The following is a 62,518-nucleotide window of genomic DNA, read 5'->3' on the forward strand; positions in this document are numbered from 1 at the left end:
AGGGGAGGGTGGGTAGCATGACTTAGTAAGTTACCTCACCTTCTAAATTTCTTATCTGTACAATGCAGAAAATAATGATATCAGATTGTAAGATCGTTATGAGAATTCAGTGAGATAATAGTGAAGTTTATATTGGTTTCTGAGCTAATTTCCTATGTTAATTAATAGAATTTAGTTACAATTATTGCCTTTCTAAAGCCAAAAGCAGGTAATACAAAAGATATCCCAAGTATGGATTACTTTAAGATCAAGTCATTCTTTCCCCAAAATAAAGGGGATAGTCTAAATCAGATTCCCAAACCTGCAAACAAAGCTTGTTTATAATATTTTATAACATTTCACAAGTGCCTTTTGTCCTTGGACCAAAGTATAGTTTGTTCTCACTCTTTTAATCTTTTGTTCCTTAAATTTAACTTCTAAGATTTCTAAACTCAACATGTTCTTTCCTACCTAAAACTTCTCTATCGTCACTCTTTTCTCATTCCATATACATATAATTTACAATCTACTCTTTTCTAGTCTTTTCCCCAAAAGGCCTACATTTCCTACCATTTCTCTGACTGCTTTGATCAGATTGGCTGTCCTGAATTTCATATGAAACATGAGGCACTCTAGGTGTTGGCAGGACATGTGAGAAAAATCCAGACCATTAACCTCTAACACTATAATCAAATGAACCATTTTATGTATTTTATTGTATATAGATATCAAAAAGGTTTTCATGTATCTTTAGGCAAATTTACTAAAGATAGGTATGTTTTTTCTAATTTACTGGACCTACAGGGGAAAGAACATATGATACACATAAGTAGGTGTGAATATGAAATCAGTCATGACCAGTACCCTACAGTCTTTCGTGATCCATGGATCCCATCACTGAGATGTGGAATATCTGAAGTGTCAGATAAAGGAAAATTTGGTTCCAATTTCATTAAAATAATTTTAGTAATATGAAGGCTGTTAAAAACAAAAATACTGGGCTTCCCTGGTGGCACAGTGGTTGAGAGTCCGCCTGCCGATGCAGGGGACACAGGTTCGTGTCCCGGTCCGGGAAGATCCCACATGCCGCGGAGCGGCTGGGACCGTGAGCCATGGCCACTGAACCTGCGCGTCCGGAGCCTGTGCTCCGCAACGGGAGAGGCCACAACAATGAGAGGCCCATGTGCCGCAAAAAACAAAAACAAAAACAAAAATACTTATACAATAAAAAAATAATTCAGAGACTTCATCTGTTTACTGAAATGAAATAAAATTGATTATTCAAATTACATGTTTTTACATGCAGTGTGAGAATTCAGGGCTGGATACAGCAAACATCTTGATGTCAGGCAAGGAAATATTGAAGAGATTTTCACCAGGAAATCTAACAGAAATCTTAAACCTAATAAGTCCAAAACTAAATTCTTACTTTTCCTCACAGACAATATTTAACTTTACCTGAGCCTTCTGCTCCCACTCTTTTGTGTTCGAAGAAATGGCTAACCATGAAGCACCACCCTGCCCTCAAATATATCAAGATAACTCACCTCCACTCTTCCTCAAATGAATCAGATGAGAAAGATCCCTCTCCATCCTTCCTCATGACTCCCATAAGATGACCTGATGACTCCATTTTGTACCTGCCTCTCCCTCAAGGCCCCTTCCTTGTTTTTGAGATGGTCCTCATTAATGAGCTTTCTCCTTACTGCAACAGACTGAATAAAATCATCTCCTTAACTGGTGCAATTTGTCTTTCCAACCTGTTCCAACTCAGCTCAGTTGATGGCATTCTATCTTGATGGTGCCTCAGGCCAAAAGCTTTAGAGGGATCCTTGACTACTCCCTAACATCTCCATCTGATCTATCAAGAAAGCCTTTTGATTCAAACATCCAAATATATCCAGAATCAAGCCACTTGTAAGCAATTCCTTTGCTACCACTATTGGTCTGACCTGCTATCGTCTCTTACACAGATTATTGAAATAACCATCCCAATGGACTCCCAGCTTCCACCTTTGCCTGGTCATAGTAAATTCTCAGCAAAACTACAGGAGTGAACTCCTAAAATTCAAATCAAGTCGTTCATCTGCTCAGAATTCTCCTAGGGTTCCCAAATTCAGTTAGACTCCTTACAATTGTCTTGAAGTTCTCTGTGATCTGGGGCCGCTTAATGTATCTAAACTCATAACTCTCCCTTGCTCACTCCATTCTGACAAAACTGGCCTCTCTTCTCATTCTCAAAAATGCCAGGTATGCTCCTGCCTAAGAATCTTTGCACTGGCTGTTGCTTCTGCCTTGAACTCCCTTCAGATAGTTGCGTAGGTCACTCAATCAACTCCTCCAAGTCTTTGCTCAAATGTCACTTTCTCAGCCAAGCCCACCTTAACCACCCTTTTAAAAACTATACATAAAAACCATCATTCCATATCTCGCTATCATGTTCTATTTTTCCCAGAGCATGTTACTACTTTTAATATACTCTACAACGTCCTCATGTTTATGTTTATTTTCTGTCTCTCCTTCTAGGTGGGAGGATTTTTATGATTCATTCATTGATATATTTCTCAGTTCTTAACTCTTTTTTCTTTCACCGATATATCTCTAGTGCCTAGAAGAGTACGGGCACATAGTAGGTAGTTCAGTAAATGTTTATGGAAACAATGATTGGCTCAATAACCAACTGACTGAATGAATGAACAGTGGATAAAACAGTACTAGCTCTCTGTTAAAAGTAATAATGGGTACAGTAATGAAGTTGTGCATTGATAACTCGGATTATTTTCCAATGTGATTATATCAGACTTTTTCCACATAATTACCTCTCGTGTTCCTTCCAGGCTCTGGATTTTGTAGGAAACCACTAATATTATTGTGTACCTGGCACCATGGACACCACTCATGCATTTCCATAGTCGCACAGCCCTTACTAAGGAAATGGCACGAGCTACGTTGTGAAACAGGCACGATTATATCCATAAGATAATTCTGCTTGTGAATTCCCTAGAAATGTATAGGCATCCCATTGAAAGAGTGTGCATCAAACCTGTACTCCTGTGATCAAGCATAGGCTACTGGACATTTAATCAAGTGAAGAAAGTTCATTCAAGTCTTGACAAAAGCTATATAGAGCGGCAGAGTATGAGTTGAGAAAATCTTTGGCTCTCTGCACTACTGAGGAGAGATTCTTGATTGGGCTAGAAGAGGACTACATTTTTAATTTTAAATTTCTAAAAGTAATTCTTAATGTTTTTTCCCAATTAGTTCACCTTTTAATTCTCCTATTAATTACACTCATTTTATTCGTCAGGGGTGCAAAAACTTTATGATGAATCTCTGTGCATTCTAACGCCAGGACTGTCCATAAATAACATAGAGCGATGAAGTCTAATGGAAAAAAACTGTACTTTAGAATCAGAAAAACTTGGTTCAAATCCTGTACCACCCACTTATTATGTATCTTTGGGCAGGTTTTTCAATCTTTTGATCTGAATTTCCTCATCTACAAAATGAGAACAATCTGTGCTTCAGAGAGAGGTTATGAGAGTGCACTTAGAGCCCAACCAGTCCCACCTACGTCGGAGTCAGACACAAGGTGTCACTCCTAATAGTAATTAAATAAATGCTTCTTCTGTTTCTTACCTTCCTGAGGTTTGGGAACAACCAAGAAATCTCCCTCATTCAAGTGCCAAAGAAGTCTGCCTTAGATTGCTAAAAATTCTCCCAGGTAAAATACTTTTTGCCATAGTTTTTTCCATTCCTTGAACACTGAAAGATTGTTCATACCTTGAGACCCTAACCTCTGCCTAGAACCCTTTCCCCCATATTATTACAGGCCTTTCCATGATATCTCAGAAAGCCCTTTCCATTAATGGTGACTCCTTCTCACCCTTGTTGCTAACATGCACCCTGTTCCTTAAACTCTATAGCATTATTAAAGTTATTTTGTTTATTCATTTGTTTACCTGTTTATTTTCCCACCATCCGAATGTACATTCTTCAGAGCCTTGTCTGAATTATTTTCAGCAGTATCCCCGGGATCTAGAGGATTGCCAGGCTCACTGGTGGGTGCTCAAAAATCATTTGCTTAATCGAAGGATTAAAAGAAAGGAATTATATTTGTGCATGATCCTTTCTGTAACAAGGAGTACGTATCCTGGATGCTGATTGTTTACTGGGGGGTCTGGAGGGGGGGGTATATCCCCCATCTCCCTTGTGGCACCCCTACCAGGGGGCAGGGGAAAGGGAAACTTCATCTATTTCACATAGATCCCTGCACCAGTCATGCATTCCTCACATTCTTAGTTGATGGACAGTCCCAGCTGGGACAGCTGAAGAGCACATTAACAACTCAACAGCAAGAGCCTGACCTCTGAGAATCCTTTCCTACTCTTGTGAAATAAGCCCCACTCCTGAATTCAGCCAGATTTATTTCACTAAAACATCTGATGAACATGCACTGTTTTCATCCCTGGGTTCATTCTCAGGCTCCAATCTAACCTTACTTCTGGCACAAACACTGCCTGAGTCTCTTTGTGTGGCTTAGACAACTTGAAAGGATGGCATGATGAAATATGAGAAAAAAAGAAGAAAAAGGAAAATACTTATTATTTTTGTATTTGTGATTATTTGAACACATTTGGTCCCATTATTTTTTCAATTTATTAAGTTGAATTAAAATATATCTCCTTGAAATTTTCTCTGATATTGGTAGGTATAAACATAACATTCATATATTAGAACACACTTAGTTTTTTTATTATTTAAACTCTTAATTGGTAATATTGGCTATTAGAATTGAGGTTATCCAATTTCCCAAATGTCATAGATTTCATGACATTTTAAGGATTTTGGCATATTCCATTCTGTCATATTTTTATAATGTTCTTGCCACTCTGTATATAGGTGAGTGTGGGAATAGAGACTTCATCTCTAAAAGAAGTTATGAATTACCATGGTAGGTCTAAATTGGTTCACAGAAGAGTAACTTTACAATTTTTTACCTCTCTTAAAAGGTTCTTTTCCAGCTTCTTGAAGTTTATCTTTTATAGAGCAAATGTAATGTAAAAGAAAGTGAATATTTGGGGGATATATATTTTGCCTCTTAAGATTTATAGTACAATAAACAAATGGGACCTAATTAAACCTAAAAACTTTTGCACAGCAAAGGAAACAATCAACAAAATGAAAAGACAACCTACTGAATGGGAGAAAATATTTGCAAATGATATGACTGATAAGGGGTTAATATCCAACATATATAAACAGCTCATACAACTCAACATCAAAAAACAAAACAAAACAAACAACCTGATTAAAAATGGGCAGAACCGAATAGACATTTTTCCAAAGAGGAAACGCAGATGGCCAATAGGCACATGAAAAGATGCTCAACGTCACTAATCATCAGAGAAATGCAAATCAAAACCACAATGAGATATCACTTCACACCTGACAGAATGGCTATCATCAAAAAGAACACAAATAACAAATGTTGGCAAGGGTGTGGAGAAAAGGGAATTCTCGTACACTGTTGGTGGGAATGTAAATTAGTGCAGCCACTGTGGAAAACAGTATGGAGGTTTCTCAAAAAACTAAAAATAGAACTACCATATGACCCAGCAATTCCACTGCTGAGTACAGATCCAAAAAACAAACAAAAACACTAATTCAAAAAGATACATGCACCCCTATGCTTATAGTGGCATTATTTACAATAGCCAAGATATGGAAGCAACGTAAGTGTCCATCAATAAACAAATGGATAAAGAAGAGGTGGTATATACATACAGTGGAATACTACTCAGCCATAAACAAGAAAACAATTTTGCTATTTGCAGCAACATAGATGGACTTGGAGGGCATTATGCTAAGTGAAATAAGTCAAAGAAAGACAAATGTTATATAGAACAAAAAAGAAGCAGACTCACAGATATAGAGAACAAACTAGTGGTTACCAGTGGGGACGGGAGGAGTGGCAATATGGGGTGGGGGAGTGGGATGTACAAATTATTGGGTATAAGACAGGCTCAAGGATATATTGTACAAGATGAGAAATATAGCCAAGATTTTGTAATAACTGTAAGTGGAAAATAACCTTTAAAATTGTATAAAAATTTTTTTTAATGTTAAAGACATATTACAAGATCTAGAAAATTTGTGTGTGGGTGTCTTTAATGACTACAACTGAAAAAAATCTAAAAATACAGTAGGGAAAAGGTCAGTCCCTGCTGTTCCATGTTCTACTATCTTACACTGTACTGGATGGCTAAACGATTCATGACAAGAGCTTTTCTAATAGCAAGCCCACAAAAAATTGTAGCTTTTTCCCTAGAACATCAAGGTGATTATTGTCTACTTTCTTTTTATCACATATGTTTTCAGGAATATTTATTAATTTAATACACATTCATTTATCTACTTTATTGTATATGTATGTAGGAATACTTTAGAATTGCAGGGTTTCTCTAAAAAATCAGGCTTTCTTTGCTGATAGAATGTAATAGTTTTCATCTTCTGAAGGATTTAAAAAAAAATTTTCTTTGTTCATTAGCTATGTGTCCAGGGGTTTCATTTTAAAATTTACAATTTACCAGAATTCTTTACTTCAACCATCACATGAGCTGATGGTTCAAGACAGCTGTCTTACATCTTTGTATAGAGGGAAAAAAGCAAAGCAAATTCTCACCCTTTTACAGATAGAAGTAGGTCTTAGATCCTTTATGTTTTCACTCAATTTAAACACTGATCCTGTAAAATAAAAAAGATCTTGATGAACTTCAATAACATTTAACTAAATTAATCACATGTAGAAAGTGTAACAGCATTTTCTCCCAGCATTATTTTATATATGTTCTATTCCTTACCAATCTTATTATTGGTGCTACTAACATTTAAAATAGTGTAATTTATTAGCAATAATAATAATTCTCAAACATTATGAGTAAATAAAGGATATTAAATTGAGCATTAATCTGAAACTAGAAAAGAAGTACAACACATGCAATAAAAAGGAAAACAAATACTGAAAAATGGATTCATTTGGTGCTTGATCATTGAGATGACTCTTCCAATTTGCAAAAGGAAAAACTTAGAAATATCAAAAGTAAGCAAACTATGACCTTGACAACTGGAGAGTTGAATGTATACATTAACCGAACATTTTAAAAGCTGAAGTTCTATCACGTTTAAGTGGAAATTCAGAGGATGGTGCAAATACACATTGAATCATTAGAAAGTTTCTTTACAGTCAGTAGAGAAATGCTAAGTCAAACAATGAAGGTGACTTTTTTGTCCCTTTTCTATTCCCGTCTTTGGTTTATTTTGGTGGGTATGAGAAAAAAAAGAAAGATTAAAATGAAATAAGAGAAAAAAGTTATGGAGCATTGAGCAAAATAAAGAATTTTGGGAGGAAAAAATAAGCCATGTTCTTTTACTAGTGGAACATACAGTGTCTAATAAGAAATATAACTGTTTTTAGCATATATGAATGGGACAGTTATGAGGGTGGGTGTGATTGATACAAGTGAAAGCAACAGAATTTAAAAAAGCTAAAAATGTTTCTCCACCACTATTGTTTAAACAATAACTTATATTCCCCAATGAAAGTGTACTTAAGAATTCTCTTTAATATATAACTTCTTAAGTGTGCATTGCTATGAAAGCTAAGCAATTCTAAAATTCTTTTGATAAAACTGAAGAAGCAAGAGATTTGTAGTTTGAAAATTAGCACTTCATTATGAAATTTCACCTTTTTTTGTCTTGGTTTCAGAAAAGATTCCACACAAAACAGTCAAGGTTGTCCAGAGGGAGAACTAAGGCTAAAGATTCCAAAGTGAATAGTGAATTGAAAATTCTGGAAAGTATGAGGCTAAGGAAAAATTTAGTGTATTGATTTGATGAATGCATTTACATGAAGACTGACAACATTTGATGAATGCATTTACATGATGATTGACAATACAAATTCCACTGACCAATATTTATGGGAAGGGGGTGGGGAAGGGGATTCTGGCAGCTTCTGCCTACTATTTATGTGCTGTCCAAAGCCAGCTTTAGCAGGGGAGTGTTGAAGGACTGGGGCTGCATTAGAAAACGTCCTCTGGGCTGGCTCTCTGGTCTTGCTTTGAACTCTTGTTCATCATTATTTTATGTGGCAGCTTGTCTTTGTGTTGGTGGAAGGAAAAAGAAAAACACAGGAGACTTGCCTTTACGTTCTAAATTAAAGCTCTGCTCTGCTGATTGCTGGAGTGGCTTTTCAAAGGCAAGCAAGTGAGGACATTAAAATTCCTTGTTTCTGTGGACCAGGAGCTGAGGGTTATTATTTTTTTAATTCTCAATAGCAAAAAGAGCATTTTTCAGTGTATCTTACGTTTACCGTGACACATCCCCAGTATTTTTTTTTTCTCAATTTGATTGGCATTTGGAGAAGATAAAGCAAGGTGGGTAAACGCTTCAAAGGGGAAAAGGGAACCTACAGAGAGGGTGCGAAGAGACGTCTCTCGTCATAGGATTTCAGAACCAGAAGGAACCCGGCCATTGCCCCTAACACACCCATTTTGATAGTGACCCAAGGTCCAAAGACATCAGTTGCCTAAGACTACTATTCAGAAAGTTCTTCCTGGACCCTCCTCACTAGATTCCCACTCCTCCCTGTTTACCCTGCCCTATGCTGCCTCTAGCGTTAGACCGAGAGCAGAAGGTGAAGAAAAGCTAGAGAGGGTCGGAGAAACTCCTAAGGAGGCAAAAAGTGAAATACCTAGGTCAAGACACTTGAATATTTATTTGCCTGGACAAAGAGAAGCAGCCCGCTCGCCCCAGGCCTTGCACAGAACAGTAGCTACTGCTGAATACCTGTGATGCTCATTTTCAACTTTGGAAGATCAGCTAGTCCCTTCCCTCTCGCCCTGCATACATTCTACTCTTACCCAAGTGATTCTTTCCTTGAACATTGCGTGGGCTTGTTCTTAATAACACACTTCCTCACCTGTGTCTTAGATGTCTCTCTCAACCCTCTCTCCCCTCGTAATTCCCAAATCGTTATCCTGGGTTTTCTTAAGCTGCAAACTCAAGCCACATTTAGATGGACAGGAAAGGTCTTTGGATTCCTTATTTCAGCGAAAATCCAGAGGACCACTACTGCCCCCCTCCCCCAGTTTAGACATACTAGGAAGACACTCAAAGATCATTTATGCAAAGGAAGGAATGCATTTTGTGGCCGCTGGTGGACAGCTAGAGAAAGCGGTAGAAGGGGGGACAAGGGACCGCACCTGTGCCTGTGCCGAAGCGCAGAGCAGGAACAACCTGCACACGTTCACTGCCGCCCTGCCCCGGCGAAGGCTGGCACACTCACCAAGCGGCAATGCGCTGGTGCCGCGGGTGGGCAAAAGCAACGCAGCCGGTCTGGAGGGCGGCGCGGAGGGTGGCGCTGGCAGCGTGAAAGGCTCTTTGTGCAGGCCTTAGGGGTGGAGGTGTACGTGCGAGAGGCGCCAGCAGAGCGGGAACCGGTGGCTGGGGTTCTGGGACACCGCTACCTGCCACTCCGCAGCCGCGCTGGAAAGATCCGGGATGTGCCGGCAGGGGGAGATGTGGAGGGGTGGGGTGGAGGCCCCTGGGTTTGGTCTTTGATTCCGGAGGGAAGAGAGAGCAGCTTGGAGAAAGCAAGACGGAATCGAGGGGTTTGCCTCACGCCCCCTCCCCGAGGTAGCGGAGACGTCGCGGCAGCCGCTTGCCGGGCGCTCACGCAGCAGTCGGGGAACAGGGACAGCAGCCCCCGAGCCGGAACCTCCCTCCTGCCTCGGGTTACCGCCGCCCCGACCTGGGGAAGAGAAGCGGCCGCCGCGCTGCCCCCCTCAGCGCCCCGGCCGCGTGGCTTGCCGCTTATTTTCCCAGCTGGCAAGCGTCGCGCTGCAGACAAGGGAATGCCTGTGGTGAGTTGTTTATTTTGTTGAAGTTTGCGGTGGGCCAGAGGGACGTGAGGGGTGAGCGGCAGGCAGCGGCCGGGACTATTTTGTTTAGGTCTCCGTCCACCTGTGTGGTATAAATCTGCCAGCCTCGGGGCGGCGAGAACCAGGGTGAGAAAACCCCAGCCCTCCAAAAGGCCCCTTCTTGCCCCTTGTAGACCTAGAACCACCTTTGCTTCTCCACTTTTGGAATCGGCTGGATCCTAGCTAACACTACCCCCACGCCCCTGATCAGTGCTTCCCGCCCCCGCTGCGAACAGGGCTGGCGTTCCAAAGGGGAGTCAGCGCCCACTCCCCGGGGACAGCTTGCTATTGAAGTTCCTCCCGGGTACCCTCCCCCGTTCCTTGAGGATAGGGGAGCTGAGGACTTGATACGAGGGGCTCTTGTGAAATTAGTGGGAACTTGTTTGGGCTGCTTCCGGCATGAAGTCGGTTCAGGGGTGTCGGGCCAGCCCATTAGTACAAACTGGGATTTGGGTTGGCCAGAGTTTCCCAGCCTTCAGGCTGGGGGGAAGTAAGCGGTTGGCTCCCGGCGGAGCTCAGAGGAACCCCCGGGGCTGATGGCAGTTGCGGCAGCGGCTGCGTTTGCCTGGAAGAAAAGCTTAAATACATTAGCGAGCTGGTAAAGCTTTTAAGGCCTTCTCGGGAATGAGTGGCTGGGTAATGAGAGGTTAATTTTGTTTGGAAGGGAAGGCTGCGCTGGTTTCCTGAGATAAATGGACAGGAAGCGCATTACCTCCGCGCGCTGGCAAGCGACTCCAAAATGCTTTTTGCACCTGCCGCTTTGAGCGGTGCGAGCCGCGGCTGAGCCCGAAGGGATCGCGGGGGCCGGTTGTATACGCTCGGGTGATGAGCCCCACGCACGCCCCAGGCCCTCTCCTTCCGGGGGCGCAGCGCTTACCCCTGGCTCTGGGACTCTCCTCTCACATCCAGGTCCTGCGTGTTCCGGAGCTCAGGGATCCCCTGATCCCGCCAAGCCCCCTCCAGGAACGGAAGGGTTAAGAATGATGTAAGTACAATATACAAGCTGCTTGCCGCTGGGCTGTCGGACTCCGGGCTCCTTCACCCCTGCCTTGCGTAGGGTGGACTGGGGAACAGCAGGGGAGCCTTTACTCTAAAATGGGTTGCACAAATCGCAACCCCGGGTCTGATTCCTGGCTCCTCTGCCCCCGGTGATCTGTTAGAGACCTCGTGTTAGATTTCTGGAAATGGAGATTCTGTATATTAACAGGGGGACAGTTAAGACATCATGTAAAGGTTCAGGATAAGAAACCACATCTTGTTTAGAATCCATTAATGTTGCTGGCATGTGTTTTAATTCTACCCATTTTGCACGGATGCTTTGCTGTGTCCCCTAATTATACTGTTCCAGTCTCATCTTTTTTTTCCTGAAAACAAAGACGCAGGAGGAAAGAGTACAAGTGGCAAGAAACAGGGTGGATTTGTGAATTGTGCAAGCTGTCACTTCACGATTTTTTTTCTGATTAAAATGTAAAAACTTTTATAAGTCATCGATTTTATGTTTGTGTTCTAGCTCCCTCCCCAGATTTTTCTTTGTAGAGTCTTAAAATCCTCCTTAACTTGCAGCATACTAGCTGCGGGAGTGGATGCGCTGTAAGTGACCATTCACTACGCTCTTGCTTCCCAAGCTGATTCGGGATCTTACTAACAGTCCGAATTTACCCCGCCAATGTGTCAACTAGACTAATGTCTTGAAAATAGGAACCACCTTGTGGTTTAATTGTGAAAATTAACATTTTCCTCTAGCAGGCTGAACACTTATGCAGCAATAAAAAGTGAATTGTTAGGCGTATAAATATTAAGCTTGTCAAATTTTACAACAGAAGAGCAGTAAAGTGCCTTAGAAAAAATGAAGTTTTTCCTCTAAAGAACAACAGCTCCATTTCAGGACACCAGGATTTGCAGTGACTCGAGGGTGCCCTCTGTTGATAAAATCTAGAGCATCCGTGTACTTAAGGAGCAGGATGTAGGAGGGAGAAGAGGAAAGGCGGGGAAATCATAGAAAATCAGGAGTGAAAAGACTCAAACTAAACTGAATTTGATCCTTAACTCTTGGTTATATGTTTTAAAGTATGGTCAATAAAGTAGGATGCTTCTTTCATAGGGGTCGAATTAAATCTTGGGTTAAGGAAGAAGAAACATCTTACTGTTAGTCTTTGCTAGCAAAATACTTTGAAAGATAGTGTTCACATTTGATTACTATTTAAAAGACACTTACCAGTATTTCATTCACTTGATTTCATTTGTAATATGTAGTAATTGTAAGAGAGTAAATTTTTGATTTACAACACAGTATCATCTAAAAATCATATCAGATAACTCCCCCCAAAATGTCATTTCTCCAGGCAACTCTGAAGCTACTATTAAGCATATTATAGATACACACAAGGTTTGGATTATATCTTGGGCAGTGAAAGGTGTGTTTACCACTTGAGTCATCATAGTACGTAATAAGTAAGTAATGAGAAGTTGCAGTAAAAATAGATAGGCATCCTTCATTAGGGACCTAGTGGTTTGTATAATTCAGAATGCATCTAATGAGTAAGCTGGAGCGTTGGAAGGTTTGTCCTCAATTATCCTGATCCATTGATTAGCACTTTTTAACATGTTGGAATATTAACGTGTCCGTGGTTGATACGAAATTCCTAATTAGAGATTCTAAGTAATGTAGCAGGTAGGGTTGCAGACTGTGACTTGGATATCAGTGAATTTAAAATGGCAGCCCTTTGCCGTTTGGAGAAGGGCAAAGACAAGGGCAGTACGAAGTGGCTCCCGGCCTTTGAGGCCATTCTTGAGATTAGATACCACTTCACACCTACTCATAACAAATTAGAACCTATCATCAATCTCACAACATGCTTTCCTGTATCTCCACTGGCAACCTCTTTTCTGGCAGACAATTGGTTTTCCCTCATTTTGGGATCCATTCAATCGCAAAAGTAGAAACCGACCTGCCATTGGGTTAATTTGCTAATAGACGATGAAAATTTGTGGAAAAGCCACTGAGCAACAAGAAATCATGGCATAATTATTCTACACTGCATTAAAAACTTACTATCCTCATTAATCTAATTACACTGTAGCCGAACACGTTGAAGTTCGCCCGCTCTCAGACCCCTCCCCGCAGCTTTCAGGAAGGGAAATGTCAAAGGAACAAGAACACCGGAGCCTCGCACAGCTGCCAGCGAACTCCGTCGGGAGCTGGCGGGTACCTTCCCAGCCTATCCGATTTGTTCCGGACCGTGGGTCACATTCGGATTTCCAACGCGACTGGGTGCTAGCTTTACCAGAAGTCCGCAACAGGCTAAGAACGCGGTTCCGCAGATGTGATTGGCTGCGAAGGGACCTGCCGCAAGGCTCAGGGTAAAAGCGTCCGCTTCCTCCAAGGAGCCGTAGCCGTAGCTGGAGCTGGAGGGACAGAGTGAGGGTGATGAAAAAGAAATTTTTAATAAAAGTCATGGAGGGAGGTTGAACCTGATCACATTAATTCAAGGAGAGGTCAAAGGCCGGTGCCTTTGTAACGACGCCAGGACAAAGTTGCTGTCGCCTGTTTCAGTTGGGTGCGAGGAAACAGTAAATCGCAGAACGGGGTGGAGGGAGAGCAGAGGAGGGAGCCGGAGGGAGGCTGGGCCCGGGCGCGAAGGGCAGGATTCGCAGCGGGCGGACGCGGAATCCGAACTACACGGGGCAGGCAGAAAGAAGGAGGAGGCACGGAGGTGGGGGCGCTTTGGGCCCTACGAGTGGCGGGCTGGGCCCAGAGCGTCCGCCTCTCAGCCAATGGAGGTAGAGGGAGGGGCGAGGTCGGGGTGGGGACGACTCGGATTGGCGGGTGTAGGGCGGGCGGGGCGGCAGTGAGGGGCTGAGATTGATTGAGAGCTGGGCAGACGCGGAAAGATATCCTGGCCGGCGGTGGCCGCTGGTTGGGGCTGCGTGCTCCTCATTTTCGTCCACACCCGAGCTCCACGCCTGGTGAGCCCACGCTGGCCGCAGCCAGGGCGCCCGCGCGCTGCAGGTCGGGCCCCTCACTCGCTCACGGTCTTTGTGTCTTCTCTCCCGCCCCTTCTCCCTCCGCCCGCCGCCGTCTCCGGCCGCCACGATGCCACTGCGCCCTGTTGCCGCCGCCGCCAACTCGCTCCGCCCGCGGCGCACTGCTCGCTGCGGCGGTGGCGGCGGCCCGTGCTCGACGCGGGCCTGAAGGAGGAAGAAGAGGAAGCGAGGCGCGTCCTCCGGCCCATGCCGCAGCCACGGCCCGGGACCTGCCACGGCGCCCGCGCCGCCGCCCTCGCCGGAGCCCACGAGACCTGCATGGACGGGCATGGGCTTGAGAGCAGCATCTTCCTGCGCCGCCGCCGCCGCCCTCGCCGCTGCCGCCGGGGCTGAGCAGTGCCCCCGCCCCCGGCTCTGCCCGCCGCCCCTGGCGTTGCTGCTTCTGTTGCTGCTCAGCCTCGGGCTGCTTCACGCAGGTATGAGGCGCGCGCGCGAGGGGAGCCAGCTCTAGGGCCGAGTGCTTTGTTCCCCGACACCCCCGGTCCCGTAGGCGCTTGCCGGGGCGGAAGGCGGCGTGGCGCGACGGGAAAGGCCTCGCTAGCCCCTGCCATGCACCTTAGCTGGGCTCGCGGGGCGGCGGCAGGAACACACCCACTGACCGAGCGGAGCGCCCGGGGCGCAGAGGAGAGGCCTCTTCCCCTCCCTCCCGCCTTCCCAGCCTTCTGCTCGGACCGTTGATAAATCTCCCCTCCAACAGCCACTTATCAAAGATGTAGCGGGCGGGGGCTGCGCACCCGAGACAAATGTTCCGGATGCTTTATTGCTCTCTGCATTGGTGTTTACTGAAAGTCAGGCTGGGATCAGGTTTCCGCAGCCGCCGCCGCCGCCTCGGTGGGGTGACTAGGAGCCTTGTGCTGCTTCTCTGGAGTTGGGGGTGGCGGCGAGGCGAAGAAATCGCACCAGATGGAAAGATTTTCACCAGAGCTGGAAAACCTGGGGGTTAATCTCGAAGTAACTTAAACTTTTTAAAACTGGGATTTCTTTCATATTTGCGAAAGCTGCTTTTAATTCAGCTTTCAACCTCTTTGGAAAAACTCGTGCTTTGTGGCTAGCCGCGTGTTTTCGGGTTCCAGGAGAGGCTGACAGATGTCTTGCCTTCTGGAGGTTTGGCGCTTCCCCTATGGAAGCAGCGGTGAGGAATCTGTTCTTAACGAAGTAAGCCTTCTTCGTTCTTCTTAGCGAAGATGAGCCTTTTAGCATGTTTTAACCTACTTTTCTTTTTAAAATCGTTTCATTAACACGATGTTATATGTGAGTTGCATTTCAATAAAGCTGGGGAAAAAATCTAGGACACTCTTTACTAATAAGTACCACTTCTAGGAGCAGATCTAGACAAAGAATTTTTTTATACCAAATTGAAAGATAATTTATCTTGTAGTTTGAGCACACTTAGAGCATTAGGTAAGTTTTCCTTCGCGATCTTTTTGTCCTGTATTTGTAGGACAGCAGTCACAACGCTCTGATCTGGAGAATACTGAACTTTAATGCCGCCCAACTGTACGGAGTAATTCTTATTTATTTACTAAGTCATAGCAGCAGTGTTAAAAATCCAGGAGGTCTTTTAAGTAATAGGGAGAAAATGTGGCATTTGAGGAGGCGACTTAATTTACTTTGCATAACTTTGCATTGTGATGTAACAGCTGCATTTTAACACTGTCACTTGTGGAAACAGACCGAGGTCTTAATAGTGTAAGTAGCAAGTTTTACGATGATTAAGGTTTTAAATTAGTGACTTTAGAACCTTAGAAAATAAAGTCAGTTTGCTTATGGTTACATGGAAAATTTTTTATGACGTGTCAAAAAATCTGCTCAGGAGGGTTTTGTGTGAAAAAAATAAGTGTCCATAATGTCAAAGTGTAGGTTGCTTGAAATGGAAATTGAAGTGGTAGGCAGGACTGTGTCCCTCTTGACTACTTGGATATCGTTTCCTTTAGTTGCCATTGGGTCCTATAACAGGATTGGAATGTGGTCCTTGAAGATTTCTTCGCTGGCCCATGAAAGGCCTAAGAAGTTGGTTTAAAAGTTTAGAAAATTAAGGTGCCTTAGTTCAAGAACTTGGAATGTGAAACTCCTCTCAGTATCCTAATGTGCTCACGCTGAAGTCACCATTAGATTCTACCCAGAGTTGCTGTGGTGAGTGATATCTGTGGACAGCTTGTTGGAATGGAGCAGTTAATCTGGTTATAGAAAAGAGGGCTCCTTTTTGAGAGATTTCTTTGAAGAGCAGTGCTATTGAAATGCAGGGGGTGTTTCTCAGAGCAGGGAGCCTAGCCGAGTGCTCTTTACAGATGGGCTACCATATGTTTGATGCCTGGATCCATATAATTTGCCTCTGCACCCCATATGGCTCTGCATTTCACTTAATTCACTTCAGCATATCTGATTTCTTTTATTATAAACTGGTGATTGGGCTGCAGATTCACACGCGCAGTCCGGACATTGAGGAAACTGTCTTGAATGGTGAGGTCTTTATGTCTGGATCATTAATGAAAGCTATAGACCCACAAATCCCTTAGTAAGTTTCATTTACCGGAATGAAAATACTGTCACATCATAGATGATCTGATTTGAAAAATAGATCTGTAGCTGCAGATTTTGAATTCTGCCCTTGGGAAATGAAAAGAATACTTTTATTCACTTTTTTTTTTTTTTTTCCCTTAAGCAAACCTCTGCGCTTCCTGAATGGAGATCCAATATGGGAGTTCCTTGCTTACTCATACACTTCATGGCCTTCTTGGCTGCATCCTTGAAATTGTTTCTGCTCTGCATTGTCTTGGTATTTTGACAGGAAGCTTACTTTACCGCCTATAACAGGCAAAGTGCGCATTGTCATTATAAATTCATGAAGCCTGGATGTTTCTGGGTGTATGCTGCAAATTAGTCATTATACAGGAGCCTGTGATGGGGCTGAAACTGCTGACCCAAATGCACTTTCTCTCTATTTAGCCCTCCTCCCTCCCATCTTCTCTATTCAAAAAGTCTGTTAGAAACCTCATCCAAAACAAAGGAACCCAAGGAGTTCTGTTTTATGTGAGATTTCTCAAAGGAATCGGCACCCACCTGCTATGAAAAAGCGAGAGGGGAGGAAGGAAAGGAACAAAAAAGGAGCTGGGAATCTAAATTCTGCTTTTCTCTTTCTTTCTGAACAGTTGCATCTGCATTTCCATGCTGGTCTTACTTCTGATATTTTATGACTATTTGAAATAATTATTAGTAAGTGTATGCTTGGCTAGATTTTATAGGCCATAACAAAGAATAGGCACTGCAAGTTTAGCAGAAAGTTCTTGTGCTGTCATTTATATGTTGTCCAAGAACTGTTCATTACTGAGTGATCTTGGCCCATATTTTATTTTCTTGCTTACTGCTTACTGTGAAGCTGATTTTAAAAGAAATACTGTAGTTACGTCTTTTTTTAAGCTATCAAGTACTGTCTTGAGAATCAGGCATTTAGTAGAGATGTGACATGTGGAGGAATGAAAACAGGATTTGAGGAAAGGCACCATGCTCTGGGCTTCATACTAGCTGTTTACAATCCAGCCAGGACAAGGCCTTTAGTGTCCCTTTGTCTTGATTTTCCCATCTGTAAAATGGGTTTAATACCATTTGGGGGGTTGTTGGTTGGTTGTATTTTTTTGTTCGCATTTTTGCTTTTTTGAGTAAAAATAGTTGAAAAATGATTTGATCTACTTTATAGAGAGGAATTCTATAAATATCAACTTTAGAATGAGCAAACATAAAAGGGACCAAACACATCAAAATGTATTTGATTTTTTTAAGTGCGATTTAGTGATAGCTGTAAATTCATAGCTCCAAAATATTAAAATATTTTAATCTCTTTTACTTGTGTTAAATCAAATATCCAATCTTGACTATATTTTTCCCTTTTTGGTTTTTGAAATTTAAGAATGGTTGGGAAAGTGCCTTAAGAGGTTGTCATTTCCTACCCTTTGTTTCCCCAGCTGATGCCATGAGCAGAGATACAGGCTATTTTATTCAGATTTAAAAGCAGTTTACTACTGAAAAGATTAAAATATCTTTCTAAGACGATTATTAGGGTTAGTTTTAAGTCTTTATCAGGTAAATTACTAAATCTTGATATTATCCTGAAGTTTTGTTATGCCTAAATCTTGAATAATTATACATTTAATAATACTCTACTGACTGATTTCCCCCCCCCATAGATATTTTATGCCTAGAAAAGATCACAGAGTTTACTGTAGAACAACCTACTCATTTCTCATATGAGGAACCTAAGACTTGACACTGAGGCTCCTCCATGGTTGAGAGACCTATAAAGGATGGGCAAAAGTAATACAGATACGCGTTACAGTTCATTTGTATAAAATTTGAGGTGGATGATAAAGAAAATTGTTTCTCATTTCAGTAATCCTGGTGTTCCCATTTTAAGGAATATAGTGTTAAACTGATTGGTGCACACCACTGACCTAGTCTTGGCAGTTCATTGTGTTTTTTGTGCTTTGAGAGATTTTACACATTTTTATATGAGAAGCTAGGGGCAAGCCATAATTTGAAAACTGACGTTTTAAATAGTAGGGCAGTAATCACATGATTTTTCATTCATTTTAGCTTGACTTAAATCATTAAGTTAATGTGAATTAATCATTAAGTTTATGTGAATTGTTGATTTAGGGGAAAAGTAGTTTATATATACTCTAATAATTCTGTCTCTGGTTCTGTTTCTGGAAGAAAACATAGTTGGTGGGATCACCTGTCAGTGTTACGTACTTTTTGATTTAGTGTACTTTTACTGGTGAACTGTTTAGGAGCTGGAATCCTAGTGTGGTTGATGTTATGGGATAAGTGAATACCTAGCTTGGTCAAATCAATCACTTCATTTTTTTAAGGGAACATTTACACTTTGTATTGATAGAAACCAGGAGATTAAGTGTTAATTTATATGCAATTTGTTGATAAACATTCCTCAAGAAATGCAGACTAACTTAGTACCTGGATTTTTTCCTGATATTCTTTGCCTATAGCCATAGTAGAATCGGGTAAAGGTGTTTTAACTAATCATGCTGTAATTTAGGAGTTTCCCTTCCCTGAGGTGTGCAGGCTTTACTCGTGGTTTTGTGCATAGACAGTGATTTCCAAAGCACATTACTTATGCAGTTTTCAAAATCAAAACAAAGTTCATATCTTTGACTTGGTCTTAAAGCAAAGACATCTTTCTCAAAATCTATAAACAATAGCAAAGTTGATAAAATATTTCGTTTATCATTCCCTTGTAATTTTACCCTAAGAACACTGGGCTAGACTCCTGTTTACTCACAATGGCCCATGCTTTAGTTTCAAGTTAACTAGCTGCATGCAGTGTTTCTCCCAGTGGCTTACTTTGTGAGAGGCCAAGAAGCACAATACAGCCCTATTTCTGAAGGCCTTCTTAAAATAGGAGTATATGAAATAGAACAAACAGTTCCCAGAGGAGAATGTCATTTTCTCATGTAGCTCAGGAAGTTGTGAAGCATTTAAAAAATGTTTGTTCTTATCTTCTTTCTCATAGGTGACTGCCAACAGCCAGCCCAATGTCGAATCCAGAAATGTACCACAGACTTTGTGTTCCTGACTTCAAACCTGAACTCTGCCATTGATGGCTTTGACTCTGAGTTTTGCAAGGCTCTGCGTGCCTATGCCGGCTGCACCCAGCGAACTTCAAAAGCCTGCCGTGGTAACCTAGTATACCATTCTGCTGTGTTGGGTATCAGTGACCTCATGAGCCAGAGGAACTGTTCTAAGGACGGACCCACATCCTCCACAAACCCTGAAGTGACCCATGACCCTTGTAACTATCATAGCCACGCGGGAGCGAGAGAACACAGGGGAGGGGACCAGAACCCTCCTAATTACCTTTTTTGTGGCTTATTCGGAGATCCTCACCTTAGAACTTTCAAGGATCACTTCCAGACATGCAAAGTGGAAGGGGCCTGGCCACTCATAGATAATAATTATCTTTCAGTTCAAGTGACGAATGTGCCTGTGGTCCCTGGATCCAGTGCTACTGCTACAGATAAGGCAAGTGTACTTTTTTCTTCTTTCCAATAACTTTCAGAGTTTGATTCTTCAGGCAACTTTTGAAGTGTGATACAAAAGACCTAGTTTAAAAGGAGCTTCTCTTGGTCATCTTGGCACGCAGGGTGGATGAAGGATTAAATGAAAATTACTTGGTAAAAAATTTCTCAGTGGAATTCTAGGGCTTATGTAAAATGTGGGTCTAAATTTAAATAGGCAGTGATATGAAAAATAAAAAGTAAACATTGAAGTTGGGTTCTCTAGGGAAAAGGCAGGCTTGCTTAATGAAAAAAAAAAGTTCTTTATTTTTTCAGTGGTGTCATTTTTAAGTGCAGATGTGTGTGGCTCTTGAAGAAATCCATGTTCAGATTTATCAAATGACTGAAATGGGTGTTCTGAATAAAGAACGCTGTGAAGCCAGAGGCAGTAACCCATCAGGAAATTTTATTGGGAACTTGGAAGCTATAGTAAAATGTAATGGCTATAAGCCAGCTTCTCAGTGGCAAGCCCACAGTGGTGTTTTAGTTCCTAACCTAGTGGTGACCAAGGAAGTTAAGAATTGGATATTGCAGAGCAGTGATTTATAACCCCATGTCATCTCAGGATAAAAATGTAAGTCAGCCTGAGGGGAAAACTGACATAGTTAAGTTAAACTTACCCTGTCTAGCTGCCAGTGTATGTGGTTGTTGTTTGTTTGTTTTAAAGAAACTAATACTGAATAGAGATCCTCTAAGCCAATTTTAAGGCACCAGTGTCTTAGTGCAAGTAGGTGGAGAGGAGCTATGACTGGCTTTCCAGTTGCCAGTCTGAGCTGATTCAGGTGTTAATAAATAAAGCAGTCAAAAAGGGTTGTCCATGAAAATAGCATCCCAAGTAAGCAGCTCCTTCACCGTCTCCTCCAACCGCAAAATCACATATACAGGTTTTCTCATCTTGCTTGATTTCCTTTGTTTATCTTTTCATCAGTTGGTTTAGGCTAAAATATAATTGACAGGGAACAAGCTTTTATAATACTTAACGACTGTTCTTTTGATTCCAGGACACCTCCCTTGCCTCCAAACATATGTGGCATAGTCATTAAGTGAATTTAAATTATTTTACTTCACATTTTGTGGAGGGAATTTTACAGCACCTCCAGAGATGTATGGAGACACCCCGGGGGTGTCACAAATCTAAGATTAGAAGTCATTGCTCTGAACAAAGACTATTACATCGATCTAGACAAATTAGGGGGACTTAAAACAATTTACGCTTCAACTCCCAATAAAGCCCAAGCTTACCTTTCCAAATCTTATATCTCAAACTTTTCTTCCTCTGTGTTTTACAAGTATGCAAGTAATTTTTCCTATCTGTATATTAAAATATGTATTTGCTGTATGTTATGATATGAAGTTAGTATAATTATGAAGTCATAAGACAAGCCATGGGCAAAAAATCCATCATTATTGCAGTCATAGGATATAAAACCTGGGAATAGTATTTGGAAAGACATAACACTGAAAATTCAAGAAGACAGTTCCATTAGGAATGTAGAAAATCATCAAAATCATTGTGTAAATAATTGAGGGCTTGGAGTGGTATCCTTCAAACGATACTTTTGAGATTAATAAGTGCTGTGTGCATGGGAAAATACAGTTGACCCTTGAACAACATGGGTTTGAACTGCACCAGTCCACTTACGTGGATTTTTTTCCAGTAGTAAATACTACAGTACTACATGATCCATGGTTGGTTGAATCCTTGGGTGCAGAACTCTCGATACAGAGGGCCAGCTATAAAGTTATATGTGAATTTTCAACTGCACAGGGGTCTTTGCCCCTAATCCTCCTGTTGTTCAGGGGTCAGCTATATTGTTTCTTTTCACAAGCCCAAAGTTTTGTTTTCCAAGCCTTCCATCCAGTCACATGTCACTTCTGTTTGGTGTTCAACCTTTCAAAATTTTATACTTTTTACTGATCATGTTGAAAATATTTGGGGACAACTGGTTACCTTATGAGTATTAACATTATATAAATGGAACAGTTGACACTGAAGGACTTCAGATCATTCTATTTCAGTTGTGGTTGAATCTCTCATAGTTTTTAGCAAATAAATAAATACAATTTGTTTTCTCCCTCACTTTGGTAAGGATCAAAGATTTTACCCATTCCAGGAAGGAGAGGGGAAAAATTATCCTCTAACATAAATTCAAGCAGACAGTGAGAATGTTTGGTCTTTAATTGCACTATTGGAAAGTATTTCCCCACATCTGGTGACCATGCTGTTCAGCAACAAATTACTCTATGACCCCTAGTAGTTGTTTCTTTCCTTCTTCTTTTTGTAACTCTCTCCAAAGCCCCCAAAAGCATCTGGAAGGTTACTGTTGAGGGCCTGTCTCCATGTTGGTATGGCTTCTGCTGGTGAAACCAAACAAAGGCCTAAAATTTTGCACTGCAATTTCCTTTTACCAACCCAGGGCCAAAATGAACCCTTTTAAAAATTCCAAGCAATGAAAAAATGATGGCAATAAAAATAAAAACAATGAGACAAAAAAGTACATAAGAAATAAGTTCCAAAAAAGATCTAATTTTTTTTCCTTGATGTCTACTGTAATACTGTTTTCAAGAAACCTTTAAGAAGAATTTTTTATATGAGTCCCAGCTTTACTGAGACCTTAAATACATACATAGACCAGCTATTGGATAACCCAGCACTGCACATTGCGGATACTGTGTCATCCTGTGGTCAAGCATTTTTAATGACCTATGCGCTCAGTGTCACTAGATTTAAAGACTGACCAATGATGTCATATCATAGAGGCTGGCTGGTTGTGATGCCGAAATTATAGTATTTAAGCAAACATTCATTTCACCACCTTCAGCACTAAACTGAAGCACTAGACTCAGGTGTTTTGCTCAGGGAAGTCCCTAAGGCAACTCAGTCCTGGTAACCTGGCTTCTTAAGCAAGTCATCTTCAAGGCTGTCTTTGTGAGCTCTACCTGCCCCTAAACACCCACGTTTCAAACCTCATCACGAAAAGACAAAGCTTGGGGGGAAAAAAAATCTAAACTACAGAGTCACCTGTATACTCAAGGGGTCATTTATTAGCTAAGACTTTTCCTTATCCACATGGCAAGCAGTGAGTGTAGGGCAGCAAGACCTGCAGTGCTTGACAGTTTGGCCTCATCTTCCCTTGTCTACTTTCTCTCCCCATTCCCCGGGAAACGTCGGTCATGCTGCGTGCAGGTATGCCTTCTCACGGCCACTGGGTTTATGTCGTGCCCTCCACCAGCCTGTTGGGGATCCCTTCCCAGGAGTCTGTATGGTTGGCCACCTTGCCAGCTAGATGTGTTCCTAAAGGGGAGACCAGGGCTATTTTTTCATCTCTCCCCGCCCTGGGGCTGCCAGGGTTCCTGGCACACCTGCACACCTCTGCTGAGATCCATGTCAGCTCTGGGCCACCTTCTACACCTTTGGCTGTAAGGGGCAGCTTCTGGCCTGCAGGCACTCTGCGGGAGAGAGATGAGAGAGGGGGCAGGCTTAGAACTGGCAGCGCTGGCTACATGGGAAGAAAAGCAGTTTCTGTTTTGGGCTGGGGGTGGGGGAGGGGACACAATACCAGTATCTCTCCTGGGCCTCACACAGGTAAATAACCAGGTCATCTGTGGGGATGCTGGGCTTCTGTAACTTCTCTTCCACATTCTCTTTGCCAGCCTCTCAGTCTCAACTCCTTTTTACTTCATTCTGTGCATCTATGTATCCCTGTTTATGTGGATTTAATAAGGAATTGTATATGCCATGATTACAGGTGATTTTGGTATAAATTATTTTATGAAAGGATTCTGCACTTTACAAATGTATTCCTAGTAACATGTATTAAAAGCACCAGTCTCTCAGGTGCATTTAAAATGATTCCTTTAACCAAAAAATTTCAAGGATGAATGTATTACACACCTAAACGATGGCAATATTTTTAAAAAATTATTCTGTACAAATAATTGGTATACCTTTGCTTTGTTTTCCCTTTTGTTTTAACGTAATCATGTCCTTTCTCATCACTCTAGCTTTTGTATGCTGTTCTTCAAACTCAGTGAAACAAAACTGCAAGTAGGAGGGGAGATTGAGATGACTGCAGGTCCTTTATAGATCTTCAGATTTTTCTGTACTTCATCCTTTAGTGAGAGAAGGTGGTTTACCTTCAGGCAGTTTGACTTTGGGGAAGAGGTGTGTTCTTTGTGCTTGACCAAGCCGGGTGGCTGTTGAACAGGTACTCTGAGGTGCCTTGTGAATTCTTGCTGCTGCCATGGGCCACCAGCTCCCAGTGACCCCATGGGCAGTAGCTTTCAGTGCCTATCCAAAGCATGGTAAGAGACCCTGTCTTTGAAAGTCCATAATTATCCCTAAGTCTCGAACTCTAGCTGCTTTCTGGGAAATTTCCTGAAAACTTCCACTGGTTGATGATACTAGAGATACAGGAAGACTTAGTCCCTTTGACCCATTCTTGCTTACTATCTTCATCAAACTGCATAACCCAAGGTGTTCCCTGATGATAAAATACTCTTCACTTGTAGGGTCCTAGAGCATGATTGGATCCTGTGCTCCTTTCTGATGCCCCTTAGCATGAACTGTTGTTCAACAATCAAATGTGGGCATGTAAACCAATGTTCTGGGTCATTCTCTGTTGGTTACAAAATCAGAGCAGACGCGCCTGCATTGCAAAGGCTTTCCACTGTCTTTTTTAGGCATATCTTTGGATCAAGGTTTGGAAATCTGTCCTCTCTTGACCCTAGGCCTAGTGCATTTTTTTGTAGCCAAGTTTTTGTAACCAATTATGTTTTTAGTATCTTCATAGAGACAATGTGAGCTACACAGTGGTGATCATTCTTATTTTTGTGGACTAAGGAAGATGCCTTATCCTTCCCTCTGCCAGATTGTGATTTGAATACATGGACACTGTGCTTTCGTGCAACATTGTTACAGAAGGGACACGTGGCAGTTTCTTTGAGAATATAGAGCCCTTTCCTTCCAGAGAGCACAAGCTGTCTTGCAGATACATTGTAACTAATCCTTAAAATCTGAGGTTGCTTTTTGTTTTGTTACGATTATCTGTTATGCAGCTAATTCTTGCCATCTTTTTAAGATTTGCATCTTGTCATGGTCCTCCTTGTTTTGCAGAAATGCTAAAAAAAAAAAAAAAAAGTTATAACACCAGTTGAGGCATATTGCAGAACAGATGGGAAAGAAGTTTGCAGTTGTAGCTCCCAGCTTGTATACTATATTCATTTCTCTGATAAAATGTATAATGTGGTGCTGCATTTGAAACACCCAGCATTAAAGGGCCTATTATGCATGGGAGATGCAGAGGTGAATGTTGTCTCTGCCTCAGTCTAAGCACATAACTAAACTTTGCAGCAGTCAGTGGAGAATTGTGGGTTTGTGTGTGGGGGAAAAAAAGCCATTTGCAGGGTTTCTTCTTAGAACGTTGGTGGCCCACATTATAAGCTGGTTCCAAGAGCTGCAAGTTTTCTCGGGTGTCAGGAAGGACCAGGAGGTTGGGCCAGAGAGATGGGCTGCTGTACCCAGGGCCTGACTGTCCCTGCTGGTCACCATCACAGGCCAGTGTTCTTACTCCTAGGATTTGTCACAGTCTCCCTTTTCACTTCCCACTGTTCAGGTGGCCCCTCACCTGCACCCAGGTCTCCTCACTCCTGTATACCCTAGCAGGCTCTAGAACCCTGGCTGCCACTGTTGAAAGGTTATTGATCTTTGATTTAATACCAGAAAGCTTTCTAGGGAATTTGACCATCAGTATCACCAGTTCTTAGTTAAAATCATTTTTTCAGGGTTCCATCTCATCTTTAAGACACATGAAAACATGTCTTAGATAACCTTATCCTCCCTGAATTCACTTATTGTAGAGATAATATTGAAACATTAAAGAATAGTTTTTAGAAAAGCAGAAATCAGCTATAATTGCAGGTGGTAGTATTTCTATTTGTCCTTTTCTGTTTCCTGCATAGCTCTCGTTTGTACTGGATTGTAAGGTCTCAGGCCCAGAAACTATTCAGCTTTGCTTCATAGAACTATATGAAACTTCAGCAGATTGCCTGGAGGTAAAAGTATATGTGGGCAAAGGAAGAAGGAAAAGAAGGAGAAATTATTAGCTCCATGATATATCTGTAAGTGTGAAAGATCATTTTGTAAGGTGAAAATGGGCCTGCCTTGTTTATTCTTTATGCTGTACTTTCCAAACAAGATACACCTTTATATTGTTCATACAGATTCATGTACTCTGGGTAATGAGTCTTTTATCATCTTTCTGTTCTCTGGAATAGAATGAAGAAATATGGAAGATGTTAGTGGAAACTGTCTAAAAATGTATAAAATTTGTGTCTGTGTATCTTGTCAGTTTTATATTTTGAATCTCTCTGTGCCGCTCCCTCTGTGCCAGATGTGGTTTGGAAGGACAAAAAGGACCTTCGTAATCCCCCATTTATAAGAGAAATTAACCCAACGCCTGCCTGAGCCAGCCAGGATTCCATGCGAGTGCTGTGGGCCTCTACTCCTTTAAAACAAATCCACACTCCTTCATAGTTTAAACCAGAGGCAGGAGGCCAAGTCTGATGCACAGCTGAGAGTTAGAACTTGTTTTTCTGTCACATTTCCAAATGTTTCTCTCTGCCCTGTTAAATTTTCTTTGAGTTAACATTTTGAGAGGAAGGGGCAAGAAGGAAACATTGGATGGTTGGTACTTTTTTTGTTGGCTTCAATTAATGCTAACCAAACAGTTTCTGCCTGTGCGGAATGTGGGATAGTTACCTACAGTGTTGAACAATGAAAAATGCTACCTTACCCATTTTGTCTTTATTTGTTTTGACTGTAGTAGAACTTGCTCTTCCACTGTTTTGAATTTTGTGTTCTCATGGGTGGGGTAACTTCAGGACTTCTTAAACTGCTCAGCTTGTCAGTAAGTAATAACTAACAAGAATAGCAGCACCCATCTAAGATGCAGAATTTAGCTGGAGAGCCTTGTAGTGAAAACATGATGCTGTCGGGTCTAGAAAGAACTTCAGGTGAAGTTGGGTCTGTGGAGAGAGGAGCTCTGTATGTCCCAGTTAGCTGGTTATTAAGAGCTGGAGCCCAAAGTACCTTTGCTGCTGCTGCTGGGGTTCTTTCAGTGTTGGAACTTAGTATACACACTGTGGATAGAATTGATGTGACAGCATTTAAATACTAACTTCCCATCTGCTCTGCATGTGCTCCTGAAAAAAGGGGGTCAGGGTTTAATCTTTCCGTCTAAAGGTGTGGGTGAGTACACACATAAGCACACGTGTGCATTTATGTGGTGTTCATGCTTTCCCCGCTCCCTGCCTCAGGAAAATGAAGACAGAAGGATATTGTTTTGTAACTTTCCAGTTAACTGGCTTCTTGGAATATATGGTCACTGCCTGTAACCACCTCGTTCCTGGGCTTTGCTTTTTTTTTTAATAGCCCTGGGAACCTGCAATTGAACCTACAAGTGACAGAGTGTGAGTGTATTGTGGAGACCTTCAAGCCCTTTTGCTTTTTAAATCACCAAAACTGAAAAATGATCAATGAGACTGTGATTTCCTAATCCCCATTGGTTTGGGAAACAGCTGTGCTGAACCCTGGCCCTGTGCCCATCCCCCCCATCCCCCCCCCCCCCCCAATTAGGAGGGAGATCCCTAAAAGCAAGACTTGCTAGGGCAGATTCCTGCCCCTAGAGTTATTGCCTCTGGCCCTGGCTGTCACCTTTCAGAATATTTTTAGCCTCTGGTCTAAAGCACAGTGGCAGCCTCGGCCTGTAATACTGTCTACACATATCTAACTTCGCATCTAGCAGTGTAGTGAGTTCCTACATTTGCTGGCCTCCTCAATGCAAAGTCCGAACACAACAAACAAGAAGTTCCGCTTGGAGTTCTCTGAGTGCCAAGACTGTGAGGACCAGAGGCCTTTCCTCCCCAAACTCAGCTCTGGTCTGTACAAGGAAACTGGCCGATTTCCCTGTCTCTGAGCCTATTTCTACTTCCAGCCTTCCTTGTTTTAAGTGTACAGAAATTGCCCTTTGGAAGTCGACATTTTTTTGCCTGTCCCTTTTATGTGTCATCCCTGGGCCTGCTTCCCTTTCTCTCTCACATGCTCTTTCCAGGCACTGAGCTTAATGCTTCTCCCCTGGACCACCCTAGCAGCCTCAACTGTGGGTGTCCTTTCCCTCTGGTTTGGTTTCTTCTTTCTCCATCTGCTGCCAAGAACCCCTCCAGCAGCCAAGGCAGCCTTGTTCCTGCATGTATTACCTAGGGCAACACTGAAGAATAAATAAGTCTGATCCATTCCGTTTCTCTGGAATCCTGTACATGTTTCTAGAACAGAGCTCTGTGGAAAGAGACTCATGAGCATAGAGAAACCTATTTTGATATCCTTAGAAGGTAGGAGATTTTTATAGTCTCATTCAGGACTTAAAAGAAGTCTAGAGTAAGATTTTTAACCTGCCACCCTCCTCTTAAACACATGTACTACTGTCTTCCTGTTAGTATCTTGTCCTACTCCAATGAAATTACTTAAGAAACTATACTCTTATAGATCTTAAGTTCAGATTTCCTATAGGTAGATAGCTGATATGTAGGCTGAGTCGGAATGGTAAAATTACAGTCGGTTCATCGAGTTCACACCTTCCTGACAGATTTTTTTTTCTTAGTTTTTCAGGAAAATTATCAATGACATCAGTTATTAACCAATGCAACATTTTTTCCTTAAGTATGGTACATACACTCTCCTAGGTTTTGTATGAAACTGTTCAAACAGAAAGTTATTCTAGATGAATATGCTTTTGTTTCCTGCTCCACAAAAGGGAGAGAGATCCAGAGTCCTCCCAGTCCAGCCGAGATACTTCCTTATGGTGCTTCAGAGCTTCCTAGGCTCAGACTCCTCAACATTTATAAAAACTGACCCTCTGAAGTTAAGATTATGTGTTTTAGAGCTGGAGATAGAGCACGTGTGTTTATTTCTTTGAAGCATGTGCCCTTTTTGGAATGGTTTCTTGTTTTGCTCAGCCTTGAGGACTGAGTGTAGAGGCTGTACTCCACTGATCTGGTAAGAGCAAAGGGGCCATGGGCACAGCGTTCTCTTATTCTCCCACAGTCGCCTGTTTTTTCAACCTATAATTGCACCCAGAGGATCTGAGGAAGTAGACTTATCAGCTAATTATATGAAATAAAATTAATTTTAGCTTCCTTAACACAAGCAGAATCTTAATTAGGTACATATCAAAATTGTTTCTGTATGTTCCAGGCTGATTTCTGTGACTTTCAGTTTGGTTTGCGGGCCCATCTTAATCCAAGAGATGGAGTCCCTTGATCTTAAAGTCGAGTTCTGCTATTAGAGAAATCTAGTAAGGTCCTGCACTTGCAGTGCCAGATGGCCTGATTAAACACCAATAAATGTTTCTTCCAAAATACAATAAGCACAAATAGTTAAGTGCACAGCCTGTGGGGAATTCTACTGTTTGAAAACTTCTGTGCAGCACTTTGCAAGGCTGTCGAGCCTGGGGAAGCTCTGTCTGTGCATTGCCAAGGCAATGCCTGGTTCTCTGGGCTACGTCGTTTTCAGTTAATTTTTTTTTTTTTACTTTCCTGGTGGAAAGGAGAGGCAGCTGCCTCTAAATATTGGTATTTCACAGCAAACCTTAAATCCTTATGGCCTTACTCGTGTGGAAAGGTTGATTTGTAGCTGCTCTCTTGCTCTTCCTAAGAGACCCGTTGGGTGGTAAAGATCTCAGGGAATGAAACATTAAAAATGAATGAGGGGACTGGAGTAGTTTGTCTGAGGTGAGGGTTGGGAGGGGCTGGGCGGGGGAGGTTTAACAAAAGGCACTGGTGTTTTAAATGCACAGAAATGCCATCCATCAATAATAAATGGTGTGGCATAGAACAGATGTGCCAAATTGAGTTATTACAGCATATGGATCAGTTCATAGAGGGGGGAAAGTAAGCAGCATAGCATGTGTTTTTAAATTATCTGTTTGAGAGCTTTAGAATACATTTTTGCATGTCCTGTTTTTACCCTCTGACAGCTGCTAGTTGGAAATAGAAAACGTGTGGAATTACCAAACATGCCAATTAAATTTTGAGTGTTTTTAAAGTAAGAATTATTGAGAGTGAATAAATTTTTTTTTTTTTTTTTTCTGAAGAGGGAGACAGAATCTGGAAATGAATTTCTGGCCCTTCATGGCTGAGTGCCTGCTTTTTAAGACCTCGAGTTGTAATTAATTGTATGAGGAATGAAATTACATTACAAAACTTAAGTCATGTGAAACTGTTACCTAGTGTTTTCTACTACATTGATTATATCTCTAGGTATCTCTTCAGTACTTACTTAAACTACAGAGGACCACTCAGGAAACTTCTCTCAGGCTTTGAGGTTGGTTCATTACCCTCAGCATCTTGATTCAAGGGCTAATTCTATACATATGCTCCGAGCGAATTATTTCACCTAAAGGAGGAACAACAAGAGAAATACCAGCTTCGTTGTCTCATAGAGAAAATCACTCCTAGGAAATTGGACAGACAGAAATCCATTAGGTAAACTGGAATATTTTGTAAGTGTAGATAGTATGCAGCGGTCAAGCTTTAAGTTTTACTTGATCTTCTAGAAGTAATGGGAGTTACTGTCAGTGTCACAGGCATAGCAGAGGACAATAACGTGAGAGTGTTTGAAATGACTCCCGAGTTGGAATTGGTGGACTTGGTGAGAGCTGGAACTATTCCACTCATCTTAATATTGACCCTTGCTTGCCTTTTTAGAAACTTCTTTGGAATTGGATCTCTCTGGTGTGTTGTCGCAACAAAACTAATTCCTCTGTGTTTTTCCTAAGGTGAACTAAAAAGTACTTAATTCTTGCAGATAACGCCAAGTTGGTTTAAATTTGAGGTTTGTTAGACTGGAAGGACAAATGGCCTAGCTGTTTTAGAAGAGTTCATTTACTCTTTGAGTGTGGATGTTCTAGTTGAAAATGAGGAGAGTGGCTGTATGAAAAGTCTATTACTCTTATTGTAGCCGTCTGTATTAACTTTCAACTCTTCAGGTGCAGAATTTACTTGAATAAATCTTTTTCACCTCCAAGGGATCCCAGCTTACCTTAAAAAAGCACTTGTCAAACTGTCTTTAGAGCCACCAAATAAATCTATTTTATAGTCCCATTAGATATCTAGCTCAAAATCCCACTCGCTCTGGAAGGTCGTATGGTTGGATGCACAACAAATTTCCTGAAATCATCTCTGGTACACCTCCTTCAGGTTGTTAGGAAGGTGTTGAAATGTGAGAAGGCTGGTCATGAAATTAAATTGTGGCTCAGGGTAATTAGGAAGGGAGAAAACCAAGCATTTTCTTAGTGCATTGTCTGGGTTTTAGTTGCAGCTGCAAACAACGGATATGAATTTAACCAGTTGCTACAGTGCAGCTGGTTCAGATGTGGCTTTATAACTGGCTGAAGTGAAATGAACAGGCTGGAAAATTCCAGTTAGGTAACACTGGTGGTAACACGTGGAATTAAATAGTGTGAGCAAATGCTGGCCGAGCTGGGGAAAAAGCCCTTCGGACATAAACTTGAGGGTGGTGGTGAGGACTTGTAGAGAGCGGGGTGGGGAGGGGCCAGCATGGCCTTTTAAACAAGGGTCTATTGTTTTGATTAGCCCCCTTGCAGGAGGTGGAAGGTTCCCTCCATCCAGAGTAATCTGTAGAGTGTTTGGCTTGTCTACCTCCCTCCTTGACTGAAGTCACCTGATACTTCTTTTTTTCTTCAAGAAGAAAGAATAATTGGGATTGACACATACACTCTATTGATGCTATGTATAAAATAGAAAACTGATGGGAGCATACTGTACAGCACAGGGAACTCTACTTAATGCACTGTGGTGACCTAAATGGGCGGGAAGTCCAAAAGGAGAGGGATAGGTGTGTATGTATGGCTGATTCGTTTTGCTGTGCAGTAGAAGCTAACACAACATTGTAAAGTAACTCTACTCTAGTAAAGATTAATTTAAAATAAAATAGTTCTCTGAAAAAAAAAAAAGAAGAAGAAGCTGTTACCTCAGTTATTGACAATAACTCAGATCTCAAAGCATAGTCTTTTTTCCCCCTTGGGGACCATTTTCCCACCTGTGTGACCCAGAAGGCCCTGTCTCTTCCTCGTCATCTTCCTTCCATCCCCTGCGGCAGAGATGTTGAGGATGTTGGAGACAAGGTGCTCAAGGTTCATTTTTTTTTAATAATTGTTCTAATTAAGGAAATAAAATCAGTTCACTCAAGGGAAGCTTTTGTATTATCAGTAGTTTTTTCTCCATGAATTGTCTGCTTAACTTGGCGGGTTGAGAGTTCACTGGGGAACAGATTTCTGAGAAGTCGAAGGGCCATCGTGCTGTTTGGGGAAAACATTTGCTGTAACTAGGTTTAGGGTATTTAGTCTGCCAGTGCTTGGGAGCTGCATTTGCTAAGTGAGTTTGCTGTCACAGCGATTAGTCAGTCATGTGAAACATTTGATTAAGGGACTTAAGAGAAATCTTTCCTGAGGCACATGATTGGTAGCTGTTGCTGGGATGGCCCCCTCCTCAGCTTTCCATTTCCTCCCTCAGTGTTTATAAGTAAGTTTGTAGTGATGAGTCATGGGATATGGTTTTAGCGTCCAAGGGAGAAACTTTTTAGAAATTGAAGTTCTGGTACGGGGCTTCCCTGGTGGCGCAGTGGTTGAGAGTCCGCCTGCCGATGCAGGGGATGCGGGTTCGTGCCCCGGTCCAGGAAGATCCCACCTGCCGCGGAGCGGCTAGGCCCATGAGCCATGGCCGCTGAGCCTGCGCGTCCGGAGCCTGTGCTCCGCAACGGGAGAGGCCACAACAGTGAGAGGCCCGTGTACCGCAAAAAAAAAAAAAAAAAAAAAAAAAAAAAAATTTCTGGTAGGTTTATTGTTAATTAAGCCACTTAGAGCTTCTGCATAACTGAGAACGGAATCTTTTTTTCTCAGAGCTCTACCACAGCTCATCTGTTTTTGGAAGGAGACAAGATATAAATTACCAATAAAAATTGCCTGTATCCCAACAACAGCATTGTTCTGTCTTAGGAAAATGAACATTTTTTCCGGAGGCACATTCCCCGGATCTGTGTTAAATTATCATTCCAAATACATAGGACTTTTAAAAGTTTCCCTAACAGTGACACCATTCACTTGCAAGGCAGAAGCAAAGAGGCCTAGTCTGGAGATTCTGCCTCTAGCCATTCAACTCCAGAATGGAGAGCAGCTCTTGCCACACAAGGATGCACCGTCCCGTATCCCTCCCATCGTGTTAAACTTTGTACGCGTTCCTTCCCACAGATCACCATCATCTTCAAAGCCCACCGCGAGTGTACAGATCAGAAAGTATACCAAGCTGTGACAGATGACCTGCCAGCTGCCTTTGTGGATGGCAGCACCAGTGGAGGGGACGGCGACATCAAGAGCCTGCGTATCGTGGAGAGGGAGAGCGGCCGCTACGTGGAGATGCACGCTCGCTACATAGGGACCACAGTGTTCGTGCGGCAGCTGGGTCGCTACCTGACCCTCGCCGTCCGCATGCCTGAAGACCTGGCCATGTCCTACGAGGAGAGCCAGGACCTGCAGCTGTGTGTGAACGGCTGCCCCCTGAGCGAGCGCATCGATGACGGGCAGGGCCAGGTGTCTGCCATCCTAGGGCACAGCCTGCCTCACACGTCCTCGGCCCAGGCCTGGCCTGGCTACACACTGGAGACTGCTAACGCTCAATGCCACGAGAAGATGCCGGTGAAGGACATCTATTTCCAGTCCTGTGTCTTTGACCTGCTCACCACGGGGGATGCCAACTTCACTGCCGCAGCCCACAGTGCCTTGGAAGACGTGGCGGCACTGCACCCCAGGAAAGAACGCTGGCACATTTTCCCAAGCAGTGGCCTCGGGACTCCCCGTGGAGACAGCCATTTGTCTGTCAGTCTAGGCCTCGCGTGCTCCATCCTTATCGTGTTTTTGTAGGGGTTGTCTTTGTTTTGTTTCTGTTTTTGTCTATAACAAAATTTTAAAATATATATTGTCATAATATATTGAGTAAAAGAGTATATATGTATATACCATGTATATGACAGGATGTTTGTCCTGGGACACCCACCTGATTGTACATATTGTGTTTGACTGTTTTCACGTCTGTTGGATGTAGTGTTCTTTGATTGTATCGATTTTGTTTTGCAGTTTTGTGAAATGTTTTATAATGTCCTTGCCTGGGGACCTGTTAGAAAGCACTTTATTTTTTATATATTAAATATTTATGTGTGTACCTGGTTAGTATGTATATAGTACACGTGCACAGACACCGTACGCAGCGTTCCCTTTGAAGATGACCGGTGACGTTGTTTGTAGCTCTTCCTGGCTGCGCCCTCCTGTCCTTTCCCACTGCTGCTCATCCCATGCACGCAGCTTTCACCTGCCGCCTCCTGGGGCAGCTGCCTCGTTCCTTTGAACTAGGTCCTTACCCTCTTCTTCTGCCCTTGCTCGATGTGGAAGGACAGTTAACCCCCCTCCAGGTGCTTTTGGCTGTTTAAACACTGATTCTAGGCCCTCTTCCTCTTTTACAGCTGTCACTTTTTCGGAGGGTGGGGAGAATGTTAGTACCGTTCTTATTAACTAGGATTGTTATATCTGAGCACTTATAGTATGGTAGGTTGAATGAAAACTGCTGTTTTTATAGGTCAGAAGGGGCTAGTGATGACAATTTCATAGATAAATACCAGGCATCTTGCTAGACCCCAGCAGCTCTCAGAATTTTGTCATCCCGTGTCCTTGTGTAAACTGTAGCTTTTCCCTCTTTTAACTCTATTCTACATTGAACGAACAAAACGCAAAAACATAAATTGAGTGATCATGCCTTGCTCTTATCTCTGTAATTTGTACAAGCCCACATTCTTAGCCTTCTCTTCCTTGGCTCTTTGGGCTCAGAAACACACTGCTGCCTGTGTTCACGCCCAGTAAGCCCTCCTCAGTCTCACTTTAGGACCCCAGGGACTGGGGTTTGTTAGATTCTTGCTTTAACATCAAGGCCCAGATCCCATCACAAAGTTTTCCTCTTCCTTGCCCTCCACACCGAGGCCTTCCTCAGCCTTTGACACATCTGTGTGCATAATGGAGTGGACTGGGGCGCTCATGACAGAAGCGCTTCCTTGGCCTGACTCTGTATGTAGCTAACTCTGGGTGCTGGTTAGTCCAGACATTCGCACTGGGCAGTATTGCACCCCAGGTGGCCTCTCGATTTAATCAGATACTCTCCCTCTTAACATCAGTAGGTGACTATTATTTAGTCATTTTACTTTATAGTAATTTCACCAAGCTACAGAGAAACTCCTTGCCTCTTCAATTCCATTGTTGGCACCTCTTGCAAAAGGAAAACACCACCAACAAAAGGCAAGAACGGTAACTGAGAACATGAACTCCAGGCTAGGTAGGTTTATGTTGTTACATCTAAAATGTAAATGTATGGTTCCAAGAATTAGTGGTAATACTTATACTTTACCCTAATCATTTACGTAAATGCAAACAAAAGTTAGTGAACTTTAAATTTCACAGCAGAATCTTTGGGTCAAGATTCTGCTTAGTTTTAGTTGGCCAGGTAATTTCTTCCTTTTGCCATGTCCTGTTGATAAGTGGCACTTCCAGAGGCCCAGACTGGCAGGAAAGAGGATGTCATTTTGTGAAGTTCTGTTTCTTCGTGAACTGATCTATCAGTCACAGGATGGAGATGTGGGTTCATCCAGAGGTGGCAAACCTCGTCTCGACCATCTTCTGGTATATGAGAGAATAATCTTGGCCAGTCTGGGAAAATCCTGAAGGCATCCTGCTTACAGAGGGTTGAAACCCAAACCTGTTATCCTTATATAAGAGCTGGACCGGGGGCCTACCTACCATCAGCTCTGAGCCGTGACTTCTTTTGTTCACTTACAGAATCCCGTGCCAGGTTAGAAGCTATAGTTAGCTAGTAATTTTGACGTAATTTGAGTAGAATGAAGGAAAAATATTTAGGGTACTTCTAACCACTATTTTTGTGCAAATAGTCTAAAAGTGAAGTAAAAACAGTAGAAGTTTTCTACAGTATCTGGGTTTAGAGTGTATATGATTAACATACCTTTGTCCTTTTCAGGGAAAGCAAAACAACCACCTCTGCTAATAGTTGGGAAAAGAAAATTGGGTTGTTTTGCCCATATCATTTACCTGGAAAGGATGCTTAAAAGCATCCTACATCACTATTATTAGTACCAGTGTATTTAGCTGTTCTCCCTTTATAGTCAGTATCTCTGTATGACACTGAGGCCCTCCCCACAGATAACTGTTTCAGAAATACAGGTATTTCTCTAGAGAAGGGCCTGGTTTATCTTCTCCAGTTTCTTTCGTAGAATGTCTAAAGAAAATGCTACTTGCACATGTTGGTTTTTGAAATCCTCCTTAACCAGAAGAGTGCCGGGTCATACTAACACATAGGTAGGATGTAGCTGTTCAAACGTCTTCTGGGGGAGCTTAAACTTGTGGGAAAACACTGGTTTTCACAGATGCTCCACGTGGCTGTCTTTAAAAGACTCGAAACATTTTTTTGTCCTTCTCTTTGTTATGCTTGGAAACTCCCACAGTGTGTAGAGTCTTTGCAAAGAAACCTTTAGATGTGGTTCATAGGTATATGAATAAGTATCTGTGTAAAACAGTGAGTGTGCAGTGTGTAAATACTTTAAATTATGGTAGAAAAATAAAGTTACATACCATCCTGTGGAATGTTTGTTCTGTGATTGTAGTGACACCTGCTGGAAGAGCCGAGAAATAGCAGAAGAAAGGGAGTGAGGGTGTGTTTGTGCAAAATCCTTTATGGTTACTGACAGTAAGTTGTACAACTTGTCCACAGACTCATTTTCTAAACTATATCACTACTGTGGTTTTTCCTTTTTAAATTTTAAGCAGTTGCAGATAAGTCAGTATTATCCCAAATGTCTGTCTTTAGTATTAGTTTTGGGCCCCTGCAGACATGGGACCTGCATTTGGTTCTTTGAAGGCAGCCTGGATGGCAACAACTTAGTCCTGGTGGGGAGGATCTTGGGGGGCAGGATTTTCTGGCTTTGGAAACTTCTGTAAATCCCCACTTCTTGGGTGTTCCAGAAAGAGACATCACAAGACTGTAAGTTAGTCTTTGTTCACGAAACATGCCAAAGGGTAGAAAAGCTTGAAAAAGAATTAAACCCAAACTGAAGGCACAGAAAAGCACTGTTAGTGCTACTAGGTAGAATATTAAATGGAGCCAATTCTGACTGGGGAAAACATATATAATCATTTCTTAAAGAGAAAGTTAATCCTTATACTTAGTGTTTATGTGTGGCAGTTCAGAACAAATAAAAAAGGAAAATTATGTCAACTGAACACACATGAAGTAGGATGACAGTGTTAACAGCCACTGAGTACATAGTGCTTATGTCTGTACTGAATGAACACTACGAAATAATCTGTCACAATGAGGTCTATGCTTAAAAATAAAAAATTCTTCACTGTATTCATGTCCAGACCTCCAGCTTTTCAGGGATTGAAACTTGAGCATCTGTCCAAAAATCTTAAAAAGAGGTCGTTATTGTCTTGAACTGCAGATGGTGACTAACAAATATTAAGAATCCTGTTAGTTATCTCAATTTTCTCTTTTGTTTATTTTTTATTAAAAAAATTTTTTTTTTGGTACCCACAGCAGTTAGCAGCATCCTGTTGCCTGGAATCACCTGGAATAACACAGTCTTGGATTGCTGCCGCCCTTTCTGGGCAAAGATACTTTGCCACAGTTTTTCCCCTGTTCCCATAAACAGTTATCTATTTGTATGTGAACCAAGGAGCATCTCCCTCTCTCGTAGAGAATGTAATCAAGACGTTCAAGAAACAGGGCTTCCCTGGTGGCACAGTGGTTGAGAGTCCGCCTGCCGATGCAGGGGACACGGGTTCGTGCCCCGGTCCGGGAGGATCCCACGTGCCGCGGAGCGGCTGGACCCGTGAGCCGTGGCTGCTGAGCCTGCGCGTCCGGAGCCTGTGCTCCGCAACGGGAGAGGCCACAGCAGTGAGAGGCCCGCGTACCGCAAAAAAAAAAGAAAGAGAAAATGGAAAATGTGACAAAGAAGTAAAGGGTGAAGGAGGGATGACTGAGAAAAGTTGTAGACAGCAAATAAAAACATGGAATAGAGATACAGAAATGCAGGCAGTGCTTGAAGTAGTTATGAAGAAGAGCAGTGACATGGAGGAATCAGATATCCTTGTGCAGTTAGGGTTCTCCAGAGAAACAGAGCCAATAGAATACATATATGAAGAGATTTGTTATAGGAACTGGCTTACATGGTTATGGAGGCCAAGAAGTCCCACCATCTGCTGTCTGCAAGCTGGAGACCTAGGAAAGCCTGAGTGTCATTCAGTCTGAGTCCGAAGGCCTAACAACCGGGGGCCACTGGTGTTAAGTCCCAGAGTCTGAAGGCCTGAGACCCAAGAGCTCCAGCATCCAAGGGCAGGAGAAGCTGGATGTCCCAGCTCAAGAAAAGAGACAGAATTTGCCTACCTCTACCTTTTTGTTCCATTTGGGCCCCCCACTGGCTGATGACTGCCCACATTGCTGAGGATGGATCCCTTTACTCAGCCTCCTGAATCAAATGCTAATCTCTTCCAGATACACACAGACACACCTAGAAGTAATGTTTTACCAGCTATCTGAGCATCCCTTAGCCCAATCAGATTGGCATATAAAATTAACCTTCACATCCTTCTGTTACATATTTGCTTTTACTTTTTATTGTATATCCCTCGGGCATTGGAGGGAGTAAGAAGGAATCAAGAGCCTGATTTCATCAACAAAATCTAATTCAAACTACCAAGCACGAAAGGGGAAAAGAGGGCCTTGTTGTAAGTTATAGAGCATCTTGTGGATCTAGGGCAGGAATGGCGCCAGGCTCACAAGGAGGGAAACAGAGTCTGGAAAGTTGTGAGGGTCTCATCTCTGCTTCTGACTCTAAACGCCTTTTCTTTTCTATCACGCTGCAGGCTGATTCCTCTACTTCACAGGAACTCTTGGTAAAACTACAGAGTTGTGGTTCCATCTACCTACAGAGAGTTCGTATTCACTGAGGATCTCTTTGGCCCAGCTTAAGCCAGCCAGGTAAGCGATCATAACACAGGATAGCAGCAGGCATCTCCACTACACGACAGGCCTCTATGAAGTTTCGGCACTTGAGAGCTCTTAGGGCATTGATGGTGTGGCCCACTTTATTCAGTCCTCGAGAGGCCCACCATGACTGCCCCATCCACAATGATACCCCCTCCCTCATTCTCTACTCCCAAACCCTGCATGATTTACTTCTTCACTATCTTACAATATACTGTGTTTCATGTTTATGTGTTTATTGTGTCTCCCCTGCTAGGATGTAAACTCCATAAGAGCAGAGATTTTTTTTTTTTTTTTTTACTATTTACTGTTTTGTCCCTAGAGAAGTCTGGCACTCACTATGTATTAATAGAGTATTTGTGGAAGGAAGGAAGGAAGGGAGGAAGGAGGGAGGGAGGGAAGGAAGGAAGGGAGGGAGGGAGGAAAGGGGGAAGATATGCTGAAATTCAACTTAGTGATCCCTCAAGAGTAGAGCTAGGACTGAAATTAGAAGAAACAAAGAACAGAGGAGTTGAGAATAAGCTGACAGATGTGATTATTACAATCAGGAAGACTTCAAGCTATGGTGCCCACTTTTTCTGACACTTACCTATTAGGAATATCGAGGTGGAGGCTGTGTGAAAGGGGAGGAGCTGATTCTAGAACTGGACTAATCCTGCATCCAACAGAGATCTAATAGCTGTTGGTCGTTTATTATGTCTCAGACACCATGCAGGCACCTTGTAAACTCCATGAGATCTGAGAAGACTGAGGGGAGACGTTGAGTTGTTAGACCGTGATCACCAAGCAGTGGGGGGTGGAGCTTTCATTAGCATCCACACTCACTGGAACCAGAAAGCCCACACTTGCCAGTGAGATGATGCTCGAGCCCAATAATGTTTTACTGTTGCTGTATGGTTTACATTAAATTATAGTACTTGCTTGAAAGGAAATGCTAAAAAAGTCTGGTTAAATAGCCTATTAAACAAACCTTCTTTTATGAATAGTAAATACTACAAATTACCATTTTAATTGTTTGCTAACAAGACATCTAAAATATTTGAGAATATTGTCATAAGAAAGTAAATAGTACATCTGTAATCTTACTTAAACACTTTGCTTAATTATTAATTAAGCAATAATTAATTAATTATTACAAAAAGGAAGTTTATCATCCTTGTTTGAATCAGTGGGGTCAAAAATTAAAGAATGTTTAGTCTGTTTTATGTGTAAATACCTATATAAATACATATGCATGTGTATAACATTGATAAAACCTTACATAAGTTTCAACATTACTAATAATCACCTGACAAAAAGGTGCCAAAACTTGTAACTCATCAGAACCACATTCTCTGGCAATCATGGGGTAGGATTATGAATTCAATTTGTAAAATAACTTACTGACATTGAAGAGGAATCTTAATGAGTAGGAAAATTGGACTGAGTATAGTATAAAAGGGAAGAGTTATTCATTTAACAAACATATACTGAGTATCTACTAAGTTCAAAACATTGTTGAATGCTAGAGATTCAAGTCCGAATAGTCATATTTCCTTACCTAGAGGAACTTACAGTTTAGCAAAAAGGAATATTATGTTCAACCCTCAGTGCTCAACTTTGTTTGTATAATTCCATTTATATGAAATGTCTAGAACAGACAAATTTATAGAGACAGAAAGTAGGTTAGTGGTAGCCTAGGGCTGAGGGAATAGAAGAAAGGTGGGTGACAGCTAAAAAATATGGACTTTATTTTGGGAGTAGTGAAAATATTACAAAATTGATTGTGGTGATGGTTTCACAATGCTGTGAAGAGAAAAAAAAAACCTTTCAATTGTATACTTTAAATGGACGAGTTGTATTACATGTGAATAAGATTGTTAACAAAAAACCTACATAACCCAACATTTATTATCTCATATTGTCTGTGGACCAGGAGTCTAGGCATGGCTTAATTGGGTACTTTGCTTAGGACCTCACAAAGCTGCAATGAAGGTGTTGGACAGGGCTGTGATCATATCACTCAGGGCTCAACTTTAAATGAAATGTTTTTAAATGGACTAATATGTATTTCATATATCAAGTGTAACTTATTTCTATAATATCAATCCACAATTTCAATAAAGTAAAGTACTTTCTCTCATGGTTCTACAGATTGGCTGGGCTCAGCTGGGTGGTTCTTCCCTGGGATCTCCCATGCAGTGGTGGTTAGCAGTCTTCAAGGATGCAGTGATCCGAAAGTTCAGTTGGCCTGGACATCCAAGATGGCGCGCTCAACTGGCTGACAGTCAGAGGTGACTGTTCGCTGGGAGGTAAGCTGGGCTAGACACTAGAATCCCTGCACGTGGCTTTCCATGTGACTTTGACTTGGGCTTTTCATACATAGCATGGCAACTCTAAGAGGGAGCACATGGAGAGTAAGCATGATGCAAAAGCAGTTAAGATAAATCAAACACTTTTAAGGGCTACACCAGGAACTAGCACAGCGTCACTTCCACTGTATTTCATAAGTCAAAGCAGTCACAGGGCTTATCCAAACTTAGGAACATAGAGAAATAAACTCTATCTCTTGATGAGGGAGTATCAAGACCACATTGTAGAATAATGTGGGATTAGAGTTATCATTAGATATCTTTGGAAAACATCATCTGCCACAGATAGAAAAGTCATTGTTTTGAGCAATGTTTCATTTCAATTTTTTTTTTTTAAATTTTTATTTGGCTGCACCACATGGCACGTGCGATCTTAGTTCCCTGACCAAGGATCGAACCTGTGTCCTCTGCATTGGGAGCACAGAGTCTTAACCACTGGACTACCAGGGAAGTCCTAAATTATGTTAACCCAGCATTAAAACTTTCAAATGCAGTAAATCATTATCTGTCTGACAAGCAAGGTTGTTCCCATCTACACGTACCTAAGGGAAAGAAGGAAATGCCACATATGGGGAAAGAACTTCCCTCCAATGGTGAGACAAGTACTAGTGCAGGTCTAACATGCACACCCACACCCCAAGTAGCACAGAAACAAGTCTTTAATATCCAGGGCAAGATAATACATCCAGACAGTCTTCGGTGATAATAAATCTAAATGCTTATCTATGAGTGTCATGTCCTTTCAGCTCTTCATCAATTCAAACAGAAATTAATCTATTGAAATCAACTATATGATACTGTTAAGTGTTCTAGACTGTATAAAAGCTTATAATCCAGAAACCGTGTCTTCCTGTCATTTACAACTTATGCCAAAGGGCAGAAAAATATTGTCTCTTCTTCATGATTGGTCTCAGCAGTGGTTGATGTGTCCCTTATTTTTGAGTGTTATTGGGTTTTGGCCTTTTTCCCCCAAATGGCTACCAGAATAAGTTGCACAAAATTCAGAATTAATTTTGCGTAGGCTGCCTTTTAACCTGCATTAATTTAGAAACATGTTCAAGCATTTCTTGTTTACCATCAGTAGAGATAAGATTGTGGTAAGAGTCTCAACATTTTTCCATAGTGCTGCATATAAAAGAGAAATATGAACAATTTTCACAGTAACTGACATAAATTAATTTTTTTAAACTATTAACTCTTCATGTTTGAATATGGTCATTAGATAGGCTTGGAAAACCCCAAAATGTTCTCCCAATGCTTAAAAATTTCTATGTCCCTGCATCTTTTAGTCTTCTTAAAAAGAAAATGTGGGCTTCCCTGGTGGCGCAGTGGTTGAGAGTCCGCCTGCCGATGCAGGGGACGCAGGTTCGTGCCCCCGTCCGGGAGGATCCCACATGCCGCGGAGCGGCTGGGCCCGTGAGCCATGGCCGCTGAGCCTGCGCGTCCGGAGCCTGTGCCCCGCAACGGGAGAGGCCACAGCAGTGAGAAGCCCGCATACCGCAAAAAAAAAAAAAAAAAAAAAGAAAATGTACCTAAGTGGGGACCTAGAAAATCCCAGATGGTTGATACACAGGTTCTGTCATGGCAGGAAGAGAGATAAAGGTATTAGAAAGTTGCGTTTTTTCCTGACAAGATATTCCTCCTGTCTCACTTTTTGGTACGATGGAGAGCAAAGATTCAGTCCTTTACTAGGTCCCATTCCCAGCATGAGCCTTGCCGCCGTTTATCAGTAGGGACAGTCCTGATAGCCCCCAAGCTCTCTGATGAGGTTACAAAGAAAGTAGCAAGAGGCTGGTTCACTGGAGGGCACTTTTAATCGATTGTGAACGTGTGTTGTGTATGTAGGTCAATGAATTTCTGGAAGTGTGCCCAGGTGGCTCAATGAAGGTTACTGCCTTGGGCTACCTTTGACCTCAATTTAAGCAATTTATTTATAGTTGGGACAATGTTGTTTTAACATGACCTTAAAGTAAATTGAACAAGCCAATCCCCAGTGCAATGATCGGCCACTATGAAGCCCTTTTTTTACAGGAAAGAGATGCATTTAGATCTTTGGGAAGAACTGGATAGGGACCAAGGTGGTGGAAGTGTGGGAAGAAACTTCAGAAACAAAGATAAATGGTTTGTTTTTTAGAGGAATAAATGGGTCAGTGTTCCAAACACTCCATTTCATTAATCAAGTTGGCAACAGTATCAACAAACTCAATTGCTAGCAAATGATTATCTGATTAAAATGGCAAGAAGAATATGTCCAAATAGGTAGAGAGTGTGGACTAAATTTTGTAAGATTTAAAATACCCTTAGTGCATTCGTTTCGACTGTATCAGTAGTACATGGGGTACCATTTCGTCCGAAAAAAATCTCAAGGATTTGCTTATTCTTTACAGACTATGCATCCCTTGTTCTCTTGAGAATCTTACTCCACTTCTCAAGTTTACTGAACTACACTGATCCACTTAAAAAACTAAACTGACCTCAGTTATCTTTGTTCATGCTGCTAAAATTGAACTCCTTAAGGTCATGTTGTGTTATGTGGTCCATGCATTTTGTTGTACCATTCCCAAATATTTCTAGGTACCTAAAAATGTTTAGGGTAGACAATAAAGTCACTAAATGAAAATTGGATACAACTTGCCCAAATTTCAAAAAAGAAAGGAATGTTCTTTTCACTCCACCTATGGAGTATGAAAATGACAGAAAGAGGCATTGACTAACCCCCAAACTCTTGCCCCAAGGGCAGGCCAACAATGTTGCAGATAGGTGCAGACGGGTATCTAGGACATTCAAGCTCCAAGCCCTGGGCCTTCAATGCCTCTGTCTCCTTCATTTGGATGATTCAGTGCTACAGCCTGGTTTTTCTGGTCCCCATTCACCTGCAGCTCTTGCTTAACCAATCTATTGTGTATAAGAAGGTGACTTTCCCACCAACACTTCTGCAATCTCTTTCTCATGAAATGCTTTGCAAGACAGCGCTCCCTTTGACACCTTATACTTATACTGTATCCTGTGTAGATTAATAATGTTTTTGTCCCAAGATCAGTTATCTAGAAAACTCAGCTATCCAGAACACAGCCAAGAGTAAAGAGGAAGATAAAAAGTCATCTGAGCCACTAAAGGAAACTTAGAGAATATGTACACAAAATCTTGCTCATTTTACTCAGAGAAGAATCTCAAGCCATCGCTCAGGGCTTATTTACTTCTATTTTACGTGCAATTCGTACATGATAATCAACCAACTTCTTATTCAACATCACAAGAAAACCAACAAATATTCAGAAGGAAGAAAGAAGGCTGGTAGAAGCAGGCACACTAGCAATAACCAAAATAAACCTGACAACTGCTTTGGATGAGAAAGAGAACTTCAAAATGTACATCAGAATAAAAGATACATCATTCTAAATCAGTGCGTGGGAGTATCGCAACATCGCCTGAGGCCATCAATGATGTTCAGTACAGTGGAACTGAGTCATCAAGAAAAGATTAAATTATATTTTGAATTCCAGTAAGAAGGCAGAATGTGTATTGCCCATTACATAAAGTTTTTCAATAAAAATGGCTGAAATAAAGGATTTCAGGTCATTCATTTATTAAATAGACATCGAGTGCTTACTATGTGCTGAGCTCGACTTCCATTCCCTGCCTTTTGTTTTTAATTTTAGATAACTGAGGCCTGGAAGATAAGCTATCTGCTCATTCCTAACAATTTTCTCAAAATTGCTGAGACTAAGCCGGGCCATAAAGATAGCACATCACTGCCCCGGTGCTCTCCCTTCTGCAGGTTTGCTGCAGCCTCAGACTGCTGTCAGTGGATTGCTTGATGTGTCTGAATGGAGTGATGAGACACAGCTCAGTTAAAACCTATTGCTTTATTAACTGTGAGAAACTTAGTGCAAATAATAGATATTAGGACCTGGGGATGCAGTCTCTCTGTTCTTAATATAAGGAATAAGGCTATCTCTTGTTAAGTTATGGGCTCTATTAGGCAGATAACTGACTGCCTTGCCTTGGTACCAGAAAGCGCAAGCTAAGACAGTGACCCACTTCTCACTATTGAAGGGATTTCATGGGTGTTATGTTGTGCACTGCGTTTTGTTTCCATACCTTTTGTTTTCCATTTGCCTCATCCTTTTCACTTATTTTGAATGTATATCTTTTTGCTCTATAGTTTGTTTATTGAAAACTTGTATGGAAGTTGTCATGCGCTAGATGCCGTTCTAAGCCCTTTACAAATATTAACTCATTTATTTCTCATAATTATGCTATGTGATATCCATTTATAGATCATTAAAAACTGACACTGAGAGATTCGTTATCATATGTATCTTTTAATCTACACAAAGTCTTTTTGGAAAATAAGAGAATATATTGCAATTCATAAACAATTAGCTAATAAAATTAACTGGAAAATTTACTTAAATGTATCCTTATTTCCCAGCAGTGTCAAATATACCAGAGGTGTATGATATAGATAGAGGTGTATGCTTACATTCAAGTGATGTTAAAGTGTTTATTGTATTCTTGAGATCCTTAAGACACACCGTGATCTAATCAGGCAGCTAACAGCTAATCAGACACCTGGGTGGGGAAACGCTGCAGTGATTTGATGCTCCCTGGCACACTTCCTCCTGGCCTTCTGAGGGATGTGTTTCCCACCTCTTTATAGGACATGCAAGCCCTAGTGAATGGCCTCAGTCGTTCATCTTATCTTACGGTTAATAGTGCTGTTAGCTGCCTGAGAATAAGTAACCCAAGTCTCCAGAAATCCTGAGAGTGGAGGAACAGATTTTCCATGATTGTTTCAAGGATTCTTTTGGAGATTTTTAGTGCAGCAGGCTGTAAATTGTTTCTTGAATTATTGAAAATCACAGACATCTGGGTTGATTAGCTGAGTAAACTTGAATGAGTTCTTTACTCCCAAGTGCTGTGCTCCTCTCCTCCTGGGTTGATATTACACCCTTGTGTCTGGGTCTGGACAATTCAGAGGCTGAAAGAGGCATTATCATATCAGACAAGACTAATCTCATTACCAGGTACAAAATGGCAAAAAAAAAAAAAAAAATCTTTTTGCCTGTTATCCACTTTAAAATCAGCCCAAAAATGAGAACAGAAAAGAAACTGAAACTCAGTTTTTGATGATACTAAAATAAATCCATATTTCCTAAACCCGGTGTAAGTCAGAAGTGAATAGGGGAACGGTCACTCATCTACCAGAGTGAAGAAACACCCAATGCAGATAAAGGTAAAGGTAGATACCAGTGGGAAGCAAGTCAGTTTGCCCGGCAGCTCTTCTAAAAGGCTCAGGAATGGGAGAAACCAGGTACCAAGAAAGGCCTGGGTGATTCCAAGTTGTTCCTCTGAGCCAGTTTTTGAGTGGAGACCTGGGGTCTTATTGGTTCATATGTAATTATCTGAGTTCATTATCTTCAGATTGTTAAAGTTCTACTTCTCTGAAACACAGTACAGCTGTTAGCATATATTTTATAAATTTGAAATGTAATATTAATCATAATTTTTGCTAAAATCTCATTATGTTTTAATGATTTCTAAACGTTTAGAGGCTGTACATGTGCTATTTGGACTATTTGATCAAGAAACTCTTGCTTGATATTCAACTAAACTGAAATATTATCTCAATGCTCATGGTGCTTTCAAGTCAATTAAGTATCATCACTTAAATCTGTTAAACTTTCATTCTTCATTGCTATCATTCTAATTCAAAGGAAGTATATCCATAGCTTAAAAATAGTTCTTTAAAGATTAAAAGGAGTGATAGTGGAGTGGTAGGAGTGGTAGTATAAATACTGCAACTAAGAATAAAAGTGGAGGGCTTCCCTGGTGGCACAGTTGTTGAGAGTCCGCCTGCTGATGCAGGGGACACGGGTTCGTGCCCCGGTCCGGGAAGATCCCACATGCCGCGGAGCTGCTGGGCCCGTGAGCCATGGCCGCTGAGCCTGCGTGTCTGGAGCCTGTGCTCCGCAACAGGAGAGGCCACAGCAGTGAGAGGCCCGCATACTGCAAAAAAACAAAACAACAACAACAACAAAAAAGAATAAAAGTGGAAATATAGATAGGGAGCAGAACTCCAGGGTGAATATAGAATGTGAATCTTCATAAGCTAGAGCAAGGAAAATTAAACTTGTAATGATTTTGCACAAGCAGCCAATAAGAAAAGTGTGATTACGTACGATGGTGAATATAAGATAAATGAACTTTATTGGAAAATTGATCCACTGCCACCAGTCCCAGTGCGTTATCTGTTAAAACACTTGTCTGTAGTGGCATATAGCTGTAGGGGATTTCTTGCATAGTGACTAGTCTTGTAAAATCAATCACAGTTTTACAAAACTATGCAAAATAATGCTATTCATTACATAACTGCTGAAATTTTTTCTGAAGGCAGGCAAATGACCAATATCACAGACTGATATTTATTCATATTTATATACCTCCTACTCTTTATTGCTGTGAAGACTAAAACCAAAAAAGGTCAATACTGTATGCTTTATTAGAGAGAAAGCAGAATAATTCGGAAGAAAAACATGTCCAAACAGCATGATTACCAGCTATCTATAACTATATAACACCATAACAATTAAAACAGTGTGAAACTACCTCAGAATGAGAAAAACAAGCTAGGAAAACAGAATAGAGGTCAGAAGTTGACCCGAGCATAAATAGGAACTTGATATATAATGGAATTGATCATTCAAATCAGTGAGAAAAGAATGAAGTATTTAATAAAGTGTGCTTGAACTGTTGCTTATTCACATGCAAAAATTGGCATTGTATCCTTACCTCACTCTAGATGAAAATAAATTCCAGATGATTTAAAGACATAAATGTTAAAAGAAAAACCTTTTTAAATTTGAGAAGAAAATATAGATTGATTGATTGATTCATGACCTTAAATTAAGTAAGAATTTCTTAAACCATATACTAAAAGCACAAGAAGCAAACTACATGAAAAAAAGATTGATACATCTGCAATATTTAACTTTGACACAAAATTTTAGGACATATTATTTCGTTATGTGAACAAAAATATTAAAAAGTGAATCATTGTCAACTTGGGAGAGGCATAAAGGGAAAGATTCTGGGAAGGTATCCAGGAGATTTCAATTATATCTATAATTTATCTCTCAACAATATGTATAACAAGCATATATGGCAAAATGCTATGGTCTGACGAAGTTGACTTACTGGTGTGGGTTGTATTGTCTTCTGTAACTTCTCTATTTTATGCTTAAAATAGTTTATAGTAAAAAAAAATTAAAGAATGCTTAAGAGGCATGCTGATAGAATGTGAGGTCCATCATATGTAAAACACAGGTTCCAGAGGGAATGTTAGAGCGAATGGAAGAGTGGTATATTCAAAGAGATAATGCCTGAATATTTTCTAAAATTGATGAAAGACATGAATCAAGATATAAATATACACACACCCTCTCATGAATTCTTATGAATACACACTTTTTTTAAAGAGAAATTGAGTTTGAGCTGAGATCTTTTCGGCTACAATTTGTACCAAGAGAATAAAAGTGTCTGGGATGGGACGTAACAAATGTATTATGAAACTTGAATACCAACAATTAAATATTCTCATGTGCCTGCCAATGAACGGCTACTGGTAAAATTCCTTATTCAAATGACACTGTTAGTTGTTATATAAAATGAATGGCACATAATGTGGATGAGCAATCATTTCCCTCTGGGTGCTAGCAGATCGTTTACTTCATTGTTAATCACCAGTGGTCAAAGTATGGTTCAGATTTCGGCATCTATGCGAAACTTATAAGGTAGAAGTATATGATGATTTACTGTTTATTTGCTTTTTACTGAAAACCCAGGCTACGTAAGAACAGACTTTTCATTTTGTTAACCGGTTTCTTTTTGAGCCATGATATGGGCCAGGGGTTAGCAAACTATAGCCCACAGGCCAAGTCTGACTCACCACCTATTAGCCTACCAGCTAGCAGTAGCTTTTATATTATTAAATGGGAAAAAAAAATTTAAGAGTAAATTTCCTGATATGTGAAAATTATGTGAAATTAAAATTTCAGTGTTCATAAATACAGTTTTTTTTTTTAACACAAGCGCTTTCATCTTTATATTGTCTATGCTACTTTGATGCTACATTTAGGCCTGCAAAACCTAAAATATTAACTCTCTGGACATTTACAGAGGGTTTGCTGACCCTCTGATATAGAATATAAATGCAGCTCAAAACACTCCAGCTGATATGCAGGAAGGAAGAGACGTAAATTGCAAATAATTTATACATTAATGCGAATTTACACACTGCTTTATTTACAGAGAACAGTTATGTAGAATATATGACATTCAATCATGATTTGCTACTAAATGAAGTTGTGAAAATTATTAATATAATTAAATTGTTGTGATGACTGTAGCTGCTTTTCCTCATGTTATGTGAAGAAATAATACGTAAATGATTCTGCTTTTACATATCACAGTAAACTGGCTTTTGAAGGGAAAGTTGCTCTCATGAGTTTGTAAAAGGAAAGATGAAATAAGACAGTTCATCATGACAATGAAAATGCCAGTGAAGACAGTATTTTTACTTTCATATTGTTATTATTCTAGTGATTAGCCAGAATCTAATAATTCAAGACCAAAATTCCACAAGGCTTATGTTTGAAAATAAGAATTTGACTGAAAATAATGTTGAAGATAAATTCTCCTAAGAAGACAAAATTTGGGTTCAAATCACTGCATTGCTGAGTTTGACTGTTTACAAGCACTTGATGTTTTTTCATCCTTCAGAGAATGAAATCAATGATATATTACAGTACAAACCTTGTCTCTACTTAAATGCTAAAACAGAGCATGAAGAAATGTTCCACAGCTAAATGAAACCTATAAGTTCAACTTTATATGTTGAAGCAATCAACTTTATAGGTTTTTATTGTTGCTGGTGTTGTTTTCAGTGTAATAACTCATCTACACAGTGTCCAGCAAAGTGATGAAAGTTATTTTCAGTGAGCAATCTAACTTCAATGTTATGTACAATACAAACATGGAAAACTGATTATCAAAATATTTCTCCCATTCTTAATGATACACAAATGTGATTTTCTGATCCAGTTAAAATAGAGATCAAAATAAGAAATACCCCAGATGTGGAACCTCATTACGCTACCTTCATGAAGACTGCACACACTGTCATTCTTCTCCATGGTTTGAAACAAAGATCATTCATATTTTAAGTATTGTTCCCCTTTTGTAAATTGTGATGAATTCTTGTTTTTTGATCTGCCTAAAAATTAGCGGCTAAACTTTGGCTATAAAGTGGCCCACAGCCACTGTTAGCTTTACATAAAATGTTCAAAATGTAATAAGTATCTTTTTTTTTTAAGAAGTAAATGGTGAAAATGCCACAAAGAAAATAGGAAATAAAGTGGGAATTGAAGGACAAGTAAGACTTTGCTAATAGATATATTTCAGGACCCAGAAATGTACATGCAAAGGTACAGAAGCGTGAAAACTGAGGTAAGTTTGGGGGTGGTGAGTAGACCAGTGCCTGAGGGTGAAGAAGTAGTATATAGGAGATGGAAAACAACTGCAAAGGTTATTCAAAGGGCAATTCTTTGTTTCCTCAGTGATGACTTATAAAACTTCCATTTACTTTATTTTTGAAACTTTTGAGCTCTTTTTTTTTTTTTCCAAAGCTTGTTCAAAGGTGGAAGCATATATGATCTTAAAGAATTTGCAGATCAGATTGTGAGTGTCTGGCACAATGAATGATTCAAGAAGGAGGAGAAGAAGATGTTACAATATGGACAAGGATTGGAAAGCAACATGTTCTCCTAAACCACTGGTTTGAAAAAAGAAAAAATGATTTCCAACCTAGATTTTTAAAGGCTTCTCTATTATCAATTAAGTTGCAGATCTGAAAAAAAAAAAGATATTTTTAGAAATACACTTTCAAAAACCTAATTCCTATTCATCCTTTCTCAGAATGCTACTGGAGAATATGTTCCACCAGGATAAGGGGATAAACCCAGGAGGAACTAGAGGATCCAGGAACCAGGGGATCCATCGCAGGAAGGAAGCCGACAGAATTCCTAAATAAGGCCATGGTCATGCAGCAGGCTAGAGGCAGCCCCATCCCAAATAGGAAAGGTTGGAAGACTTTGGAAGAGACTTCTTCAAGAAGATGAAATTGAAACCTAACATGTCTGAACATATTAACTGAAGACATACAATTCAGGGGGAGTTTGGAACTGAGTTGAGTACACAGAAAACTATTAAAAATTCCAAGGAAAATGAAATGTTGTGCAGGCAAGACAGAGTAATCACAGTGCACTGAGTATGTGGCTCAGGTGCAGATAGTGTTTAACATGACCCTCATAATGTGGAAACTAAATGTGTTTCCTGCTAAAGTTGCATCTATACAGGGAAGACTGGAGCATGGGAACTCTATGGGGTGCAGATGGAGGTGAAATTGAACTCAATCCTCATCTTTCATAATGGAAAGTTATAATAGTTAATGCCTAAAACTGTAAGACAGAAAAGCAGCAATACCCACATTGTATTTTGGTATATGTCGGTTACAATCATAAGACGGGGCAAGAGCGTTAAAAAGGGAGGTAAACAATGCTGTGGTGAGGTGATTAAGACCCAGGACTGTTCTTTTTCATAAAAGCTTTGTGGAGGTATCTCTATCTTTATATCATGAGTATTTTTAATTTCAATAAAAAGTATATTTCAAACAGTTAAAATGCAGAATACAAAAGCATATCTATGATGATAAGAACAAGAATTAGAAGAAGGTATAGACTAATAAGCACATTGATTTGGAGAAAGAAATTTCTTCATTGGACCTTAAAATAATATGTTTACTTAGATTAAAATCAGATTTTGGGGCATGCGTACTTCTCAGTTTTCATCACATGTTCTCAACTCAATTGATTTCAAAAGTCCGGAAGTGAGAGAAGTTCTGTGTTTTTATTTTGTTTTAAGTTAGTTAGGACAATAATCTTCCAACTGAAGCACATGAAGACTTTCTAAGGCATATGTGCATGTGATTTCCAGATCCTCTTGTTTCATAGGTAATATTTCTTAGAACTGTTCTGCCTGAAGCCATCCCTGAAGTTGAAGATCATGCTGTTTTCCTTGCATGCTCCCTCTTCATAACCAGCCTTCTCCCAATTAACACCTGAAATGCATATCCCTCAACCACCCCTAGTCTTCCCATGGAACAATGCTCTGATTTGAAAAACCTCTGGAGCATCAAGCCAGGGGACAATTCAAAATATTGCTTAAGCAAGTGAATGACTCTAATGAATGGGTAACAATCATTATGCAAATCAAATAGTTTTCAATTATTTCTTAGCACAAAATAGGAAGATCTAATCCAGTCATCAACTATTAGATCATTAAAACATTTCTGATGATCAATCACTATGTGACTTTCAGCATGTAACCTGGGAGGGGTTCAAATAACTTTGTGACATTGCCTGAACAAAACTCCTTCCATTTCCTTCTACTTATTGATATGATCGAGTTTGTCAGCATAATAAAAATAAAACTGATGCTGAATCCTGTCTTATTCTAAAATAAATATATCCTCATTCACCTCATTAATATCTACATTTAAAATACAATTTTACTTTTTAGGTTTAATAATTCTATATCAATGTTTATAATACATGTATGCTATTGTGATTAATTGTATATTAGTAATATCTGTAATAATTATGGTCACTTGAAGTTTTTAAAAACTATATTTCGATTTATGTATGTATTTTTGTTGCAGGAAAGTGTGAGGGTGATCCACAAAAACCCTACAAGTATATGTGATGTAATGAAAGTGGAATTTATATACAAGTTAAGAAGAAAATAGAAAAATGCAAATTTTCCAATTGCTTAAGAAAGCTTTTTCCATGTATATTTTTTAGGGGTTAAAAAACAAGAGATTGTTTAATTAGTAAAATACAAGGATGAGGCCAGGTAGGGCAGGGGTAGGGGGGAACCACCTGGGGTCCTCCCTCCACTACATCCACCATTTTATTTTTGAATGGATGGTGATGGGTATCAAGTTGGCCATAGTATTTAGTTTCCTTTGGATATATGGAAAAGGTGATATAAATATTTCAAAATATACCAGAAATGATATCCTTTATTATAACATACAAAAATTATGTCCTTATTTTGAAATTTTTTAGATATGACTTAAACTTTTTGGAGGGATTCATAATTTTAAAAATTATTTTTAAGAATCTCAGAGCAAAAATTTTGCGGAACACCTGTCTTTCCTATGGTTCCTTTTAATGGGTGGATTCATACTGCCCTCTGGTGGTTACAGAGGTTGGAACACATGAAGTACAGATTTGGACCTGTGGCATTTTGGAAACAGAATTCCATTTCCTTTTTGCTGCATTGAAAAAATAGCAATTTGTTGTAGAGATGACTACATTTCACACATAATCACAGTTTTTATGAAATGTGGATATAGTGACAGGATTTTGAAATTTAGGATTTGACATCCAATGGATCAAAAAAATCAGCTTGTCCACCTTTAATAACTGTAATTTGGCATTGACCAAGCAAGCAGATTTTTGCTTTCCAGAGATATCCAGACAGTACTCAAGAGTCCCCAGACACGGGGACTTCCCTGGTGACACAGTGGTTAAGAATCCGCCTGCCAATGCAGGGGACACGGGTTCGAGCCCTGGTCCAGGAAGTTTCCCACATGCCACGGAACAACTAAGCCCGTGTGCCACAGCTACTGAGCCTGAGCTCTAGAGCCTACGAGCCACAACTACTGAAGCCCGCGCGCCTAGAGCCCGTGCTCCGCAACAAGAGAAGCCACCGCAAAGAGAAGCCTGTGCACCGCAACGAAGAGTAGCCCCCGCTCGCCGCAACTAGAGAAAGCCCGCGCACAGCAACGAAGACCCAACGCAGCCAAAAATAAATAGATAGATAGATAAATTTATTATCTAAAAAAAAGGGAAAAAAAGAGTCTCTAGACATGATACAGACACTCCATCAGCTGAATGTAAAATCGGCGTTTAGATTCGGGTTTTTCTCCGTGCAATCGTGGAGCTTTACCTTCGTTTAGCTCTCCCTGTAGCATCCTCACTCCTTGCCCTTCTCTGCCCCCAGGGACTCCATGCCTTGAGGATGTCAGTAACTGGGATGAACATAATGGAGAAAGTGTGGCATAGTGGAAAGAGTGGGGCATAATGAAATTTGAAAGAACTATATCTGAATTTTATCCCCAGCCATCACTAGCTGTGATCTTGGGAGAATTAACTTCTCTTGATCAGTTTCCACAACAGGAAAACAGTTAAACTACCGGCCTCGTAGGTGCCATGGAAAACTAAAAACACATAGGTAAGGTGCTCAATAAGAGCAACCAACGGAACTTATTCCTATTTTATACATTTGAAAGATAAGCAGGTTTGATCATTTGAGGGATAAGAAATATAGTCACAGGGAGTCACTTGTTGGGGTATCTTGGTCATTTTTATTTAATTAGTTACAGCAGTGCCATTATATGTATCTTGCTTAAATGTTTCTTTCCCTTTAAGAGAAATAATTCACCATTTTTCATCTTTATTAAACTTCCTCTCCCTTCTCCATTTCTCAGATGATTAAACTTGGTTTATACTGAGAAAATAGATAGAACCTCTAAAATTACCAGCCTGTGAGCAATCACACCCATGTGCCACTCACAGTTCTTTTACTATGGACAGTAACTCCTTCCCCTGTGCTCTGAAACTCTCTCTTCATAAACTCCCACCTTTATAAAGGCTTGATCCTTGCAATTATCCCCTCTCCTCTGCATCATGTTTTTTTCTTTCTACTGGGTCATTTCCACAAATGAAAAATATCCTCAAGTATCTCCTTCTCTTTCAAACAACCTCCGCCCCTAAAAAATCTTCCTCGATTCCACATAACCCTGTAGATAATGACCTATTTCTCTGTTCCCCTTCACCACTGAACTTCTTGAAAATGTCTGTGCGTCACAGTTTCTATTTCCCCACCTCACATGCTTTCTTCAATCTACTTCACTTGCAGTAATATCCTTCCACTTAGCTGAGACTTGTCAAGGTCAGAAATTTAATTCTCTGTTACCAAATCCAGTTAAAAAAAAAAAACCTCTCTGTTCTTATCTTAAGTGACTCAACAACTTTTGACCGTTGACCACATGAATGAGAAAAAATATGGTATGTGAAAATGGCATCGTAGGGATGACTTTGTGGTAAAGAATATAAACTCAGTCAAAGTAACTTAAATAGAAAAAAATTTTTTTGGAAAAAATCTAATATTATCTCACACAATAAGAGGAGGAAGTACAGCTAAGCCCCATAAGATAATTCACTAGGCTGCTCTGAATGTGCATGGTCTCTTGTTTTTGCTTCTCTCTGCATGTCTGCTTCGTGCTTATGCTCCTTTAAAGATGACTGATATATACACCTTTCTAGGTCAAGGGATCAACAAAGACCCACAAGAGTCCCTAAGTCCCTCATAATAAATTCCAATGAGAGAAACTTGACTAGTCCTGCTTAAAGTGTGCATCTTTTCCCAATTAGCCATGGCCAAGGAGTGGCAGGGTCATGGTGATGGTTAATTTTATGCATCAACTTTGCTAGGCTACAGTACACAGTTGTTTGCTCAAACATCAGTCTAGACGTTGCTGTGAAGGTATTTTTTAGATGTTACTAACATTTAAATCAGTAGCCTTTGAGTAAAGCCGATGACCCTCGCCCCCACCCCCATTATGTGGGTGGGCTCATTCAATCTGCTGTAGGCCTTAAGAGCAAAGACTGAGGTTTTGAAAAAAAAAAAAAAAAGGCTTTTGCCTCCAGACTCTGCAACATAGAAACGCTGACTCACTTTCCAGGCTGTGGGCTTGCCATAAGAATTTTAGACGCACCATGCCCTGCATTCACATGAGCCAATGCCTTAAACTAAATCGATCTCTGAGAGAGAGAGAAAAATCTATCGTGTTTCTCTGGAAAACCCTGACTGACACAGTCACAAAGAACAAGCTTGGCCATAGGGGTCTCCCCTATGGCTGGCGAGCAGGTTTAGAGCACAAGGTATGGGCAGAAGTGACCCAGATGTATTATATTTAGGATTACCAGAGAATCTCAAACTTATAAGCAGTTATGCATGCTCAAGTAGAGATTGGCCAACAATAATATTAAAATATTAGTATGTGTTCATTACTATTTATTGTGTCATCAATTCAAATAAATACAATTAATATTATTAGTTACATAATTTAATTTCAATCTCTTCTATCATTATTGACATTTTATAGCTAGAATTAAAGTAGGAAAGATACTTTGGAACCCTCTGCATTCTTGGAGTAAGAGAAGAGGTGACAGTTTCAAAAGATACCCTATGTATAAGAAAGGTTCGTTGTAACGGAGCAAAGAGATGAGAAGCCCAAGGAAAAGAGTAGGAAGGAATCTGACCTCACTTTCTGACAGCAACTAGTCACTAGTAAACCTTTCTCTTGCCCCCTTCTTTCCAGGATAGCAAAAGACTATCTTGAATTCCATTCTAAATATAAAATACTTATCCAAATGCTACAATGACTGAAGAAATATAGATGAGGTGGTGTTTTGTTTTTGTCTGTGTGTCTTATTTTCACATCATTTATAGTTAGAGTAGATCCATAATTTAACTAGAATTCTACTGACTAGAAAGTAAGTTATGCAGGAACTGAGGTGTGGAGACACGGTGTGAGGAAGGAAAATGTGATGCTAAATTAAACAGTTCAGGGTGCTAGAAGACACCTGTTATGACCCTCCCAAGTCAGCTCCCTACAAGGGGTCTTTCTGCCCATTGTTGCTCCTGTCAACAGAACGAGATCCAGTTCAGTTCAGAAGTAAAGGAAAGCTTTCTGCTTTGGTCAAAGAACAAGCAAGCTCTCTAGCACACGTGCTCTCCAAAGCCCATGGGCGGGGCTGCTCTGTAGGGTTCTGGTCCACAGCAAAAGGGGCACAGCTGTGAAGGAGCTGCTTCACTGGGATCTCCTCAGTGGGGAGGGGCGGAGTTCTCGAGGGCTGGGGGCAGCAGAGCTGCTCTGGCTCCTGGTGGCAGAGGCCTGTGCCCGCGCTCCGCTGAGCTGAGGTGTCAGGCACAGCCATTTCGCACTAGGAGCTCCAGTCTGAAGCTGCGGGTAGGAGGCTCTGCACGCGCCATCCTTTGAGCAAGTGAAATTATATGACGCACGAAGGAAAAAGAAGAAAAAAAGGTTAGACTTTATTTTATTACCCAGACTCCATGTTTATTTCCTGGGAATTGTTAACAGGCTTTGCTGATGACAAATCCGTCCTCTGTCTTTTGTCCTGCTCCTCTTTCTTGAGGGGCGCTGAGGGGTGCAGCTCCATCTTCTGAAACTGCTTCTTGCTGAGTGTGTGTTGTCATAACCCTGGGTGGAGGAGAAGAGCTTCTCCCCGGAGCCTTTAGATGCGTTTGATGGTCACCAGGCCCTAGCCCTGACTGTTTGCATTCCTGAGTGACCAGGATTTGGAGTTTTATAGATTCTGTTACTGAACCAAACTTGGGTCTACCACTTGCCTTTGTGCAGTAAAGCTAGACTACCCACCTCGGGTTGTGGTGAAGAAAAGTGCAGTGTTTATTGCAAGGCCAAGCAAGTACTGGTGGCTAATGGTAAAAAGAACTGAACTCCCTGATGGCTTTCAGGTGTCCTTAGTTTTTAAAGACAGGGTGAGGGAGAAGGTTGCACGGTGCACGATCAGCTCATAGATGTTCTTCTGATTGGTCGGTGGTGAGGTAACAGGATGGTATTTTGGGAATCAACATCATCAACCTGCTGGTTCCAACCAGTCTGGGGTCTACGTGCTTGTGGGCGGTATGCAGTTAACATCTTCCACCTGATCGGGCTTTTACTATCTGTGAAACGGCTCAAGGAATTGGCTCAGAATGTTACCTATGGCCCTTGAGGAGGAACTAAGGGTCCTTGACTTTGTTTAATGGCTAAAGTGTTATTATTTTGTCTTGCTTGACTCTTTTCCTTTGTTTCTGTATTTTCTCACTTCTCTGATCAAATTTATTCTTTGGAACTCAGGGAAGGCCTAGGAGGCTAAAGATTTTCTACAAACAAGAGGCAGGTGAAGGACATGGGGCAGAGGGGGTGTCTGTCCCAGAAAGTCCCCATAGGCTTCTGCTCCCTTTCATAAAACTTTTGAAGATGAAGGACACCAGACAATTTAGGATGCATGGCCCAAGTATTAGCAAGAGAATCATGGTCATTAGGGGCCCAGGAAAAGTAAAAACCAAATGATGCCAGGGAGGACCTGTTTTACGTTGCTCCACATTTGTTTGGCCAAATTCAGCTGACTCGGTTCTGCTAGTCAAGCTGCTTTTTCCAGTAGTCTGAAATACCTGACAGTGAAATCAATCTGCCAGTCTTCCCCAGCGTATGCCACTCTGGCTGAAAGGGCCTTATCTGGGAGCCTCCTCGGGGGGGAAGGGGGAAGGTGGTCTGGTATTTGTGTTGTTTACTGTGCATATGGGACATGTCTCGACTATTCGACTGATTATACTTTTCATGCCAGGAGTTACCATGAGCTCCACTAATCAATTATATAGGGCTTCCCTCCCATAGTCAGGTCTTTGATGAGCCTCCCTGATGGCTTGACAAGCTGCAGTTTGGGAGAAGTATTGCTCATGATCATTAACTAGCCACACATGGCTTCCTAGATTTCTGTTGAAGCCCCATTAACGGGCTTTGTCTAATTCTTCCTTTGTGTAGATTGGGGAGTAATTGGATGGATCTGGCCTTCGAGGTATAAAAGGTAGTTGCCAAGTTAGTGGTTCTAGGGCCACCCTTTTGGCAGTTGCGTCCACTTTTTTGTTTCCCTTTCTTGTCTCTGCATCTCCTTTTGGTGACCCCTACAATGAATCACTGCCGCCTTTTTTGGAAGCTGTACTGCATCTAGGAGTCTCAATATGTTTAACTCATGTTTCACCTGCTTATTCTATGCAGTAAGCACACCCCCTTTTTTAAAAAAAATAGCTCTGTGTGCATGTAGGCTGGCATATGTCTTCCGGGAATCTGTAAACATTTAAGATCTTCCCTGTCCCGCGCTCTACGGCCCAGGTGAGGGCTATCAGCTCAGCCTTTGGGCAGAAGTCCCTGGGGGTGGGCTTCTTGCCTCTATGACTTGAGCCTGGGAGGTCACTGTGTATCCCACCAACCTTTCTCTCTCTCTCATAAAATCACTCCTGTCTGTGAACCATTCCTCTTCAGTGTTTAGGAGAGGCTCACTTCCTAACATTCTAGGTTGGGGTGACTACAATAGATTGTGTCTATGGTTTCTATACAGTCATGCTCCAGGGACGCCGTTTCTGTGGGTAGCAGGCTGGCAGATTTTAGCGTGTGACAGGTTTCTATGCTAGCCACTGGGTTGTCTAAAAGCATAGCCTGAACTTGAATCGACCTTCCAGGGCATAGCCCCTCTGTTACCTTAGAATTTACTAAAGCCTGAATGTGGTGTGGGGTCCATAGAGTGACTGGCTGGCCAAATGTTAACTTTTCAGCCTTCTCTAGCAAGGTTGTAGTAGCTGCTACTGCCCCTAGGCAAGGAGGCCATCCCTCAGCAGTTTGATCTAACTGTTTAGAGGAATAAGCAATCACCTGAGCAAGGGGTCCCAGTTTTTGAGCTGATGCCCAAAGGGCGATTCCCCATCTCTCATGAAGGGTTTAGTTAAGGTCAAAGGGTTTAGTTAAATCTGGGAGGGCCAGGGCAGGGGTCTCTAGTAATTGCTTTTTCTTTTTCTTATTGTTTTTTTCCTCTGACATCTTGCACTTTATTTGTTTTTTAATTTTTTTATTTTATATTGGAATATAGTTGATTTACAGTGTTGTGTTGGTTTCAAATATACAGCAAAGTGATTCAGTTATACATATATATATATATTCTTTTTCAGATTTTTTTCCTATAAATGTTATTACAGAATATTGAGTAGAGTTTTCTGTGCTATACAGTAAATCCTTGTTGATCATCTATTTTATATATAGTAGTGGGTATATGTTAATCCTAAACTCCTAATTTATCCTTCCCCTCTATGTTTCCCTTTTGGTAACCATAAGTTTGTTTTCTATATCTGTGAGTCTGTTTCTGTTTGGTAAATAAGTTCATTTGTATCATTTTTTTTAGATTCCACAGATAAGTGATGTCATATGATATTTGACTTTCTCTGATTTACTTCACTTAGTATGATAATCTCTAGGTCCATCCATGTTGCTGCCAATGGCATTATTTCATTTTTTATGGCTGAGTAATATTCTGTTGTATATACATACCACATCTGCTTTATCCATTCGTCTGTCAGTGGGTACTTATGTTGCTTCCATGTCTGGGCTATTGTAAACAGTACTGCAATGAACACTGGGGTACAGCTATCTTTTCAAATTATGGTTTTCTCCAGATATATGCCCAGGAGTGAGATTGCTGGATCATATGGTAGCTCTATTTTTAGGGTTTTTTTTTTCTTTTCTAATTATTTTTGGCTGTGTTGGGTCTTCATTGCTGCACATGGGCTTTCTCCAGTTGCGGTGACCGGGGCTACTCTTTGTCGCGGTGAACAGGCTTCTCATTGTGGTGGCTTCTCTTGTGGAGCAGGGCTCTAGGCACGCAGGCTTCAGTAGTTGGGGCTTGCAGGCTCAGTAGTTGTGGCGCCCAGGCTTAGTTGCTCTGCAGCACGAGGGATCCTCCTGGACCAGGGATCGAACCCATATCCTCTGCATTGGCAGGCAGATTCTTAACCACTGCGCCACCAGGGAAATCCAATATTTTTAGATTTTTAAGGAACCTCCAAAGTGTTCTCCATAGTGGTTGTACCAATTTACATTCCCACCAACAGTGTAGGAGGGTTCCCTTTTCTCCACACCTTCTCCAGTATTTATTGTTTGTAGACTTTTTTTGATGATGGTCATTCTGACTGGCGTGAGGGGATACATCATTGTAGTTTTGAGTTGCATTTCTCTAATAATTAGTGGTGGTGAGCATATTTTCATGTGCTTTTTGGCTATCTGTATGTCTTCTTTGGAGAAACATCTATTTAGATCTTCTGCCTGTTTGATGGGTTCTGTTTTTTTTTGAGATTGAGCTACATGAGCTGTTTGTATACTTTGGAGATTAATCCCTTGTCAGTAGCATCCTTTGCAAATATTTTCTCCCATTCTCTGTGTTGTCTTTTCATTTTGTTTATGTTTTCCTTGGCTGTGCAAAGATTTTAAGTTTAATTAGTCCCAATTTATTTTTGTTTTTATTTTCATTACTCTAGGTGGATCTAAAAAGATATTGCTGCAATTTATGTCAAAGAGCGTTCTGCCCATGTTTTCCTTTAAGAGTTTTATAGTATCCAGTCTTACATTTAGGTCTTTAATCCATTTTGAGTTTATTTTTGTGTATGGTGTTAGAGAATATTCTAATTTCATTCTATTACATGTAGCTGTTCAGTTTTCCCAGCATCACTTTTTGAAGAGACTGTCTTTTCTCCATTGTATACTCTTGACTTTTTTGTCATAGATTAATTGACCATAGGTGTGTGGGTTTATTTCTGGGCTTTCTTTCCTGTTTCATTGACGTACAAGTCTGTCTTTGTGCCAGTATCATACTGTTTTGATTACTGTAGCTTTATACTATAGTTTGAAGTCAGGGAGTCTGATTCCTCCAGCTCCGTTTTTCTTTCTCAAGACTGATTTGGCTATTTGGGGTCTTTTATGTTCCATAAAAATTACAAAATGTTTTGTTCTAGTCTGTGAAAAATGTCATTAGTAATTTGATAGTGATTGAATTGAATCTGTAGATTGCCTTGGGTAGTATAGTCATTTTGACAATATTGATTCTTCCAATCCAAGAATATGGTATATCTTTCTATCTGTTTGTGTCATCTTCAGTTTCTTTCATCA

General features: G+C 41.0%; 1 protein-coding gene across 2 annotated transcripts; it reads left to right on the forward strand.

Moving 5' to 3' along the window:
• The first annotated feature begins 9,633 nt into the window (after positions 1-9,633).
• Positions 9,634-36,840, forward strand: RGMB (repulsive guidance molecule BMP co-receptor b). 2 transcript variants are annotated; one of them, XM_033853053.2, is made up of 5 exons: positions 9,634-9,905; positions 10,872-10,947; positions 14,157-14,422; positions 19,531-20,039; positions 33,397-36,840. In XM_033853053.2, the coding sequence occupies exons 2-5, from the start codon at positions 10,943-10,945 to the stop codon at positions 34,063-34,065; spliced, it is 1,449 nt and encodes a 482-aa protein (XP_033708944.1). In that variant the 5' UTR covers positions 9,634-9,905; positions 10,872-10,942; the 3' UTR covers positions 34,066-36,840. The 2 variants fall into 2 exon arrangements, with proteins under 2 accessions (XP_033708944.1, XP_073658441.1); XM_073802340.1 differs by lacking the exon at positions 9,634-9,905 and adding an exon at positions 10,435-10,560.
• The last annotated feature ends 25,678 nt before the right edge of the window (positions 36,841-62,518 follow it).

This window comes from Tursiops truncatus, chromosome 3 (assembly GCF_011762595.2).
Source record: "Tursiops truncatus isolate mTurTru1 chromosome 3, mTurTru1.mat.Y, whole genome shotgun sequence".
NCBI classification, from domain to species: domain Eukaryota; kingdom Metazoa; phylum Chordata; class Mammalia; order Artiodactyla; family Delphinidae; genus Tursiops; species Tursiops truncatus.

Bases quoted from the DNA above. Each gene is read 5' to 3' on its own strand.
- RGMB (XM_033853053.2), top strand. The intron at 14,423-19,530 runs GTATGAGGCGCG...TCTTTCTCATAG, and splicing joins CCTCGGGCTGCTTCACGCAG to GTGACTGCCAACAGCCAGCC. The intron at 20,040-33,396 runs GCAAGTGTACTT...TCCTTCCCACAG, and splicing joins GTGCTACTGCTACAGATAAG to ATCACCATCATCTTCAAAGC.